The following is a 60,948-nucleotide window of genomic DNA, read 5'->3' as shown; positions in this document are numbered from 1 at the left end:
CTGAAACATCCTTCCACCAGATTAAAAACACACATTACCTGATGTTGACTGACAATTTGAATCTAAATGTGCGCCTCGTTTTCCTTGTTAATGGTGTCCACACAGATCACCTCAGGAGGTGGGCTGAGTTCCCTTGGAGTGTTCACATGTGGGCAAAAAATGCTGAGTCACTGCTCTGAGTCCATTTGGGGGGCTGAAAAAGACCAAGTGTGAAAACACCTTTTATGTTTCCCCTTCTGTTCCTGAGATATGATGTTGAGTAACGGCCAGAAAAGTGTTTCATGCAGAACACTATGATGTCACAGTGAAGCTGACCTTTGACCTTTTGGATATGCCATCACTTCATTATCATAATCTTATCCTATTAGATGTTTCTGTGAAATTCTGTCATTATTAGTGTATGTAAGTAAGTAAGGCCCAAAACGTCTTGAGGTCACAGTGACCCTTGACCTTCAACCACCCAACTCTAATCAGTTCATCTTGTGTGCCAAATTTGAAGAAACTCCCTTAAGGCTCTCTTGAGATGTCAGGTTCACAAGAATGGACTGAACTGTCCCTTTAACATCGGAAACTTTGTTTGCAAATAAATATCAGTTTTGTCTTCTTGCATTTTTTGTTTCAACGTCCCAAATGTTATGCACCACACTGTCATCGTCTCGTGGTAGATGAAGGGTAAACGTTTGGCCTCTTGTGTCATAAAGAGAAGAAGCAGACGCGTACACAGACTGAACAGCTTGCATTGCCACCAGCAAGACTTTCTTTAATAGTGATGGCCAACGTAAAAAGTGTGACACAGCCACCATCACTTTGAGTAAAGAAAACAAACATGGTGGAGCAATGAAAAGATAAAACAAAGCACTTCTTTTTTTAAAACCTTCTCTTCCTTCGACACAAACTTATAAAAGCAACTTGAGAACTGAAGTCACAACACCAGAGCGATCCACAAATAATACTTTTTTTTTTCCAAGTAGGCAACATGACAGCACGACATGGTCAAATGGTTCAGGGGCAACCTTTTCCCAACACAACACATTCACAGAATCCTTCCTGGTAGAAAAAAAACAGAACATAGGAAACCAACTGAATGATGGGAAATATCTAGGAGGTGCCACTCAATAAAAGTCTGTAACAAATAAATAAACGTGTGAATAACACCATGAGTCCAACTGAGCAGCTGCTGAGATCAGCCCAGAACCTTGTAAACACAACACCGTCTGAATATGTTCTAATGACAACAAAATAAAATAACAGCACTCTTCTGAAAACATTACGCTAGCTACATCGATCAAACATGGATGGAAACCGAACATCAACACTTGGCACTTAAGAACTGAAATGAAATAATAAACAAACATTCCTCAGTGGGTTAATGTACATTGTTGTAAACAACTAAATGCCGACTCTCGGCACGATAATAGACAATCAGTTTGGTTGGTGTTTGGCGTACCAAGACTGTGTCACCATGAAATGACGTGTACTGTGTCCAGTGTTATGTTTTCCCTTTAAGTCTGTAACATTGGGATCAACGTGTCTGAGCTGACACTGACTTGTTTTATAAATACCGATCAGAATGGGAAGAATCTCGGATGGAAACCCGGCGAATCGGAGCTGGAGAGAGAAACGCAGCTTTGAAGCTTGATGCTTTTAGATCCCAGGATTGCAAAGTATGTGGTTTCTGCATCTTAGAAAGAGAAACTGCAAGGCACTGAAAAATCTGCAGATAACGGTAACGACCAGTTACCTCGACATCATTAAATCCAGTGAACATTATGGCCTAACGGGTTCTAATTTGGTCCAGAGGGAGAAGAGAGGTGTCTGCAGCAAACAGGTGGACGCTAACGTTTTGGCAGTGCCAGGCCAAATCTAGCAGTAGCATTTATTTTAGGACAGAACTCCATCTGCTTCATCCACCAACTGATAATCCTGGAGACTTCACTATTCCAGCATTAAAGGGCAACTTTGCTATTTTTTCGACCTGGATCAAATGTCCCCATGTTTTTGAGTCTAAGTCACTAATTGGACCGACAAGTTTTGTAAATGGTCCAGTGTTTAGCAGGAGGGCTGCAGTTGGTGGCAGCAAAAACAACTGCAATGTAAACACTTAAGGCAACTGAGCACCGTCAGTTTGTGTCCACCAAGGCCTCGATAACACAGAACGAGTTGCGCAGGTTGCAAAACATGAGGCGTAAAATATAAGTCTTGTGTGTGATTTATCCTGACTTCATATGAGTAAAGGAAATTAGCCTGCTAGCTGCTAGGCTAATTTATACAATGTAAAATGTCATAGGCTTGTGCTAATAACGCTAGCATGTTGTATTTGTTTGGAAAATGTGTCCAGATAAAGACAAGTGTTTGTTATAGTGAAGCTGATTTGTGTTTGAAACTGTCTCTACTAAGCCATGTTTAATGTGTGTTTAATGTGTGTTTTGAATCAACTAAACTTTACAGCACTTCACAAAAACCCTGCCGCCAACTAGTGTTTTGGAGGTGTAACTGCAGAGTGACACAGACACACCACTGCACAAGTATAGATAGTATAGATCTGCCTTGAGTGTCTGAGAACTTATGAAAATGATCCATACAGGGATACATCCCCTTTTGTCCAACCAGAAACAGCCCCAAAATCACCATCACCAAATCCACCAGACTCCATTCACATAAACAGCAATTTTAGCATGTACAGTGGGAAATGAACCAGGACAGCTTGTGTGAGTTTTATTTTGCTCCTATGGACTTTGAATCAAGCGTGTTCTATGATGATAAAATTACTGTTTTTGTAAATGGAGTCTGGAGGTGTTGACAGCAGTGATTTTGAGCCTGTTTCTGGTTTAAAAGCAGAGATCTTACTCATCAACAACAAGGACTATGTCTGTGAAGACATTCATAGTGACAATCCGAGCCTGTCAGTGGCAAAAACAAACACTTTCAGTGGACGTAAATTCATGGTGCTCAATTGCACATCAAAGTCTGTTTCTCTGCTGCTGCCTGCAGTGATCTCACTAAGTACGGCATCAGTCTCAAAACTGTTGCTGCCATGAGTCACTCAGACACAAGAACATGAGAAAAAAGGGTCCAGGCTGAAAAATACTGAAGTTACTCTTTAAGAGGATGAACTGGGTCGGAATATCTGAAGGACACAGCGAACGTTTATCAGTTCAGTATCACTAGTTTAGAACAAACATACATTGTCGTAACTGAACTGAAACATTACAAAACAAACAATCACTGATTTAAGCAAAACATGAATCGTTTTACATTCATGTATCTCTCGCTGGGCTAAACTTTACAGGCGAGTTTCAGACTCAAACTAAACTGAAAACTTACAGCATCCTGCGCCTACCAAACAGTCATGAAAAGCCAATTGTTCTGAAATTAAATGTGTATCAGTTCACTATACAAGAAAATATGGCTGTGGGGGGATTTATGTACCGACACCAACAGAAGACTGACATGAAGCGAAGCATGACGGTTCTTCAGTAGACATTTGGCCAACAAACTGTGTGTTCCTTTCTCCCCCTTCAAACAGATCACGCTGTCTAATGGCTAAATCCCAACAACAAAAGAATCAGATTGTTCACAACCCGCTCAAAATAATAGTTCTGATAACAGAACCGAAATAGAAAGAAGCCAAATACACATATGTATGGACGGGTTGTGTGCGCTGTGTGTGTCTGTGTGTGGTACATTAGAGTGCAAAAACTGTCAGGGGCTGGTAAACTCAAAAAATAACCCAAACCAGAACTGAGAGCTTCACCGAAAGAAAGAAGACAAAGTTCTGTCTGACAAAAGTGTGGATGTCAGAGTCACTTTTTGAGGGGCTGGTAGACTGAGGCGTTGGGGTCCAGGGAGGAGGGACTATTGTCCATGAACTTTGAGGAGTAGTGCGGGGTGACGGGGCTGAGGTTGCTGCCGTCTGATGAGTAGGACAGGCTGGGCATCACTGCCATCACCTCTGCTATCTTCTGCTTCAGCTCCGCGATCTCCTGCTCCCTCTGGTGGATCTGGCCTAGATGAGACGAGGAGACAAAGACAGTCATATCACAGCGGAGAGACGAGGAGGGACATTTGAGCCCCGTTTCCACCGAGCAGTCCAGTTCAGTTCAGTACACGTTGTTTCTGTCTCCACAGTGAAAGTTGTGGATGGTCCCAACAGAAGTGTTCCTTAGCATCCCCATGTTTGGTCCCCCCTCTGTTGGGGTACCTAGCACACAGATCTGGTACTAAAAGGTGGAGCTGTGAACACTGCAGTCTGATTGGTCAGTAGAGGACGCTCACTCTGGTTTTATGTAACCTCTGTTCATACATCAGTAAACTACAACTATAAAATGAAAGAGAAAAAAATAACTTCATTCACTGGGCCGACTGCCGGCAACTTTTAAGGTGGAACGTTAACTTGTAATGTTACTCAATGCATGAGTTGATGACGTGAATCCATCAGCACACCTTAAATTTCACTGTGACAACTTTGACCATCACTTTAGTTTTTATATGACACACACTTTTAGTAATGACTTTAAAAATATAGATTCATTTGGAGCGGATTATGTGAAGGTCATATATTGTAATCCTCACTTCCTGTGGGCTACAGCAACACTAAACCCCTGAGCTTGCCTGAGAAGGACTAAATGCACAAAGCTGCTATTTTGAAATATCCCATGGAGAGAGACTCTCACTGCAGCCTGTTCTATTTTGTTGTGAAAATGTGGGCGTGCAGCCTCGTTCTGTGGACGATAAACCAGGTGCAGACTTCCATCTGTGTCACCGCTGATGAGGAAATACAGCGAGTGCTGGACGGAGCAGTGAGTGACAACAACCCCGCCCACATTTAAGAGGACTGTCTGAACACACCGAGGGTCTAGGTACCATGTCTGAAGACTTACTGCTGGCTCCAAAGGTGCTGGACTGAAAGAGTTTGGTGGAAATGAGGCATTACTCTGAAAGTAGCTCTGTGAACTGAATCCCTGACAGCTTCCCTGTGGAGGGGGGTTGAGAGATTCCTTCCTACATGTTGACATATTGTCAGGCAAAATTGATTACATTTTCTATCATGGTATGTGATGACAGAATTGCTTGTTTTTGGTTATTTCAGCATCTTAAAACCCAGATAAATCAAACGTCTTCGGACACAAAAACCCTAGGAAAATCAATTACTGTCATAAAGTGATCCAATACCAGGACATTTAAATTATTATGCATTATTCCGATAATTAAAATTATAGTCATTAAATAGCGTTGGTAATACAAAGCCAGACTCTTTGACTTAAGGGAAATTTTGGTTTATTTCAACCTGTCTCCTATCGTCCTAAATTTGTTTCAAGTGACTAGTGACATAAAAATAATAGTTAGCATGTTAGCCGTTAGCCTAGATACAGCCGGGGCACATAGTAGCGTCAGACCTGTTAAAACCTAAGTGAACGGGCAACCTTCAAGTGCAAAGTTAGTCCACTAAACAAGCTTTTTTTCCACAAAGACCGCCTCATATCGTTAGGATAAATGTCAGAGAACATATAGAAAACGACATGTAAACGTGTTGTCTTACCTTACCGGTGTGCTGCCATGTTTGCTTACCATCTAGCTCTGCTTTCCAAAGTGCAGCCGAAATATCACGAGAACAAGCAGCGATCTCATAGCGTGCCTGAAATCTCGTGAGAACAAGCAGCAACAGCTGGAAGGCAGAACCGGACAGTAGCCTGAAAAGTTCATTCATTTATTTTATGAAAGATTTATAGAATAATGGCTGACTTTTTGCCAGACTTCGACTTTGTGGAGGAGGAATTTGATTTTGCACAGTTTGATGGCCGCCCTTATTTATTTGAGCCAGAATACACTGACGAAGAGCTTCGTGAAATTGAAGAACAGAGGAGGAGAGAGAGAGAGAGGCACAACAGGTAGAGGACGAGAGAGGAGGAATGGCTGCTGCGTAGCTCTGGAGATTGGTGGTGTACCTGTGAATGCTGTGCCCCAGTGCCCACAGAAGAGGAATGCCTCTGTTGCAAGGAATGGGACCGGTTGCAGCCTTATTTTCAAGGTCTGGATGTGACCGAGGACGAGACACCTCTACCTGGAGTAGTATCCAGCTGGGCTTTATGTAGAGCTCGCAAGATTTCAGGCACGCTATGAGATCGCTGCTATTTCGTTATATAAAGTTAAAAAGCTATAAAGTTGGTTTGTGAGCCGTAAATAAAAACGGAGAAGAAGAAGAACAACAGCTGTCTAGAAGAAGCTTCATTCGAAAACAGAAGCTTTGAATGTTAAAAAAAAAAAAACCCAAAACAGCTCTACATCGATAACTCACTGCCTCCTACCTTGTGCTATCTCCAGCTGCCTCTTGGCGTCCCCCAGTGCAGAGAAGAGGTCCAGTTTGATCCTGGTCTCAGCACTCAGGCTGTTCTCCAGGTGCTGGGTCTTCTCTTGCATGGCTGACAGTGCGGACATCAACACCTCTGTGTCCTTCTCATTCTCTTTATACTTCCTCAGCTCCTGCACGTCACAGCAGAGGGAAGAGACATAGTATGAAGTGAGATGAAGGTGCAGAAACATTTACTCCTCAAGTATATTTGACGCTAATCAAATATTATCATAAATGACTTAACAGCATCATTATGTGAACAAAGCTGAGCTACATGCCTAATGCATCACATTCACAGGGGGTCTATTCGTTTAATTGCATCAATTACTCAAATTAAAATGTCATGTAATTTTAGTGAAGTGATCACATTTGTTGTTGTTAGAAATTCAAGTGCAGCAGCAGCTTGTTAATGAGAGCGTATTCCCAGCTACAGTCACAGAACTCAGATGATGTATTTTAGTCTCCTTAATGAGCCAGGAAGTCACGATCATGAACCCAACGAATTATCTTATCAGAAAATGAGTCGTGCTGTTCCTCCTCACCTGACACTTGCCCTCCAGATCCCTTATCTGCTCCTCCTTAAGTTTCATGTCCATGCTGAGCTTCTTACACTCCGTCTCCAGCTCTCTGATGCGACCACGCAGAGAGTCCGTCGACTCCACTCTGTTGGCCACGAGACAAAAACAGCAAAAGGTTATATTAGTAAAAGTTCCCTTTGATGACACAAAGCTTGGCTAGATACACTCATCTAACGAGCACCTGGTGGCAGCAGCTAATGCCACGGCTCTGGCAGCAGTGGCCTCCTCCATCTTCTTCCTCTTCCTCTCCTCGGCCAGCTGTTTCTCAGCGAGGGCTCGAGCCTCCTGCTCAGCCTTCAGCCTCTTCTCCAGCTGGGAGATGGTCTGCTTATCCTTCTGCTTGGCCTGGACGGCACTGTGGAGCCTGAAGTACAGAGAGGAACATGGTCAACCTGGCTGGATCATAAGATGAACACACTTTGCACTTCCACTGCTGCAGTCTCTATCTTCCTTCTGGTTTGGTGGCAACTATGACTCAAATTTGACAATAATGTTTGTGCATACAGCCACGATTTAAAGTGGTTTAACCTTCAGGGTTGTTCACTGATAACAAACCATTACCATGACACTAACAGAGACAGCAATGTTTGTACACCAAGGCTCTTCACTGATAAAGGTTACAGACGTAATACCCTTTCAAACTCCCTGTGCCTCAAACTATGGAAGCCCTGAGAGGCAAGGTGAGAGAAAAAAACTGCAGGCAAAGTCTACTGAAGTGTAGCTAGCTATTTTTTTATTTTTCACACTAAAACGCAGTAAAAAGCTGTGCAGTATATGTGTAACATCTCAACATCTACATCACAAGCTGCAGTTGCTTTTATTTTGAAAGTCAGTGACACCAGTGTAACCTTTGACCCCGTGGTCACATTGGTCACCGACGTGGAGGACTCCAGCCATGAAACTGTGCAGCCCGAGGATGAGGTGGCAGCCTACATGGAGTTGGGATCCTTTGGAGGTTTGATGGTGGTGGAAGGAGCATGCTAACATGTTTCCTAACCTGGCAGTGATTGAATGTTTTCACCATCCAGTCAAAGAGACGTCCAATTCAAGAACGGAGAACCAGCTTCATGTGAGGGACTGGAGCCTGTGTTGGATTATGGGTCGGGTCGCAGGACTTTTATGCATGATGCTGATCTGTTTTCTGACACAGCCTGGCAGTCACAGTTGATTTGCTACATCTTTTCACCCTGGCAGCAGTGTACGCCAATGACATCGAATTCACCAATGAAACAATGACCTCACATGAGCTTTTGTAATATCGTCATAAAAAATGTTGTGCTGCAGCCACATACAGCCAATAAATCATGCTTTTAACAGGTCCAGTGAGCTCCTCCATAACTTAAGTACAGTCAGGCTTCACCTTCAGGGCTTCGACTATCAAATTATGTTTGTCTCTTTTATCATTAAAAGTTGAATCACACGGACAACATATGACAAACTGTGACTGCTTTTTGTGGCGTTTTATTTTGTGAAGAATTTGTCATCTCCCCACATGCAAATGTTCCACCACTGCCACATCCTAAGCTTAGTGCTGTCCAAGACAATTGTGACAGGTCATTTCTTCCTCTTACAGCAGAATGATACTGTGTGCTTCCAGACCTTTCTCTGGCGCTGACACGTACAGCGCTGTGGAGACAGGTCCGACTACGCAATACTAGCCCCGAACTAACCAGCGAAATTCCTCAACATACTGACAAGAAATTTATTTACTGCGTAACAACTCAGATGTGATTATTGTCAGAGTCTAGGTGAGTATACTGTGTGAGTATACTGCCCATGTACCCACTTGTTCTGTAGCAGCTCGTTGTCCTGGCGGAGCTGGCCCAGTTCAGAGCGTAGGCTGCGGTCCTGGCTGCTCAGAGAGGAGAGCTGACTCCGCAGCTCTGACTCCAGCTGCCTGTTGGCCTGAAGATCTGCCTTCAGACGCTTCACATCCTGCTCCAGCCTGTCAGAGAGAAACCACGACAGAGGCAAACACGTCTCCTGTCACCAGTATAGGAACAATTACGTCATTATTGTGCGCAGGATGACGACTGTGAGAGTAAGTAAAGTCGTGTTTGCTTTTCCATCAATCAAATGTTAAAGTGAAACCAAAAAACAAACCCAGTGAAACTGATGCTGGAAAACATTTACAGCTCTGCGTTAACAGAACGACAGAGTGTGTCTTACCGTACGAGCGCATCCGGCTTGCCCAGCTGGTTGTTTGGGATGCAGTTCTCCACTGGATCCTTCTGCCCCTTCCCTGCCCCCTTCTGCTTCTTCTCATTCTTACTGGTGGAGGAACCTGGCGGGACGCTGCCGTTTGAAGAACTGTGATTCCGTGGAGACGAGTTGGGAATGTTTCCCCCGCCTCCGCTGGCATTTTTGTAGTTCTTCCCCATCCCCCCCACTTCCTCTTTGGAAGTGGAGTGTGTGTTGGCGTCGGCGTGTGTGTTCTCTGCTGCCAGGTCATTATTCAGTCTCTTTGCTCCGACGTAGTTCTCTATGTACTCTGTCTCCTGTAGTTTGGAGTCCAGTGCGTGTATAATACTGTTGTTATTGATTCCAATTGTGTTTTGTTTTTTGCCCTCACGCTCTTTGCCAGTACTGTCCTTCCCTTTTTCCCGGTACTCCAGTTCTGGTAGCGGGACTGAGGTGCTTTTCTTTCCAGGAGGTGCTCCATTTTGGGATATTACTGCGGGTTCTACCTCGGAGATCCCTTTAGCTAAAGCAGCTGGAAGAGAACAGATGTAGACAGTGTTACGAGACACATACAGATGTTCCTGACATTAACCAAAAGCCAAGGCAAACCAGAAACTTATTTGACCATAAACACAGACTGATTGATGGTTTTTGTGAGTGACACAAATCAGAGAACATCCCTGACAAGATTCATATACAGCAGGGACACTCAACTTGCTTTGCCTGGGGGCCAATTTTGCAAAATGGCAGGAGGCCAGGGGCCAAATGCAACAGCCCTGCACAGGTCAGGCGTGCAAAGGGGCATTTCTAGAAATTGAGGACATCTGGGGCATGACCGGGCCTCTGTCAGGGGCGTCTGGGTGGGTGTTCTCCTGGCACCTATTTCTCAAAAACAAGCTCTGTTTTGATGCTTTTTATTCACTCTTTTTGTACAAAAAGTATAAAAAAATCCCAGTATGAATAAACGTATTCTCATTATCAGACAGACGATGCTTGTGGGGCCACCCAGCACCCTATCAGGGGCTGGATATGGACCTCGGGCTGTGAGTTGAGTATCGCTGATATATAGCTACATGCCAGCAGGCTGTTACAGGAATACTTGGTTGCTTTCTATTAAATACAAAACAGACAGAAAAAAATTTGGGGTGCTTTTACACCAAACCTGTTTGATGCAACTCAGTCAACTCTGGTGCATTTCAGTGTTTGATTTGGGTTGTGTCGGCCAGTGTGAAAGCTGGCAGCTGGCTAAACTAAGGCTGCTGTCAGTCCTAGAGTGGTCTCCTCTGGTCTGAATCAGGGACTCATGTTGTTCCAAAGTTGTATAATTGCCTAGAGTTGGTTGGTGTTCTCACGGCAGCATTTACAAGAGGACCAGATCAAATGCCTTGTGTGAGAAAGCTGCTCTTGATTGGTCAGAATTTCCATGTGGGAAAAATCCAGGAAGTAAAGCAAACGTTGAAGAAGAGTACACTTGCAAGATAAATGTGACACTTTCTAATGTCACAATGGAGGGACAACTACGCAGGTTGATTTTAGCGCTGCTCATCGTGGACTATATTGCTGTCATTGTTCATTTTAGTCAAAGCATACAGTTTGAAAACGAGGCAAACGCGGCTCCAACTAGAAAACAATGTTTTGATGCATTGGATGTGCTGAATGTGCATATTAAGGCAGTACAGGAGGAGGTGCACATTAATAATCCTCCAGGACTGTAACATGCTCATGTTTAACCCAAACAATGTGTCATGTGACTGCAGTTGCTTCACATCCAGGCCGGAACACCTTCTCACCACAAACCAACCGCACCAGAGTTCATTTGGAACCGGACTGAGGGGGCAAACAAACCTGAATTCGACTGAACTGAACCAAGTCTTTATAAATAATTTTTCCCCCCTGGATAAAACTGCAAATTCTAGAGTGGTCTTTTACTGTGACCATCCCAGGACACAGCTGTGTAGTATCGTTACATGACACACCTGCCAGGTCGACGGATTATCTTAAAAAAGGAGAGGTGCTCACTGACACTGATTTTAACAAATTTGCAACCATAATTTGAGAGAAATTAGTCTTCTGTGTGCATTAACAGTCTTAGATCTTTAACTTAAAGCTCTGAAAATTGGAGCAAAAACAAAAGCGTTGCGTCTACGTTTGTGTTAAGTGATAACAAACCCCTGTCTTCCTTGTTCCCAGTCAATGAGTGAACTAATGGCACAGTCTCTACTGTCTGTTCTGTAGTATGATTTGTGTTTTTGTGTGTGTGTCTCACCCTCCTCTGCCTCCCTCTCCTGTCTCTGCAGCATCTGTTGCTCCGGCGGTAAAGCCTGCTGTAGAAGCTGCATGTAGAATTCATTCTCCTTCTGCACCTCCTTCTGCTTCCTCAGTCGCATCTTGTAGCTAACGTAGCTCTTAAAGCCGAAGCCCAGAGTCACCACAGGATAGCCGATACTGGGAGGTGAAGAGAAACACAAAGTTATCTTCCTTCTTACCATTTATCATGGGCATTAAAAGAGCAATGTGTGAGGTTTACCAGTGAGCAGCGAAGGGTCGACACAGGTCTACGTGAAAGTTCTTCAGATCTTTGAACCGTATGGCAGCTTCGATGTACACAAACAGGATCCACAGCGATACAGTGGGTAGACAGACTCCTCTTTCTGCATGAAAAAGTAAGAGACAAGAAAAAACAAATCAGCCCTCTTGAGTCTCGTGCTGGGAGAAACTTGGCAGCCGTGAATTTCTTGTGAGTCTTTTAAGGTGAAAAGTAGCCGGTGCGCTGGCAGAAAAATAAAGAGTCCAAAGAAAACTTGGACTAACCTGTGTGCCAGACATACTGGACCCATACGTAGGTGCTGGCAGCGAAAAACAGCCATTGGACTGGGATGAAGAGGAGGCAGATGATGTCTGACGTAAACGCCACACATACGAAGAACACAGAGAACGCCTAGGTGTGGGTGAAAGAGGCAGACAATTAACAACTGTGCAGGATTGCTGTAGCATGTGTGCACACAACTGACCCAAACACACTCAAAGAAAACTTGTTTTACATTTTTAACAAGCATCTCAGCTCTGCAAACTGATCTGAGTGTTTCTTTGCTGCATGAGGGTCATACGAACAGGCTCTTACCAGTCCCTGATATCTGAAGGAGTCGTAGACGCTTCGAATAAAAAGCCAGAAGGGCCACAGGTACTCAAACCTGAACTCCAGCACGAAGTCGGCCAGCAGAACTAACACCCACACTACCAGGAACTTCAGGTACAGGAACGTACTGTGTGAGAAAGAAGACAAGACAGAGAAAAAAAGATGGAGAAAATAGTTAAACAGAATGACAAGAGAAAGGGACAAAGAGGGGAAACGACACAAGGTTTAACACAGGTTTAGGTCACAGGTGTCCAGACTTTTTTTTTGAATGAGGGCCAGATTAGATCATGTGACATAACTGGGGGTTTACTTCAAAAAAATCACATGCAAATGACACTAATGCAACGGTTTATATTTCAGTGACAAAGTATTCAACTTTCCACCGCTCATGAAAGCAGCAGCCCTCGCTGTTGACTTTGTTGTGGCCACAGGGTGACTGTGGCTCAGAGGTAGAACGGGTCGTCCACTTATCCGAAGATCGGTGGCTCAATCCCCGGCTCCTCCAGTTCGCATGTCGAAGTATCCTTGGGCAAGATACTGAACCCCCAATTGCTCCCAATGGCTGCTCCACCAGTGCGTGAGTGTGTATAAAGGGTTACTGAGTAGCAGGTGGCACCATGTATGGTAGCCTCGGCCACCAGTGGGTGAATGTGACATGAGGTGTAAAAGCGTTTTGAGTGGTAGAAGACTAGAAAAGCGCTGAACAAGTTCAGTCCATTTACCATTCACCATGTCTGCTACCTAGCAGGAAATACCTGGTGTCAGGTAACTGCTTATTCGCCGTCTATCTATGAAAACACACTGGTTCTGCCTGAGTAATTTCTACTTGGTGCATGTCTACTAACTGTAGGACTGTCCTGCCATCGTGAGGTGAATGAACAAAAGTGATCTTGCTTGACTTGTAGTATATTTTGAAAGACAGGTTGTCGCTGTTCATGAACTGAATTTCATTTTACGCTGTCTCAAATGACATCCAACCGTCTATTATGGGTTGGAATAAGCTACGGACAATGACCACAGCTGCATTTTATTGACTGGTGAGTCGGGGATAATATGAGGTGCTGTCCAGTTCCTGCTGGGGATCACTGCTGTACGCCGATCAGAGGCAGCTACAGCGTGGAGTCGCTGCCCTGTTCCAACGGGATGGTAAATGGACCACACTTGTATAGCACTTTTTACGCTACATGTCACATTCACCCATTCACACACACTCATACACTGATGGAGCAGCCATCGAGAGCAATTTGGGGTTCAGCATCTTGCTCAAGGATACTTTGAAATGTGGACTGGAGGAGCCGGGGATTCAACCACCGATTTTCTGATAAGTGGACGACCTGCTCTTCCTTCTGAGCCACAGCCGGTAGAGCAGCCATCCAGCTGTCGAGGACAAAAATGCAAAGTTATCCTGCTTGATTAACCAGTGTTGTGTTAATTATGTAGTACATTTTAGAGGACAAGTCAAGGGTTGTTTAAAATCAGTCTGCAGGCCACTCAAGATGTCCTTTAAAGTCAAGAACACCAAAATGTTACATACACTAGCTAATCACAAAATAAATTATGAAATCCAATTTGGACGTGACTGGTTCAGGTGGGATCACGACAATAATCAGGTTACCAACAGTCTAGTGTTCATTAGACATCTCCAGTGCGACTGCAGTGTTACCTGAGGTTCTTACTGAATATAAAGGTAGATAAATGCAGATTAAACAGTGCAGCAGTGAGCGTGCATACACATGTAGATGTAGCCAACAAGACTGTCAAAGAAACTAAAACAGTTAACAGCTGAGAGACATCTTGACAAGCAGAGGAAAGAGAGGGTTAAACTGAGCATGCATGTGCAGGGTGTCATGTCTGGACATGCTACCTGAAGCACACCTGGCGTCCTATGTTTGGCTCATCATCAATCAATCTATAGGAAGAGGCTATTAATGTATGCATCTTCTTAAACTAAAGAGCTCCTGACATGTTCCAGTGAGCCTCGTCTAACTCTGGTGCTTATTGTGTCTTTGCTGTGTTAACATTTGGACCTCTCTGCCAGACAAAGCACAGGTGAGCGCCCCGCCGCCGCCGGCGTCACCCCGCACATCAAAACGAGCGCCTCTGACACTGCTGCTGTCACAGCTCGAGCTTCATCATCTTCTTCACAAGTTCAACACGTCTGGTTTTAACTCGGCAGATTTACACTGATAACATTCACACTGAGCCCCACACGCACCTTTCATTTTGATTCAGCCACTGTTTGAATTAAATCATGACCGAACAGCACATCAGTAACGTTAGGCCTGACGGTTAATTGTGACAATACACGGGTACGTTCATTTAGCTCGGTGTGTGCAGCTACAACCAAAGCTAGCTTAAATATACATGTAGCCTAGCCTGGCAGCGCTGTCTTGACATATGCAGCGAGGCGCCATTGTTATACAATAACGTCCCTCCAGCCCCTTTTCTCTACCTGCTATATATACCCTCGGTGATTCGGTTCCGTTTTAACGGCCGTCGGAGTTTGCTGCAGTCCGCATTGCGCCGCTTCATCCTCCCCCTGTTGATTCACCGGTGCTCTCGGTCTGGTAACTGTGACTGGAAATGTCATCCGCTCATCCTAACGTTCACACTTCTTCAATTATCCACCATTGTTGTTGTTTTATGAACATGAAACAAAGAAATAAATAAAAACAGTCCCGTGAAGGCCCTCCCCTTTTCACGACACGCTGCGTCTACGCTGCCGACGTCTGACGTCATCACGTCGTCGGCGGCGGAGGAAACATGGCGGCGCCCTGCGAGTGGAGACGTTTCTCTCAGTTTTAAATCAGTAATGTTCATTCCTGAGTGGTAAGTGTGATCTTATTGAAGTCAAGTGATCTTATTTTAGTTAATACTTCGATGTTTGTCGTGTTAACGCCGCTGGTACGTGAAATAAACCCTTTATCCACATGACGTCAGAAGGTAAAGTTATCCATGCTGGCTCAACCACGTTTGTTTTCAGTCCTGTTCAGGCTTTAACCACTTGGTTGCTCCCTCAGCAGAGATGTACTTTGTTTTAACGTTTATTCAGCTGCAACATCACATTATAAAAGCACTCCGTGGTGTAACACGAATGTAGGCAAGAAGGCAGCTTTATTTGTACAGCACATTTCACACATCAGGGCAATTCACAGCGTTTAACAGAGCAATATAATATAAGACTTAGTAAAGGATAGAGACTTACAGTAAAAGACCAAAGAGAGAAAATACATACAAGGTAAAATTAAGTACTAAATGATTTACAATAAAAAAAGTAACTATTAAAAATGGAAGAATATGATAAACTTTATTTATATAGCACCTTTCTTTGCAGTATGTCTCTCTATGGTATCTGCCTTTGCAAGGCAACACTGTTTAAATTGTTCTTACATTGTTTTTGATTTTAACACTACAAATTATGTGTGTATGGCATCCAATGTGCAGGTGTTATCCTGTACAGCTGTACATACCCATACATAAATTCATATTCACATATTCTTTTTTCCATATGTGCACAAGTAAACGTTGTAAATAGTATTGAGTGTATAGTTGTGTCTAAATTTAGTGTCTGATATATATCTTTTTGTATTTTATCTCTATTCTAAAAGTATTCTATTGCCAATCAACTTGCTGTTCTATCCTGCTGTGTGGACAATTAAGTTTTATCTTATCATATGTCATCTCAAAACAGCTTTACAAAGTGCTGTACAATCAAACTAAACAAATGTAAAACATCAGGAGAATAAAACAAATAACATGTCATAAAATGTCATCTAATAAAAGATAAAATAATGAAGGCCAAAGCTAAAATCAAGATAATAAATAGGAAATAAAGTCAATAAGATAGAAATAAAATAGACAGCTCAGATAGAGTCAGAATATGCTTTCTGATAGAATTATGTTTTTAGCAGAGACTTAAACGAAGACAGACAGCCTTATAATAATAATAATAATGATGATAATAATAATAATAATAATAATGATAATAATAACTCTTTATTGGACAGGGACAGTGCACAAAAAAACCCAAAAACATTAATCTCAGATGAGAAAAGATGCTTTCTGTCCGATTTAGCTGTCAACTACTTTCCATCTGAAGTCCCTGGGTAGGTAAGCACAAAATCTAAAAACAACATTGAAAAATATATGTATATATATATATATATATATATATATATATATATATATATATATAATCTCCTCGGACAGGTTGTTCCAGAGCCTTGGGGCCCTGGCTGCAAAAGCTCTGTCCCCTTTCGTCTTCAGCCTGGACTCTGGGACTAGCAGAAGAAGAAGAAGATCTTAAACTATGCAGAGGTTCATAAGGGACTAACAGGTTTGAAGTGTAATCTGGAGCCACGAAGAGCATCTAATGTCATCAATAAGATTTTAAAGTCAACCCTAAAACTAAGGCACAGACAAGAGGTGCAAAGGTAAAAATATTATTCAAAACGAAGTTTAAAATGAAGTTTAAAAATAAAGTTGCAGTCATTACAGGATGGAGCAGGTAGTGTAAAAAACAAATGTGTTAAGCTGTGAATTAAAAGTGTTCAGAGTCTGGACTGTGTAACATCATCTTCATCATCATCATCATCATCTGGGAGGTTATTCCATGTTTGTGCTGCATGATAACAAACTGCTGCTTCACCGTGTTTTGTTCTGAATGGAAAAGAATTCACTTTCAAAACTTCAACAATGACTGTCCTCAGTTCCCAGACACTCACGGAGTGTTGTTAAATGACAAGGTGGTGTCACACAGGTGAACATGCTCCTGTCCTAATGTTTTTGGAACGTGTTGCAGGCGTCAAATTCAGACTTACAAAAAACACAATAACGTTTATCGGTTTGAACATTAAATATTGTGTCTTTGGGCTGTATTTAACTGAACATATGTTGAAAAGGATTTGCAAATCAGTTCTGTTTTTATATGTACATTATACAGCGTGACAACTTTCTTGGATTTGGGGTTGTTGTTTTTTCTGTTGTTGTTTTCACTGTCACATGTTATATTGTGGTTGTTTCCAGTGAAGCGAGTTACACTCAGTGACTGATCCAAGACTGGCTTATGTTTCAACAGATAATATTTACCATGGACAAGACAGAGAAAATGGAGCCATCTGCTGAGGAGAAAGAGAAGGAGGAGGAGGAGATTGAGGAAGAAAAAGCCAACGAGGAAGAAGGGCAGGATGACTCCGGAGATGAGGAAGAAGATGATGAGTCAGATGATGAAGAACAGGAAGGTGAAGATATTGAGGAAAAAGAAGAAGAAGAAGCAAAGCCACAGGCCGCAGATAAAACTGCGAAAAACATTCCATCAGCTGTTAAACCCAAAGCGAAAAAGCAGGACAAGGGCCTGAACCTCAACAACGAGGTGGTGAAGATGAGGAAGGAGGTGAAGAGGGTAAGGGCGCTGATCATCAGGAAGCTGACACGACAGATTGGCGCTCTGAAGAAGAAGAAGGGGAAAGAGATGGAAGTTGAGAGGAATCAGAGGAGAGCTGCCCGACTGGTGGAGGAGATCCACGCCATGAAGGTCCTCGCACCAGACCTGGTAGGTTTCCTAATAACAAGTTGGTGAGCCTTTTTCAAAATGGTGGGACAGTTGCTGAAATGTCTGTCTGGATAAACTGTTTTCCCTGTCTGTAGGTGACCAAGACAGCCTTGCAGAAGACTCTCAACTTTGAGGAGGTGTGCAAAAACCCCAAGTCTACCATTTCTGACCGGGCCATAGCGCGCATCGCCACCCACCCTCAGTTCAACAAGAAGATTGAGGCCATTAAAGCTGCTGTGAAAGTGTTCAAAGAGGAGCGGATGAAGGAGCTAAAGCAGGGAGCGAAGGAAAAGGTGCAAAATAAACCTGGGAAGGGGACTCCACAGTTACCAGACACAAAGGTAGAGAGACAGAGTGAGAAAGAGGAGGAGGACATTACAGTGGAGCAAAAGGAAATCAAAGACATTAAGGAAGGAGACAGTTTCCTTAAAGACACTGAAGATGCATCTGTTGCTGAGCCTGAAGAGGAAACAGTGAAAGCAACTCCTGCAGCTGATACTGCTGATGGTCTGAGGGAAGAAATGCCAGAGTCTAAGAGTGTGAGACCAGTGTTAGTAAAGAATAGTGAAGTAAAAGACATTGTGAAAAATGAATGTCAGAGTAAAGGTGCAGAGAGGAAACCCAGTCGTAAACCCACACCTGAAGTGCATCAGGAAACGAAATACGAGGAAGAGAGTGATTTAGAGTCTTCAGATGATGATGATGATGATGATGATGAGAAAGAGAAAGAGTACTTTGATGACAGCACAGAGGAGCGTTTCCATAAGCAGTCCTCCCAGTCTGAGGAGAGCGACGACGATGGCGGCTTCTTTCTCGGGAAAGTGAGCAAATTCAAAAAGAAGAAGAAGCAGAAGAGTGAAGAAGAGGAGAAAGCTGAGAAGGCGGACCAGGTCCCGAGTGAACTTGATGAGCTTGAGTCCAGGCTGAAATCAAAAACGACCTCGCTTCAGACTGTTTTTTGTTCCTCGCTCTCTGCATCCAAGCCTAGTGGAGGCAGAGGTGCAGGCAAAGGGAGAGGTGGGGATAGATTTAGGGGGCAAGGGAAGCCGAGAGGTGGTGGTGGTCAAAGTAGAGATTTCAGTAAACAGTCCAAGTTCCAGATGCAGGAGAAAGGAGCACAGAGGAGTCCAGGGTCCAAGTACAGCAAACCCTGTCCTGAGGGCCGACATCCTGAGTCGCCAGAGAAGGGCTTCTCCTCTGTGAGCAGAGGGAGGGGGCGAGGCAGAGGTGGTGTCATCAGGCAAAACGATCGCAGGGGTGGAGGTGTCTTTTCCCAGCAGGCACCACAGCAGGCGCTGCATCCATCCTGGGAGGCCAGTAAGAAACGGAAGGAGCAGCAAGGACAAATCCTGGCCTTCCAGGGGAAGAAGATCAAGTTTGATGATGATGACTGAAAAAGATTTGTCTTTGTTTGTTAATGCTGAATACATATTTTTGGTTAAATGTCTTACAGCCATATTTGGTTTATCTGGCACACTAGTAAAGGTTAAAGGTTGTCTCTTTGATAGTTGGATGCTCAATACCAACTGTGTAGCAGGGTGTAAACTGCTTTTTCATTCTTATGGCTGGTACAGGACAACTGACCCAGAGATTTTTGTGTAAAACATCAAGTGAAATGTGTTGTTAAAATATTTTTATTCCTAAATATGAATTTAACTGTAAGCTGTGAATTGCATCACCTGAAACATGTCATTTTTCATATTTGCTACCAGTCAACAACAGTTTGAGGAACAAGCAGCTTGTGTGAATTCCAGTTGTGTGAGAAATGTATAGGTGAGGTTTTTAAAATATATATATATATATATATATATGTTTATACACCTGTTCACAATTTCACTGCCTTGTCCAAAATCATAATTATGGCCCTACTGTACAGCACACAATCTCTGAAACTGATGTACGGTGATAGACATGATTATCTCCTGCAGCAAGACCTTAGATCACAGGCTTTTCCCTGTTTTGGTACTCGTCACTCACCAATATGTGTTTAAACAATATAAAAGTCCATGTAGTCACAGTTTTAATGTGCTGTGCTCTGTTGTCTTCACTTCATTAAATGTACAGTATTATAAAAAGGTTTTGTGGCAAAGAGCAGAGTGAAGCAAACATGGTCTGAGTTTGGCTTGCTCCTGAGGGATCTGAGTTCTCTTGAGTGTTCACATATGTGCAAAAATGCTGAGTCACCGCTCTGAGTCCGTTGAGAGGGCTGAAAAGGACCAAGTGTGAAAACACCCTAAAACACAGAGCGGTTTCGACCCTAAGGCTTCATCAGGGTGCAGAAGGATGGACAGAGGTCAAGTAAACATTGACAGCAATGGATCACAATGAGAGGCCATTTTGAAGGTGATGCGCCTCCACAAGTGTTACAAAACAAAACAAAAACCATCCAGCACAAAATTGCTGCTACCCACCGGCATTCACCAGTTAGTATAATGGTTGTATAGCTGAAGCAAAAAGAAGTGGAGGAGGTGGGCTGCCCTGTCTAGTACTCCTCTCTACTTTGATTTCTCCAGAGAGTAAATTGTTGGTGTAAATCTGAACTGTAGAATTTTTATACAATAATTTAACAAAATGAATCAACCTTGTGCTTTTTTGGATATTGTATGATACTAAAACATGTTGTATTGGTTTGCAAATACCTATTTTAATAAACCCTGTTTGATTTACATGAATTAGATCTGGTAAAAACTTTGCTAATGTTGCTTATTACTTTGATTAATATTTTATTGTCACAGTTAATTAAATGTATTGCTCTGTAGTCTGAGGAGGATTCTCCTGACTCACCTGGTTTAATACAACAGAGATTAGGAAGGACTTAGTATCTCGACATGTATTTTGTCATTTGAATGAATAAGGGAGACAGTTTGCTCCAAGATGTTGAATGAAATTCCACAGGGTAAGGCATTTCATTGGGGATTTGTTTCAAGTTGATTGTGTCCAAGAAAGAACTTGGATTTAACATGTTTTTTTTCATGGTTTATATATATTTTCATAAAGGGATCTGAAAGTATTGTTAATAAGTCTCTTATTCCTGATAAGTACATTTGAATCCTTATCTTTCAGAATTCTAGTCAGTTTGGCTTATATTCATTTTGTAAGAGCTGCCAAGTGCTTACTTGGTTTATTTGCCATTTATAAAATAATAATAATAATAAAATGAAAAAATATGTATTAATAATACTAATACTACTACTGCTACTAATATTAATAACATTAAAATTATATATTCATACATGTACATAAATGGTTTTCTTGACTCCTTTTGCGCCCTGATGAAGGGCTGAGGGTTTAAACTGGACGGTGTGTCAATGACAGCAGCCATGTTCTTTAAATAAAGATGTTTTAACTTAATTTAAGTACATTTGTTCCCCCATTTGTCCCCAGCATGACGGCCTCAAGTGAATGTTCACTAATAAAACTATTCCTTGCAGAGTTCTGTCGCCATTGGTCGGCTGCAGTTACGTCAGACGTACATGGAACTGTGTACGTAAGTGATAGCCAATAGCAGCCCACATGCAAATGTGGTTTAAAACTGTCCCGGGAAATGGGAGCTCTCGTGCTGTATCATTGGCGGCTCTCTGTCACCTACAATAATATTTATCCTTGTTATTAATGCAGATAATTTAATAAAATAGACACGACTCGGCCTGATAGATGTTTTATAAGCGGTAGAAATAATAAAAATGGTTAATTAACGGGATGTCCTCGGTCGCGAGGGCTCTGTCGATATCAACGCGGGATGTTCCGAGATTAGCTCCACCGTACCGCCCACCGGCCCTCCGTGCTCCCTCGGCAGGACGGTGACAGCGACACTCCGGTTCTTCGATCCGGTACATCTCCCGGAATATCAACAACCGGGACAGAGCGGAGATTAAAGCCTGAACGAGTTAAGGTAATTTAAACTGAGCAGAATTAACCAAGTGACAAAGTTACGAGGAGCTAGTTTAGCTTAGATAGTGGTTAGCTGGTGTGTGAGGTGGTCGCTAACTTTAGCCTGAAGTGTCCATTAATTATCTGAGTTATGTAACTGTTAATTTACACACAGCATCAGCCATGTTATCTGGTTAGTTACAGTAATGTAACGTTAGCAGACGTAACGTTACAGCAATTTTATTACACATCCGGATGTGTTTACTATTTAACCTCTCCGAGCTTGACCCTCTCGATGGTTCATGTCTTTCAGACAGAGTTGTTTGCGTGCTAACATTTATCTAGCTGCTTGTGTGGTTTGTTAAATGAGCCACTTAGTCACATAAGGGAGGTCTGTGTGTTTCCTTAGTGACATTTACCTCTATTATTAACTCGAAATACAACTTCAGTGAGCTGCGTCAAGTGCTCGAAGGCTTACCTGGCTGTAACCGGAAGCGCTAAAGTTCTCTTCAAAATAAAGGCACATTGTACTGACAGTACTCTGGCAAATTACAAAGATTTTAAATGTGTGTTTTGAAATATAGAGATCCTGACACAAAAGTAGACAAGGCACAAAACCTGAGTAAAATTTACGGTTGAAATGTATTTATTTGTGCTAAATAATGTCTGTAGTTTGATATGACATACACGTGACCAGCCTTAGCAACAGTAACAAGCTAAAAATGCTGTTAATTAGGAAGTACTCTTTCGAGGACACTGGGACTTTATTATTGCATTATCCCAGCAGTTCACACAGGTCAATCAGGTGTGACAGAGACTGTTCCTACAGACTAAAAGGACATCCATAGACTGGAGTGCACAGCGGAGAAGTGAGCAGAGTTACAAAACGAACACATCCCAGGGTTGTTGCATTATAATGGTGCATTATATGCAATTTTGTTTTTGCACAACCACGTTCAAGCACAGTTTGAGACCTGAACAGTGACCTCAGACCCAATGGTTCCCGACTGGTGGGCTGCGTCCAAACTGGGTTGTGGGTACATTCTGAATGGACTGCAAGTGACTGAAAATCACACTTTATTCAAAGTACAGTTAATATTCGGCACAGAGCTTTCACTGTGAGGTGCAGTTTCCCAGTGTAAACTGAGTGACTACATACAACTATTTAACAGAGACAGCAAACTAGCTTGACACAGCCAAATGCAAGTGTGATGCTGAATGTATTAAACTGTGTGGACCTTGAACTAATGACTGAGGAGAAGTCTGGACCCCGTGGTTGGGAACCACAGCTCTAACCCATACAGTTAGAACTCATTTAACAATTGTTGCATTGTTTGTAATTTTGATTTTGCACAACAGTGTTCAGGTATTTAAATAAACATTTTTATTATTTCTTACATGTTTGCAACTATTAAAAAGTAACCCATTGTCCCTATATGAGGACACCTTTTTTTCCAAAACCTACCTCATGTTTAGAGACAGTGCTTAGTTTTTTATACCTTAGGCCCTACATTCTCAAATAGCCCAGATAAATTTAAAATGTATCTCAAACAAAAGCTGAGGTCTTGAAAAAGTACAGCTGTGCGTTCACTGCATGCTTTTATTCTGAAAGTGAATTTACGAAGCTCCGGCTGCATTAACGTATATCCGGTAACTTTGTTTTTACCTTTGGCTGGGGCATCACGCTGCGCCTCGTAGGAACCCACTTGTGCACACTTTGGTGTCGGAGTGTCTCAAACGCAGACGGCGCTCTGTGACTATCTGCTGTCTGTGGGAACACGTTGGTAAGGAGGGGACTGTAACCTGCACCGTGTTCATTACTGCAAGCAGCAAACTACTCTTAGGCCGTGGGTGAGCGTGGGAGGGGGATGGGGAGATGTTGCTCCTACAAGCTAAAAACACTGCTGAGGGAAGCTAGCTCCTGGCCCAACCCCCAGGGTCAGGACTGTCTTTAATAACGATGAGTAACCAGCTGCAGGTGACGAGATGAACTTTATATTTGCACTCAGAGACACATGCATTGATTCTGATTACATGCAACTTCAGTCTCTAATGAAAACAGTGGATTTATGACAAGTTTATATTGTATTATTGCCCAAAATGGCTGCCCTGTGAGCCACATGATGCAGTCAGGTATTTAAATGTACATGTTGCTTTCTTTCACTCAGGCAAAGAAGGCTGGAGCTGGAAGTCAGTGACCCCCTGAACCTTCAGGATGCTGGCAGGACAGCAAAACCCACGAAGCCTGGTGACTCTGTGTCCCAAACCGGACCTGTGCTGCGCAAAAGATGTGGTAGATACCAGCCTCTGCAGCTTTTGTCTGTCAGGCCGTGATGTAACAGTTACCATCTTTTGTTCAGTCAGAAGACTAACTTGTTGGTGTGATGTTTGCTGGTGTCAAAATAATCAAATGATTAAAATCAACTCACTACAGTTTGATGTATCAGAAGGACTATTTGAAGAACCTGCAAAGGCATCACTACAAAATTAAAAGTACTAAGTCCTCACTTGTTTTCCCAGCTCCCGCCCCCAGTCCCATAGCTCCCAAGACCCCGTTGAAGAAGGACAGCGACACCTCGCTGGGTTTCCTGACGCAGAGGTTTACGGAGCTGCTGAGCCGCACCACTGATGGGGTGTTGGACCTAAACATAGTCGCCCAGGAGCTCTGCATCTCAAAGAGACGGGTCTATGATGTCACCAATGTGCTGGAAGGGATCAAACTCATCAAAAAGAAGTCTAAAAACATGGTGGAGTGGTTGTAAGTATAAGTTGATGAGTGGTAGTGTGTGCATTTTGGAAAAGAGCTGGTTGAACAACACACACATGCACATTATGACTTTGTCAGTGTCATAAGAATGATTAACTATTTAAAGGTTAGCTTTGGTATTTTCTGACCTGGGCCCTATTTTACCTTGTTTTTGTGTTTGAAAATGTTTCAGTGTTGAGGTCCGCTGCAGTGTCCCTGCAGGCAACTGAGCACCATCAATTCACGTCCACTAAAAGTTCTTGTTTTTGCTACTGACAGATTGTTGTTCAAACTGTTCTGAAAACTCATGAAAAGGATTTCTTCAGAGGTCGACCCTAGATCCTTTTTGTTTCTCCATCGCCAAACCCACCAGACTCCATTTAAATAAACAGTCATTTTAAAGTGCATAGAGCCGTCTTATTATTACATCTAACTGGGTGAGTTAAGGGTTTATTTTAAACAAAGTAGAGTTGATGATGGTTGGAACAATGGAGAGACAAACTGAGACTGCTTTTGTGAGTTTTGTTTTGCCTCTGTTGACTTTGAATGAAGTGTGTTTTATAGTAATAAAATAACTGTTAGTTTAAATGCAGCCTGGTGGGTTTGGCGATGCGATTTTGGGGCTTTTTTCTGGTTAAACAAAAAGGATTTCACTCTGTAGGGACAGAACAAGATGGCATTCATTCATTAATGTAACCTCTTATCCTGTTTGGGGTCACAGGCAGGGTGGAGCCTATCCCAGCTGACACTGGGTGAGAGGCAGGATTCACCCTGGACAGGTCACCAGACTATCACAGGGCTGACACATAGAGACGGACAACCATTCACACTTCCTCACCCCGGGTTATACACGATGGCAGCGCTTTCTAAACAACGACAGTGACATAACATGGCAATAACAATCATTTAGCGTCTGTGATGTATGGCGGCTTATCTCGTCCTCTGCTCTGAGGATCAGGAGCTCCCAGACCTCATTGGTTTTCCAATTTTCAGACATTTCCGGCAGCTGTTCTTCTTTGAGTTAGCTGCTGATTGCTGCTAGTGGGTTTTAAAATCTCCCGGTGTGGATCGTACACATAACACATTGTCAAAATTTCACATGCATAACTTCCATGTTGCCGTCCTACTAGCTGTCCCTTTTACATAGATCTTTCAGCGTTGTTACCACCTCTGATGCCGGCTTAAAGGCAAGACAACTCTGTACTTGTGATTGCACCTACTACTACTGATAATAACAGTCTGAGCCCGTGAGTGGCAAATATAGTGCTCAGTTTCCCTGCTGCCTGCAGTCTCTTCCGGTACTGGACTAATTTCAGAAATTCTTGTCTCCATTGGTCACAAATCATCAAAAAAGGGTCCAGGTTGAAAAATACCTAAGTTACCATTTACCAAGCAAACTTAACAGTTTAGGTCCAGGTATACATTATTATATAAAAGACTGGAAGATTGTTCTCTCTTTAAAGATGGTATCAGCTGCTGACTCTTGGCTCAGACTTAAAATCTCAGACTTAATTTAGTGACTGTATTATTCTCTGAATCGTTGACATTGTTGTTTTTTTTGAGTTGTCTTATTCTGAATTTAATCATGATCAGTAAAGGTCGATCTTCAGTTTGATGTCAAGTGATGTTATTTGTGTGGTTAACCCGTATGTGTGTGCACAGGGGCGGTGAAGTGAACGTACACATGGATGAGGAGCTGAGGGCTCTGGTTGAGGAGGAGAGGAGGCTGGATGAGTTGATCCAGAGCTGCACGCTGCAGGTTCATCAGCTGTGTGAGAACCAGAGCAGTCAGAGATATCCTTTAAGTGGAAGTTCAACCTTATTTTGTTCTGTTGTTGAAATTCTCATTCAGTTAAGTCAAATACAGTGGTGGAAAAAAGTTTTTGGACACCCCATGCATTTGTGAAATATTGCATTAAGAATCACTCTTAGGTCTTCAAGTGCAATTTCTTTTAGTACAGTCACAGCCAAAATACTAAATAAATCCTAAAAAAGCCATTAAAAACTTAAAATTGATTGGTTCCATAAAAATACATAAGAAATTTTGAGTATTGGGTCATTTTGGTACCAGTGATGAAGGTCGTTCTTTTTATTAAAAGACACAATTTTTGTTGCCAAGCTTCGTGTCTACATAAAGCCAGCACATTTGAAAGTTCTTCAGACACAAAAATGGCTCAAACAAGGAACCTAACGCAGGAAACACGCCTGAAGATAAAGATTCTCAGCCAGGAAGGGTACAGCTGCCGCCAGATAGCCAGGAAGTGCAGATGCAGTCCTTCAGCAGTTGGATACACTCTGCAGAAATACAGACGAACCAACAGCTTGGAAGACAAACCAAGATCTGGGCGTCCAAGGGTTTCTTCAGCAAGAAATGACCGCATCCTGATCAGAGACAGAGGTTAGCCCGGCGTCGTTGGGCCCAGGCACACAAGAACTGGACAGCCAGGAACTGGAAGAAGATTTTGTGGTCAGATGAGTCCAGTTTCCAGCTTTATCTTCCTCCTACTAATGTGAGGGGACGCAGAAGGCCAGGCGAAGCATTATCTCCAGCATGTACAGTACCTACTGTCAAGCATGGTGGAGGCAGTATCATGGTTTGGGGATGCATGAGTGCTGCTGGTGTTGGTCATCTCACTGTCTGTGATGGCACATTGAACTCTACCAAGTATTGTACCATTCTCCAAACCCACATGCTCCCTTCTGCGTCTCAACTGATCCGTCGAGGTAAAAACTGGATGTGTCAACAAGATAAAGCCACTTGCCACACATCCAAGGCCAGTAGAACTTGGCCGCAGGAGCACAGTATCCAGGTCTTAGAGTGGCCAGCTCAAGTCCCGGACATGAGCCCCATTGAAAATCTGTGGTGGATTATCAAAAGGTCTGTTTCAAAGCATAAACCAAAGAATTTAGAAGAATTAAAAGCAGTAATTCAAGAAGAATGGGACAAGATTACCCCTCAACAGTGTGAAAGGCTCGTGGGGAACATGCCAGCCAGGATTAGAGCTCTACTACGTGCCAATGGCAGGACTACTAAATATTAATTTGATGATGTGATGGTTTATTTATTTTTTGTTCAGTTTTGAACACATTCTCTGTTATTTGTTGACTTTGATACTGAAAATGTTGAGAAATGACACATTGAAACTGTCAAGAATTTAGTTTTGTTAGTTTTTCTTGTAAACAATAAACAAAAAAATATAATTTGTATTTGTTTGTATCTGTCTAATGCAGCCACACCTTTTGAAACACAAAAAAGATTTTTCCACAAATATTTCATGATAATATTTGAGATTGTGTAAAATTTTAAGGGTGTCCGAAAACTTTTTTCCACCACTGTAAGTGTGAAATAATTAGTGATGGGTCTGAAGGCCAATCCAAGCCGATAGCGTGTTTGTTTCAGCGGGGATTGGATGGATGAGCGCCTCCTGTCACTCCCACCAATGTGTTGCCTATGATGATAATACTGGGTTTAGTCATGAGTGTATCCCCAGCAGCACACAAACAGCAGTCTAGGCTGATTCTATTCTTTAACCTGGAGGATCACATTTGCCTATTTGACTTACGAGGACGTCCAGAGGATTCCCAGCTTGAAAGAACAGACTGTAATTGTAATCAAAGCCCCTGCAGAGACAACACTGGAGGTGCCACACCCTGAAGAGGTACGTTTTTCAACATAATCACTTAATTACATCTTTCTTTTTGTAATGAGACTCGATATTTTGACTCTGAAACCCCAGCCTAACAACACAGGGTGGTTAATTGCCTCACTGATGCAACAAATTACATTATGTTCTTGCCGCATCCTCCCAAGACACTGTTCACTGTAAGTGTCTGCTGTCGGCTCGTATTCTGAGACCATTTAATAAAAGCTCTCTGTCTGTGTGTCTGTGCTCAGAGCCTCCAGGTCCACCTCAGAAGCACACAGGGGCCCATTAAGGCCTTCCTCTGCACTAACGACCCAATCCCTATGGAGACCTCAGACAGCTCTGGGGCCAGTGGTGCCAGTGGCAGCCACTTTAACACATCCGCCAATGGGACCAGCTCTGCCCTGCTCGTGCCTTACCCGGCCTTCGTCCAGGTGTCTGCCAAAGGTGAGTCTCACACCTAAAGGTGCAGGAGTTTCCTAAAGAACAATGTGTAGACTCAAACAGAAGTAATCCCTCTCTGTCATCACTTATGACCCACCCTCAGTGTGTGGTGGTGTATCTGTCTGCAGGGTCTCCGCCCTCTGCCCGTATTCTCATATGTCCCTCTTATTTCCTGTGTTTGGGATGTTTATGGGCGTGTACCCCCACAGTGCTTCATAAAATGGTAGCGCCCAGGTGCTGTACCATAAGCAGCAGGCATCTAACAGACAAAGCACTGACAGAACACAAATATAGTGACATGAAACACCCGAACGAGAGCAAATCTGGGGTTGAGTTTTACATTCACTTCCCGACTGACTGTGTTCACAAACAGTAACTGACAGTCCTGCATAGTTTACCTTTAAAGATAAAATATCCATCATGTCTGTATTGTTTACTTACATTTTCATTGAAAATTTCCAACAATATTCAATCCAGAGACATGTGTAATTTATTTAAGAAACGGTGAGTTTTATTTGGTCGCCTGTCAGTGGTGCCATCTCCCCTTTACCCCCTTGAGATGCTCTAAGTTCTGGCAAACACTAGGGTTGTACAATGATATTGGCATGTCATTAGTATAGGCTGATATTGGCTTTAACATGATCAGAATTGGCCAACATGCTTTTTCTTATTTTGCCCAAAGAATGAATATTACATACACTGAAGGGGATTGTATTTCATGTCTCCATCTGCTGGTGCGCCGTCACAATAAGAGTATGTATGTATAATATGATGTTAATCCACGACAGAAGAGACTTGATGGTCACTAAAATTAGGCGGGGGAAAAGTGTGTACAGTACAGGCCAAAAGTTTGGACACACCTTCTCATTCAATGCGTTTTCTTTATTTTCATGACTATTTACATTGTAGATTCTCACTGAAGGCATCAAAACTATGAATGAACACATGTGGAGTTATGTACTTAACAAAAAAGGTGAAATAACTGAAAACATGTTTTATATTCTAGTTTCTTCAAAATAGCCACCCTTTGCTCTGATTACTGCTTTGCACACTCTTGGCATTCTCTCCATGAGCTTCAAGAGGTAGTCACCTGAAATGGTTTTCCAACAGTCTTGAAGGAGTTCCCAGAGGTGTTTAGCACTTGTTGGCCCCTTTGCCTTCACTCTGCGGTCCAGCTCACCCCAAACCATCTCCATTGGGTTCAGGTCCGGTGACTGTGGAGGCCAGGTCATCTGCCGCAGCACTCCATCACTCTCCTTCTTGGTCAAATAGCCCTTACACAGCCTGGAGGTGTGTTTGGGGTCATTGTCCTGTTGAAAAATAAATGATCGTCCAACTAAACGCAAACCGGATGGGATGGCATGTCGCTGCAGGATGCTGTGGTAGCCATGCTGGTTCAGTGTGCCTTCAATTTTGAATAAATCCCCAACAGTGTCACCAGCAAAACACCCCACACCATCACACCTCCTCCTCCATGCTTCACAGTGGGAACCAGGCATGTGGAATCCATCCGTTCACCTTTTCTGCGTCTCACAAAGACACGGCGGTTGGAACCAAAGATCTCAAATTTGGACTCATCAGACCAAAGCACAGATTTCCACTGGTCTAATGTCTATTCCTTGTGTTTCTTGGCCCAAACAAATCTCTTCTGCTTGTTGCCTCTCCTTAGCAGTGGTTTCCTAGCAGCTATTTGACCATGAAGGCCTGATTCGCGCAGTCTCCTCTTAACAGTTGTTCTAGAGATGGGTCTGCTGCTAGAACTCTGTGTGGCATTCATCTGGTCTCTGATCTGAGCTGCTGTTAACTTGCCATTTCTGAGGCTGGTGACTCGGATGAACTTATCCTCAGAAGCAGAGGTGACTCTTGGTCTTCCTTTCCTGGGTCGGTCCTCACGTGTGCCAGTTTCGTTGTAGCGCTTGATGGTTTTTGCGACTCCACTTGGGGACACATTTAAAGTTTTTGCAATTTTCCGGACTGACTGACCTTCATTTCTTAAAGTAATGATGGCCACTTGTTTTTCTTTAGTTAGCTGATTGGTTCTTGCCATAATATGAATTTTAACAGTTGTCCAATAGGGCTGTCGGCTGTGTATTAACCTGACTTCTGCACAACACAACTGATGGTCCCAACCCCATTGATAAAGCAAGAAATTCCACTAATTAACTCTGACACCTGTGAAGTGGAAACCATTTCAGGTGACTACCTCTTGAAGCTCATGGAGAGAATGCCAAGAGTGTGCAAAGCAGTAATCAGAGCAAAGGGTGGCTATTTTGAAGAAACTAGAATATAAAACATGTTTTCAGTTATTTCACCTTTTTTGTTAAGTACATAACTCCACATGTGTTCATTCATAGTTTTGATGCCTTCAGTGAGAATCTACAATGTAAATAGTCATGAAAATAAAGAAAACGCATTGAATGAGAAGGTGTGTCCAAACTTTTGGCCTGTACTGTATATCTATCGGCTATTGGTCAAATGAGTTGTTATATATCGACATATCAGATATCAGCAAAAAATCCAGTATCATGCATCCCTAGCAAACACCAGGTGATACTACTCATGTCAGCTACTGCTCACCAGCTCATATTATTTCTATAACAGTATTTTGTGACACAGTAATCCAGAAGAGAACTAATTTATTGTGATATTTCAATATTGAGCCATCTTATGTGCTGCTATGACACGCAGTTCATGCAAGCCACCAAGCTGATGCATATGATATGTTAAAGCGTACAGACCGCCAAATACTTTTGTATTTTTGCAACGTTTTAAAATGGGTGAAATCCTTTTTTGAAGGTATATCTGTGCACAGTGCGCCAATTCTGATATCGCATAAGAATAAAGCAACTGTAGAAGATAAAGTAAGCGCGGAGAGACTGAGTCCATTCTCTTCAGAACTAGACCCAAATTGAGAATTTCACTTTTGAGGTAATTTTGAGGTAAAATTTGGGCAGTCAGTAATTATGGCAAAAACAAAAGTTTACTACCTTGGATGTGTTATAGATAGTATTTTGTCAGGAGATGATATGGCCATGAAAGCACACAGTAAGATTACCAACAGAACAAAATTTCTGGCAAGAAATGCAAATATACTGGATTCAGCAACTTTAAACACCTTGGCTGGAGCATTAGCACTATGCCATTTTGACTATGCTGCCACCTTCTGGTATAGTGGCACTGCACAGTCTCTTAAAAACAAACTGCAGACTGCTCAAAACAAATTGATCAGAGTTGTTTTGAAGCTGCATCCCCGCACTCATTTGGATTCAGTCCATTTCAAAACGATTAATTTCTTAAATGTGGAAAAAAGGGTGGTGCAGATTAAAATGGGCATTGCCCACAAAATAGCTTTTAAAAATGCACGTCCCTACCTTGCTGACCTTTTTAATCCAGTGAGAGCTACACACTCTCACAATACCAGAGGCAGCCAAACAAATTTTGTTCCCTTGAAATTTAAAACCAAGTTCGCGAAAAATACCTTTTCATACACTGCAGCTTGCCTGTGGTGTGATCTTCCCGTTTCTCTCAGATTAATCTCAAATGAGAGAAATTCAGTGTTAGGAAATGGCTGACTAATTGAAGATTCTGTTCTTTCTGGTTCCATTTTAAAAAAAAAAAAAAAAAAAGAAAAGAAAAATCACATGTTCTTAAGGGGTTGTTTGTGTTTAACTATGCCACTCTTGCCTGTCATTGACACAGTTGCCAGCTTTTATTGTCATCGAGGACCACAATGGAAATAAGCCTTTGGGCTTTACTGTGTATTTTAATCCTCGACGATTTTTAATTAACGTATGTGAAACTGATCTGCAGTTACTCATGTATGTTTTTTAATTGTTGTCAAAATAAACCTACCTATCTACCTTCTTTAAGCCCCTCCTTGGCCTACCCTCTATCTCGGTTTATGGGTACGCACCATTATCACGCAGGCACATACCTGCAGTACGCAAAGTAGGTGAAGTCTGCATACCGTTTGGCAGGCTTTGTAGCCACTGGATCTGCTGCTGAATTTCAGCAGTGAGAGGGCGTATACGTCTCCACGATCACATGGCTCACACAAACAAGTCAGGGGAGTGATAAGACAGAGCTGATGAATGTCATTCAGGCTGACTTTGAGTCATACTGTGAACATTACAGGGACAAATATTTGTCCCGTCAGTGAACATGATTTCTGCCTGCGTCACATCAGACAGACTTTCATCTGTAGTTGTTTCACAATGAAGACACGACTCCCATGATTAAACGTTGTTTTGTGACATCATCAAAGCCCATCTCTTGTTATGGTTTTGAGTGAGAGAATCCCAGTGACAGAAATGACATATCGTGTCTGTAAACATCCCATAGTCTGTTTCAAACACTCTTGCAAAATGGTTCAGTGTTGCCTCAGAGAAGGAGGCCGTGGGCTTTTGTCCACACAGGAGCTGTATGAGCTTCTGTATTTAGCTCTAGAGTTCACTTTAGTTCAGTTCACCTCCTGGCCACTGCCGAGGTGCCCTTGAACGAGGCACTGAACCTCCAACTGCTCATGGCGCTTGTTCAAGGCAGTCTGCTCGCTCTGGCATCTCTCCATTTAATGCATGTATAGGTCCTGTTTGTGCATGTCTGTGTATTTTGGGCCTGTGTGTATGACAACAGAGTGAAAAATAAATTTCCCCTCAGGGACTGATGAAGTGTATCTTCTACTTTTTCTTCTCAACACTGCTTTCAGATTGTTGGCTCACATTTCTTTTGGGTTTTGTTCTTCCTCACTCACCTTTTGTTTCCACCCCATGTCCCCTTATCCACACCCCACTATCTTTCCAGACAAAGCTAACCGTACTTCTGGATTCAGTCGTACCTTCAACCCGCCGTCCGAGCCGACACGACACACGACACACGACATGCACACCTCCCTCCAGCCCTCCTCTGAGGAGCAACAGAGCTTTGTCACGCTCACTCCACCTCTAGCGTACTCTGTCGACGGGGAGCAGCACCTGGTGAACCTGGTGGAGGATCAGGGCATCACTGACCTCTTCTCCTCTGTCGACCTGGACCAGTCGCACCTTCTCTGAACGGCTGTTATCAGACATTTTGGGGGCAGTTTCCATCTCCTCACCAACGAGGATATCAAGAGGATACAATAAATTAACTAGGTGCTGAACTAAATGTGAACTTTTTTAGTTTTATATATACATTTGCCAATCCTGGAGGATGTGACTGGGATTTACTGACACTCAGGTATGTGGTGGCCTGGAATCTTTTCACGGCTTCCTGGCTGTCTCTAGGACTTGGACTGACATGCATGCTGTTATAAAAAAACACAGCTTTTGTTTGTTAGATTGTTGGGTTTGGGATGTAGGAGGTGGGGCTGTTTGAGGTACCTATTTACAGTCAATGTATTACCTTCAGTAGATGTCGGTCGATGCACCGTCAGTTTGGATAACAGGCAGAAGTCCCAGCAGGGAAGCTCAGCATTACATTGCTATGGACAGAGGTTGACATCAGAATGTATTTTCCAAAACACTGGTTGGTGCTGGAGGTTTCTGTGAAGTGCTGTAAAGTTTAGTTGATTCAAACACACATTAAACACACATTAAACATGACTTAATAGAGACTGTTTCAAACACAAATCAGCTTCACTATAACTCACAGCATTCACAGACAAACACTTGTCTTTATCTGGACACATTTTCTCCACAAATACAACATGCTAACGTTATTAGCACAAGCCTATGGCATTTTACATTGTATAAATTAGCCTAGCAGCTAGCAGAGATTTCCTCTGCTCATATGAAGCCAGGATAAATCACACACAAGACTTAAAATGCTATTTTAGTGGAGGCTTTATTGTCTTCACAATTTATTGTTTCTTATCTGTGAAATTAAAGTAAATCAAAGCTTTGTTTCCACTGAGGGAAATGGTTTCAGCTTACAGAGACAGACAGGAAGTCTGCGTCACTGTGACACTGTGGATGGCAGGTTGCAGCGTAAGTAATCTATGCTCTCACCATTAGTTTACTGACCGTCATCCACTGACAGTAATACACTGACTGTAGAAATGTACCTCATGCAGCCCCACTGCATAAATCCTGAAGTATTTTAAGTGTCCTTCTCGGAGGTTTGGAGCATTGCTGTCTCAGCACAGGACGACTTCTTGACCTTTGACTCTTTCTCTGGAAAGACGACATTTTGTATTGTGATCACAATGGAGCAGTTTAGACGCTCAGTTAGGTGATTTAAAGCATTAAAGTGTAAAGAACCTTCATGTTTTGTCTTGGCTCTGCTTCAAGTGACACACTGATCCAACTTTTCTCACCTGATACCAATTTCCAACAACTCTCAGTTTTTGCTGACACCGAGGACCGATCCTATTCCAGTGCTGTCTTGTTTGCACGTATAAAATCTGTGACCTCTGTGTGGAATTTCCTGGAATATTTTTTTGTGTAATGGTAATGTGAGGCCAGTGAATGCTGCAGCACTAAAACCTGAGTTGGCCGGTGCACGTGCCGTATCTTTAACTGCCTGGAAGACACAAGGTTGGGCGCAGGGTGTTACTCTTGTGCCCACTGTTTTTTAAGACTGTTTTTTTCTGGCTTTATGCCTTTATTTGACAGGACATATTTTTAGCATGAAAGGGGGAATGACCTGCAGCACAGGGCTGCAGTGGCAAGGACACCGCCCCTGCACATGGGATGCCAGCTCCAGCCATCGGGTGCCCCAACTCTGTTTAAAAAAAAGTGTGGAGACAGGATGTGTCTAAGATTGCAAAAAGACCATAACCAGCACCACATCATAACCTACTTAAAGGAGTGTGTATCACGTGTAAAGTATGGGTAGCCCTATTTAAAATGATCAACCTCTTCATATTTGCCACACACTGATATTTTCGGGAGAAAGTATGGCTGTAATTTGTTTGTTCACATTACATGTGGCGTGTGCTGCTGCGTTCCAGAAGTCGAACTTCATTTACCTCAGGGCTAGCTAAGCTGTTGAGTAATCAGGAATGCTGGTGCGTTGTGACAGCATCACTCTCACTTTTGAATGTGCCTCCAAAAACATCGACATCCAAAACAACAGATATGAAGGTGCAGAAATGCAGCATGTGTACAGGCCCTTAGATTGAATATGGACAGATCACGTCTTTCCTGAGACCTGGTCCGTTTACTAAGGTCTGGATTGTCTCCAGTTGTGTCTTCAGAGTTTGTTCAGGATGATACTACATGTTTAATTTTGTAGATTCAGACTTCATCTGCAGAAAGTTTTCACTGAGTTCGCCATAGTTTGACATTTAAGCTTTTGGTTTTTTTTAATTCCTTTGTTGCTGGGAGTGGTTTGAAAACATGCTCGTACCTGTTCATGTCGCCTGTCTAACATTAACACTAGTGACTTGTGCAGGTGGTGTAACGCAGCCTGTAGCTGTTCAGAGGCATGGACTCGTCTACTGACAGCACACTGAGCAACTCAAAGAATTAATATAAAAACCTGCCCTTGTTTGCAGAGAAATGTGCAGTGTGACCGCTGTCAGCTGAGCTCAGCTCTGATGGTGTCACTTTAGGGCAGGTGTATTTTGAGGACATAGACATAGGTACAAGTGTTTACCATCTGACTGAAAACGTGCTGCTCCATGTAGCTTCTCAGAAGTGCAAAAGATGAAGTGCGCTTTAAATCAGTGTTTGAAACTCTAACATGTTTTGTTGGAATGAAGCAGTGACAATCTTTTACTCATTTGTTTTTCTTTATATTTCCTCTCTGCACCAAAAGTGGCCACCGTCAAATCTGAAATACTTGCCAATTAAAATCCACCACGAGCTGCTGAACAGGTGTTCAGACTGAAGCTGAATAACACTTTGTTTTTATCACATGTCTCCATGGTGAAGGGAGAATCTGAAAGAAGATGAACATTCCTCACGAAAGGGAGTCATTGGAGAGCAGACTGGATAACCAGTGCTACAAAGCTGGTTATCAACTAGTTCAGTCAACTCTGGGTTTTCTATCCAGCCCCGAGCGTGTTCATGTGAAACAGGCATGGTGTTAATTATGAGTGACATCATCAGAGCCATGAATGAAGGAGGCTGCTTCATATCGTATGAGATGAAACAGTACTGAAAGTGTCTGCGTGTGTGAGACTGTCAAATGTCAGTGGGATGGAAACGATACTCTGTCGTCTTATAACAAAACATGTGGAAACATTGAAACACTATCCAAGAATACACCCACAGCCAAGTCTTAAATGACGTGCAGGTAAAGTAACACCAGACTGTTTCTGCTGCTGAAGTAAAGAGTGGAAAAGTAGTTAATGACTGACGACGTCTGTCTGACTGACGTGTGTCATTTATAATAACAGGAGTGATTAACAGTGTGTGGATTATTTTACTAATAAAATATGATGTGTTTTATCCTCGTTCTCATCACACAGGTGTCTCAGGTTATTCTGAGCTGCAGTGATGAATCACAGTGTCAAATATCAACACGGTCACTGCGACTAAAATAAATTTTGCATCAGTTAAAATCATGTGTTCAGTGTGTAAACCATCTCTGTGTTTGTTACAAGCTGGTTTAAAACCAGTGGAAATAACGACATGATTCTACTGACCTGTAACAACATACAGGCTCCTCTTTTTACCTGAGACCCTGCACTTTGGTCCATGGATACTTTATTCTTCACTGATCCAATGGGTCAGAGGTCGGGGAGTTGAAGTTAACCTTCTCTGGAGCAGAAAAAAGAGAAAGAAAGAGAACCAGCTCCATGGTACTGAAAACCCAGAGTTAACCCTGAAGTTACATTGCTAACTCCAAATCCAGCTTCTCAGTGCAGACCTCTCGTTTCAAAGGGTCACAAGTCTTGCAGTATGTTGGGCATTACCTGCAGAGAAACCCTAACAGAACCTGCTGTAATATATATGTAGACACTAGGAGGCAGTATCATCCCACAGATTCTCTGCCGCCATCACTAGGATGTTTTGAAACTGTGTGACAGTGTTAACTATCTCTCACTGAGAATTTACTGATACTTATTTGCCATCATATGGATTTAAGTTGAGAAACTTAAACCCAGTGGAAGTCTGTTTGGCCTCCATGACAGCAGGAGTGTTTAGTGTTCAAATTAATGAGTGCAGAAAGTTTCTAAACACCAGTGTGTGGTGTTTTTGTTTGACCCACATCGCCTCAAGTCAGTAGAGCTGCAGTGGGACAGACACCTGCTGACATGTGACAGCTTGTTCTTTCATTGACGTCTGAACCTTTTAGGCATTGCTGCTGATGGATTGCATTTTGAAATAGAAAATCAGGCCGGCTCATGTCAGAAGAAATGCTTCTGTTACGGTTACATTAATAAATAGAGGCACATTAAGATGAAAACTTGCCTTAAAAGCAGCAGTAGAGAGCCCAGTTAGAAACCTGTGAACAGCATTGGCTCTGCTGACCTGATTAACATTCTTTTAGGCTGGTTACTGTACGTAGGCAGGTTAGTGTATCTCAGATAGTTGTGATAAATTATGATAGCAACACAAATATATTCACCACAATTTAAGTACACATTAGTGAGATTCAGTGACACAATATTTAGGCTGAGATCTGTTCCTATAATTTTGTGCAGAAGCAATGTTTGGGAATGTGTGGAGCCCAGGTGGCTTTTATTGCCAGCTGATTATCAAATCAAATTTTTGTGAAATATATGTGTAAAAAAAACAGAGTCTGAACTTCAAACTTCAGATTTTTCCAGTATTTGTCCACACATGTAATTTTCCCTCTCTGTCTCTAGAATACAACTATCTCCATCCCTGCCTCTCTTTGTCTGAGCCTCAGCATCTTAGAAAAACACATCAGTGCCTTCAACATGATGATGTAATCTGCCGGCAGCCTGCAGCATTACCACCTGTCCATAGATGGCAGCGTTGCTCCTCAGAACCGCCTCTTAAACCCAGTCAACCCAGTTCCCCACAAACACTGGCACACACGCTCCGAGTTCATGAAGAGTCACTGGATCACTGCTATTATTGATTCATGTGTGTTTCTGTTGTTTTTCTGTCCTGTCTGTGCCACTAAGATTTGCACATGAAAAAAAAAAGTGAATATTGAATTGGGTCATATTGAATTAGGCCTGACGTCAGCTCCCCTCCCGTCTCAGGAGGGCTCGTTTAAAGATCAGTCAATATGGCTGTCAATCAGCCAATCAATCGCTCGATAAAGTTTCATTTTTAGAGTGCTCTCCCCCCGTCACCTACAAGCAAATGACGTACAGTAGGAGCTTTTAAAGTGCTCGACATAACACACAGATGGCTGGGCTTAAAGGGCGAGACACAACTAAGTCACCGCTTAAGACTCGACCCCTGAGGGGGTTTAGGAGTGACTTGGAGCAAGTGCGTTCCTCTCTGGAAGTGTAAGTTGACAGTGCAGTCCAGCTGTCCCCTCTCCCTAAAACACAGCACTTGTTCCTACGCTGCGCTCTCTTCAGCCGGGCTGTTGTTTTGACTGCTGTAACGCACTGAGGCACGGAGGGAGAGAACAAAAATAAGAGAGAGGGTTAAAGAGGGAGCATGAAAGCACAGAGAGAGAGGGAGAGAGTGTACTACTCGTCTCTCATTGGCCACCGAGAGCACGCCGTCTTTTTGCGTAGCGCCCTCCCAGCCAATCGGCTGCCGTGGCAATATTTTGGGTTTATGAATGAAATGAATAGTGAGAGAGCAGGACAGGAGTAGTTTGATTCATCACCCGTAGCTCAGAGTGTGCGGAGTGTAGCAACGAGATAGGTGCGCTTGTTCGCTGTGCAGCCTGACGAAGAGGGGCCTCTGGATGTACTGCGAGAGATCAACAGATGACCTGAACAGTACGTGCACAAAGCTGCTGCAGGAACACCTTCACCTGTCTGTATCAGACTTAACTTCAGTCTGAACAGGTGTTACAGTGCAAAACTGTGGCCTCATCTGCACTGACGGACTGGGATGTAGAGGCTTCTTCACTTGCGGACTTTTGTTTAAGTATGTAAAGTCATTTGAGCAAACTGTCTTCTTCCTCCAGTCTGTCATGTGTCATTAAGTTCAACAACAGTTCTTGGCCTGTCACCAGAGACAGATCTGGCAATGCTGCCTGAGACAAAAGCAATTTGTGACATTGCCTCGTCCTCCACACCCCAAAGTACCATGTCACATCTCCGTTCGAGGCAACAACCTCCTATTATGACAAGTCAAAACAGAAATTAGAGGTGTGGTGAGTGTGCAGCAGAGAGAAGCTGAGAGTGTTGTGATCGCACTTTACATTGTTGAACTAAAGGTTTCAGTCCGCTTTAGGTAAAGTGCTCGTCTCAAGTAGCATCTGAGACAACTTCAACCCCTCCACACACCCTCCTACAGTAGAATTGCAGGGCCTGCATCTGACTGTTTTTCTGTCTTTCTGAAACCAACACACACACACACACACACACACACACACACACACACACACACACAGAGGTTGTGTGAAGAAGATATTCCCTCTCAAGCTCTCTTTATTCATTCCCCACACAACTATGTCCCTCACTTTTCCTCTGTGTAACCAAGTGCAACACCACGAATGAAATGAGCCGTAAGGCAGTGTGAGCTGGGATAACCATGAGTGTGGGGGTTTGAATATGTAAAGCGGGGTGGTGTCCAAGCTGAAGTGTGGTGTTGCGTAAGTTGTGAGTCGTCCATGTGGCCTTATGGTGAAGAGCGTGACCTGTGTGGTTTCCCTCGTTCGTTTCTGCCTTGGAACCTTTGTTGCGTGTTGTCCTCTTTGCTGTCCTGCCACGTTTCCTGTCCTCTGTCTCTGAGTGGGGCACAGTGTCTAAGGATAATCTTAAAACATGTTGTTCTTGAAAGGACCAGTTAGAGAGTAGCATCCTTACCAGATAGATCATGCCAAAGGATCGGGGATGTAGGGAATACTCAGGGTTAATTGGTGAACTACTCCAGCTAGTAAGACTTAGGGCCTTGACACTCCAAGCCGACAGTCGGCCATCGGTCAGTGTCAGGCTGTTGGTCGATGTCTGTCGCCCTAGTTTTTGTGGTGTGTCCTACACTGTTGGCAGCTAATTCAGCATGTTGAATCAGAGCTGGAGACGGTGGAGCCCTTCAGCAGTCCAGCTCAGTGCACAAGAACAAAGACTGACATGAGGAAAGAGACCAAATGGTTAAAGCCAAGAGGGAGTGAGATCGAAATAAAGTTGTTACAGTAGGTGAGATTATTCTATTAGCCAATTAACGCTTCAGCAGAAAAAGTTTGTAAATTGTTTGTGTCATTGTTCACAAGCACACAGTAAATGTCATTTGTTCTTTTAATATCAGGTTGTGTTGTTAAGGTGCTAACTGGCTAACTAGCGCCTTGAATGCATCTGACAGTCCTCTGGTTTCCCTTTTTGAGCGACGAATACAGACTACCGCCACCTGCTGGAATGGGGACTTATTTCCTCTCATGCAAGCGCAGAATGAATGTAATGGTTGGCCGCCAGCTGTAGTCTTTGCGTTTGTTCAAGTGCAACTTTTTGACTAAGACGCAGGTGATGTGAGGCAACGCAACAGTTGGCCTTCCCCATCTCTAGTTCTTTGACATCGGTTTAGTGTTTCTGAGCATCTGATACACCGCCTCATGGTGGTCACTTCCTGTCAACGTTATAGATCAGAAGCACAGAGAGTCGTTGACTAGAGATGATGCGCCGTCTCATGGCGGTCACTTCCTGTCAACGTTATAGATCAGAAGCACAGAGAGTCGTTGACTAGAGATGATGCGCCGTCTCATGGTGGTCACTTCCTGTCAATGTTATAGATCAGAAGCACAGAGAGTCGTTGACTGAGGAGTCTCGGCGCCGTCAGTCATGGTCACTTCGCGTCATAGATCAGAAGCACAGAGAGTTGTTGACTAGAGATGATACGCCGTCTCATGGTGGTCACTTCCTGTCGACGTTACAGATCAGAAGCACAGAGAGTCGTTGACTAGAGATGATACGCCGTATCATGGTGGTCACTTCCTGTCAATGTTATAGATCAGAAGCACAGAGAGTTGTTGACTAGAGATGATACGCCGTCTCATGGCGGTCACTTCCTGTGAACTTGCAGGTTTTTAGAACGTTGTAAACCGGAGGATTGCTAGTAGTCACCCGTTTCAACTTGTGCCTTGTTGCGAATCTTGGGTCTGAAGTGGGCTTAATAACGTTTGCTAGAATCCACCGCATGTGTACGAAAACAGCCGATCAAAGCTGAGGAGTCTCTAACGCAGCTGTCAGTCATGAAAGTTTGTGACCCGGCCGTCATGTTGGAAACACTAAAGCTGAAACAGAACACCGCTCAAGTGCCATTAGAAGCACTATTTGCTAAAAAAGTTCTGCTCTGTAGCTTAAAGTATTAATAATACCAAAAAACATGGTTCTGAAAGACAAACAATGTTTCACACTTCTCCACATTATCTTTTTCTCAAAGCATATCATCTTATCACTCTCACACTCTGCAGAGATAATTGAGGTCGCACAGGGCAAGAGCTTTGTGCAATTTTTCCTTTTTAGCACATGCATCAACAAAGTACAGTACGGTACAAGTTATCGAAGGTAACGTCCACATGAGTCATACTTTAGCTGTTATCATGCAAGAGGTACTCTTCAGAGAGCTGAAGACTGGTAGGCTGAGACTGCACCTCCTCCTCAGAGGAGTTTACACTGGAGTCACTTTAAAATTACTGCAAGTTCCCTCCTGTAGCCTCTTCAACACAGCTGACAAACTTTGGGTTATGTGCTCCAAAACATCGTGTCAGTCTTGGAAAACCTGTCATTATATATTTGCTATTGAAACGTCAGCTTCCATGGAGGTGGAAACACCAACTAGGGCCGGGCCTGTGAATGTTATTTCTTAGTCCAGTTTGATATTAAGAGCCAGACCAGACTAGTACACCAAATTTTACACACTTGACTCAGCAGCTGCTCCCGAGTGGAGCAAGCCTGAGACTATTATCACATGAGCCTGGTCTCACTCTGAAGTCGTCGAAATCTGGCGTTTCAGCAGTGGCTTAAGGCATCAGAAACCAACGTAAAAAGTAGTCCTATAATGTCAGCATGATACGCAGCCGTTCAAACTGGAGGCACTGGGGAAACGCTGCAGGACAAGGACGAAAGTTAAGGTGGCAAGAGTCCAAGTGGGGCAGGGGGGAGGGGTGATGGATGGGTCCAACAAACACCGACTTTCACCCGAGAGAGCAGTGTTTGTGTCCCGTAAGATTCTAAAGCCAAACCCTGTTCTTTGTTCCTAACCCCAACCACGTGTGTTTGTTGTTGATGGAAAAAAAGTCAATTTACGGTGTTGTACCGACTTAGTGCTTTTATTTTGAAATAGACTGTATGCAAACTGTACATTTCCTGTGAAAACAGACAATGCATGTAACAGGCTGAAGTTGACACGGCGTCCCAGAACGTCAACAACCAACACACCCAGGGTACCTTGGACGTCATATGTGGACGTGGAAAGTCCATGACCAAACGTCGATGTGTGACGAGGTTGCAGTGAGGATGCGTTGATCACGTTGCGTCACGTAACATCAGAGCTCTCTGTCAACATTAAATGCATTAAATATGTACTTCTGTCCCATCGTGTAAACAAAACATGTCGCTGTCAGCTGTGCACTCGAGATCAGACTGGATATGAAACCACTTTAATTAGTGGTTCCCAACTGGTGGGTCATGGGTTCATTCTGAATGGACCGCAGGTAACTTGCTAACGTATCAGCTTTGTAAAAAAACACATTGTACATTTTTAAATACAGTGAATTTCCAGCACAGAGCTTTTGAAGTGCCGTTCCCTGCTGTAGAGTGAGTGAATTACAAACAGCTACTTAACAGAGACAGCTAACTAGTTTGAGACATGGCCAAACGCAAGTATGACACTGAATATATTAAACTGTGTGGACCTTGAACTAATGACTGAGGAGAAATCTGGACTCTGTGGCTGCACCAGTTTGAAACAAAGGCCTTAAAAGATGGGTGAGTACCTAACTTGCCACCTTCCTATGTTTGTAACATTACTTTTTAAAACAGAAACCACTTGAAAATGACAATATAGCCAACATCAAGTAGCCTAGCTGGTAATAAGCTGTAATCATTTAGCTCACCACAGACTATTTACCTTTGTGAGTCAGCTGTTCTTCATCCATTGTGGCGATTGCAAAGTGTGTGACCAGTAGCCTATAAATAGAAACAGGCTGTCCCACAAAAGCTCAGCTCTAATTGGTGCACCGTGTCAGGACGCCTCTTTTGTCAGCTTCATGTCCAAAATGTTGCCATAATGGAGCAGTTTTAGTCTCCTTGAGAGACTAACTCTGCCACGTCTCCTCTCGTCACCCCAAAAAACACATGAATGTACTAGTAAACAAACAGCGTGCACCGCTCTGCCCCTCACACTGCACCTGAAATTTGATCTCTTGCATGTTGCCAGGGCTCGTGTCACAGCCCGTCAGACACCGTTGCCTCTGTTAGTCCGTTTATAAACAAACATGATGTTATGCTCATCAGGTTTTCCATGCTGCTTATTACTAATGCAGTACAAGTTGGATTCAGCGCTGTGACACTGTCAGCACAGGTTGCTGATGTGAGCTGCTTTTTCATTTGCAAGAAGGGACCAGTATGTCGGTTCAGCTGGTTTGCATTAAATCAAAGTGGTTTAAGCCTGTGCATCAGACCAGACCGGCAAAACTGGAATCTCTACCTCTAATCGGAGACACTCACATTAAATGTGGAACAGTAAAACCTGAGTTAGTATGGCGCTCAAACTACGAAGAGAGTGCAGGATTTAAATGAACACACAAAAGAAGATAAGCAGTAGCTCCTCTGAAACTGTGCATGGTTCAGAGAGGATGGACGGGGATCAATTGGCTGCTCCTGTCTGCAGCGATCCATACTGTATGTTGGACTGAGCATTAGGGAAAGTGATTTTCCTCTGTCACATGCTCTTCAGGGACTTGTCTGCACAAAGGTTTGACCCCATCACAGGAAGCTCTGGCCTCAGATACACCCTCTGTCAAGTGTTAATATGACTCTGACCAGATTGCCATATTTATATGTGGACTTTATGGGGCTGGATCTCAGAAGTGAATATATGAGGCCTGTCTCCAGATGATGTAGGAGTTGGCTGGGTCGCACACAGCTGGGCCCTGGCTTTGGTAAATGTGGAGCGGTCGGAATGTAATGTCTGCTTCCCTCTTGTTCTCTGGTTTGAGGTTTGTATTTTTCCTCTCTTGCACCGGGGCCGTGCGGTGTGGGCGTATAATGCTTCAGCTGTTGCGATGACAGCCTCCTGACCTGTTGTGAACCCCCCTCCGCCACTCCACCCCTCTCTCCAGTGGGTATTTACTTTCTTTAGTTCCACTTGGATACATCAAATATTTGCATAGACAAAACCAGACGTGAACCTGAACCCATAGGCACCTACCCTTTGGCCAATAGAGACAAAGACCGTCAGCTGTCATTTGCATGTAATTTGCATCGGATCCCCCCATGACTGTTTGCAATGTCAGGAGGCCAAATTAACCAGTGTTCCGTTTTAGCCAGATTTGCATCTCATTTACATTAGAGTTGCTTAACGAGGGTTACTTAGCAGAGTGACCCCCCTTGAAACTCCTTACCTCGCTCACAGAGGAGGCAGATAGTGCGATTGGCTAATTTCATTAAGGAAACAGCCGTTTGACTGAGAGAGTGCCTTTGGATGTAATCATTAAAAGGGGACGAGGGCTTGCAAGCTGTTTGTAATCAGGCTGTTTTCGTCCGCATATGGACATTGTGTCATATTTACTGTAAGGATGAAAGATTAGGCATGGAGGGGATAGCGGGCAGCATCAATCTCACTCAGCATCTTAGAGCAGGCGCATTAATCATCCCATCTACGGAAAATCATCCTCATCAGACTCAGGGCCACAGTGTGCACACATGGCGATGATCACTGGATGCAGGAAGGGACAGAAGGAGAGTTAGTGGCTGACTGAGCAGAAGTGCCGCAGCCAATACTTCTTCATTGATCCTGGGGACTTGGACTGGATGTTAGACGGTGTTTTGTCCTGCTAATGTGTTAATATGGCAGTGCCTGGCTGCACAAACGGCCCCGTGCGCCGAGTGGCTTCACACACGAGCCAAATCGTTTAAGTTCTGCATGCTCCCAGGTTCACCGGTGCCTCCTTGTCCAGAGAGGCTCCTGCTTTCCGTCTTCACTTCACTCCTATTTTAAATTCTGATCCTTTTGTTTATAGAGGGCAGGGAGGCTTCATGGGCAGATGGATTCCCTCAGATATTATGTGGTGGATTTCAATAAGGAGAATCAATTCTGGCTTTGTTTGTGGAATCAACCCACACAACACACTAATACACGGACTTCAAGCAGGGCAATATATCATCCACTGAAATTTCATCGTGTTTGTTTGCTTTGAGAAGAAAAAAGAATGGAAGTCAGAAATCAGGCCCATATTCCATGAGGAATTGTTGCTCAGTGGTGTTTCTCTGGAAGCATTACCTCCAGCTCTACTTCAGGTTTTTCATGAAGAGAATGTTACACACAGTAAGATGTGATTAAATCTGCTTTTTCTCTTTTGCTCAAGGATTTATCAAATGCTTTCATACATATTGTATACACTCTTTGGGCACGGTTCCAGCAGCCTTCTCTCTCCTGTTGAGTGGTTTTATTAGGAAAATGTGACTCTTGTTTCTGTATGTCTGTATAATCCCATCTATAGAGGGAAATGAAAATGCCCTTGTTGGCTAAATCTGCAATTATTCCCTCTGTAAGCGGACTAGCCAGCACTCACACTCTCATTACCAGTGTTTAAGTGTTTAGTGTGAGGTGCTTAGCCACGAACACGTACACACACACACACACACACACACACACACACTGCAAGGATGGTGGTAGGCTTAATGGGAGAGAAGGCCTTGAATGGTTCCTATGCTGTGATGCATTAAAGCTTAATAACCTGTCCTTTCAGCTCGCTCTTAAGAACATGCTCCAGAGCTGATAATTGGAAAGATATTTGCCTCTTTCTCTTGCTCTCTCTTGTCTCTTTCTCATCTAATGGCTGCTTTCACTTCAGCTGGGTCTATTATTTGTCCTTGAAAGACTATTCCTCTTTTTTTTTTCAAAGTCATATTTTGACTCTTTACCCAAAGCGTAGTTTACAGATGAGGTCAAAGTGGCATGTTTAGTTGTGTAGTAGCTGCAACTCAAACATCCGTCACATTTAGCCTAACAGTGATGCTAAATGAAAGGAAGCCATTCAGGAGTGGTCGAAGAGGCAGTTGCGCCATTAAAATTTTTGTTATGGTTTAATCACATTAAATCAGCAGTAAACAGTGCTGGAATATAAAAACCTCAGCTTGCATCCAAACAAAGAACGACGTCCTGTCTGCTGGAGGCTCTGTTGATGTGTTTTATTTACCCAAATGTTATCTGAGTTCAAGTAAGTCACCGTAGGCCGCAAAATAGAGGGATCAAAACATAAACTAAGCTGTGATAAATAAGATAAATTAAACTAAAGGTAGACTCGCTACTTTTTTCCTCGGCTTTCAACCCTGAACCCTGTTTAAGCTACTAAAGGTGGATTTATACTTGTGCATCAGCTCTTTGCAGCTATGTGCGTGACCTACACTGTTGTGAGCATTTATACTATTTATACTGTGTCACTCTGCAGTTACACCTCCAAAACACTAGTCAGTGGTGGGGTTTCTGTGAAGCGCTGTAAAGTTTAGTTGATTCAAAACACACGTTAAACACACATTAAACACACATTATACACACAAACACACATTAAACACACATTAAACATGGCTTAATAGAGACAGTCTCAAACACAAATCAGCTTCACTATAACTCGCAGCATTCACAGACAAACACTTGTCTTTATCTGGACACATTTTCCCCACAAATACAACATGCTAACGTTATTAGCACAAGCCTATGGCATTTTACATTGTATAAATTAGCCTAGCAGCTAGCAGAGATTTCCTCTGCTCATATGAAGCCAGGATAAATCACACACAAGACTTAAAATGCTATTTTAGTGGAGGCTTTATTGTCTTCACAATTTATTGTTTCTTATCTGTGAAATTAAAGTAAAGACTTTCTAGGGCAGCCTGGTGGGAGAAGGATGAGGCTTAGCCAAGGGTTTCTGCCGCAATGCGGCGCCGTTAGCTACCTAAGATCAGTTTCCACTTGACCCAGTGCAGTTTAGAGTGGTAAAGGAACCAGTGGAGGCCAAAGGTTGGGCGGTGGGCATGTTTCCACATGGGTGGCTGTCTGACAGTAAAGCCAAAACGAAATAAAATACAAGGCAAGATATTCCCATTGTAAAACATCAACATTTCACCACCTTTAAATGGATAGCGCTTTGAAATGCAGTGGTAAACCTCACTGAGGCAATGGAGGGTCGGACTAAAAGGAAAGGCCTCTGGTATTTTACCTCTTTCTATTTTCTCTTAAAAACTAACTGGTTATTAACCAGTTAATGGGTGTCAGCCCATCGAAAGCAAAATTAACCAAAACTGACATCCCCATATGATCAGTTTAATGTTACATAGTTTGCACTGTACATCACTTTGTTTATTTTGTTGCAGGAATTCCAAATGTCACTCTTATGGCTGGTCCCCATTAAGCCTTTAAAGACAGATTGAGTGATGTCTTAGATAACAGTTACATCACTTCATTCCATCCAAAAAAGGCAACTCTTAATATAGAACAGGGTCAATTTATGTTTAAAGTTATATAGGCTATATTTGCCTTTTTTTTTTTTTTTTTTTTTTTACAAATCACATAATCATAACTCTTACCATTGATGTATTTTGACATCCAGATCAAGTAGCTACTTGAGTACTTGAGTACTCACGCCTAGGAACATGTACTTACTTAGGCCCAGACCTTTGAATCCGCCCACTCCACCAAGTCGGCTGATTCGTCTGTGGAGTTTTATCCCTATCTTTATTCAAGAGAATGTTTTTTTCAATTTAAGAGCAAGATTTATTGATTTCACTGCTCAGATTTTTTCTTTCTTTCTCCCAAGACCCTGCCCTCGCTCTCACATAGCCCCTGCTGCACTTACATTTACTCTGCTTCTGCTTAAACTCTGTGCTCTCACTCAGATATATTGTTGTTTTCATAGATTTCCTGGCTCCAGCTTGAGCTCTACTCCTCACACTCAGGCTCCTTCTGTTCGTTAGTGAATCTGCTGCTCCCAGATCTCTGCTCTGCTCTTGCAATTTTTTGTGCAACATCCCTGTCAAAATCCCCCAACCAACAGAAAGCCATGCGTAGTGTTGACCAGTGAAATGATTGTGATTGGTTTGGCATTGTGACATAAAAAAATCCATCCAATGAGAACTGCAGTAGGACTAACAATTAGCCAGTCAGTGCCACTGTTAGGACTGCCGCTGTTGTGAAACTGTTGTCAAGCTGTTGTCACGCATTGTCATGAGGTGCACAATTAGTCCCTGATTCGGACCAAAGGAGACGACTCTGTCTCAGTCTGAGAGCAGCCTTAAAACCGCAGTTTGCTGCAAGAATCTTCAACGTGCCATTCTTTCCTACATGATCGTCATCCACTGAGCATCAGAGAGATCGCGCTGACTTTATGTCCCAACATGCTCCTCAGACTCGTTTCTGGCTAACCAACCTTTGGAATGTGACATGGAAATAAACTTCATGCCGTATGCCCTGCTGACAACTTGCAAATCACTCTCGTGTCACATATATGCAATACCATGTCCTGTATGTGTTACCTCCCAATGTTTACGCTTTCAGCTGTGTTCCTGGGACCATTACTGATGAGAGTTGAGGTTAACATTCGTGCCAGTCCGCTCACACACACACACACACACACACACACACACACACACACACACACCCCACTGCTGGCTGCCGGCTTCTTAGATGTATTTCTGTGTGTGTTCCTTTATGCTGTGGATTAGAATAAAGGGCAACTTTATGTGTTGACGCCCTGAGCGGTGCCTGTATGGCTCGCAGTAAGTGCCTAATGTGTGGTCACAGTTGGTAGAAGCCTGTCCACATTGCTGCGTTGCCACAGGCCCGAGGACGACGGCTCAGTGCGGCTGCTTGTTTAATGCGCTCTGACCCAGAAACTAGCAGTCTGACCTCTTTAGCTTCTGCTTATAGAAAATTACTCTCCCTCCCTCCCTCCCTTACACACCTCTCCCTCTCTTGCCTCTGTTGGCCTTCCTTCCTCCTGACATGATGTGACGTTAAACCCTTTACCCCTCCCATGTCAACTTTCTCTCTGAATTAGTCTTAGACTTTCTGGATCTCCAGTTTCCTCCCACAGTCCAAAGACAATTGTCCGTAGGTGTGAATGTGAGTGTGAATGGTTGTCTGTCTCTACGTGTCAGTCCTGTGATAGTCTGGTGACCTGCATGCAAGCATAAATTCACATGCCGTCCCTGAAACTAACACTGGAGGGCTAGATAGCTTAGCTGGCTACTTTTTGCATGTCAGTGGAAATTGGAAAGCTAACTATCTTCTGCTCCCTGATAGGAAGCTAGATAGTCAGGCTGACTAGCGTCCACTTTAGCCCTGTTTCCACCGCGCAGTCCGGTTCAGTTCAGTTCAGTCCGTTTTTTTCCGTCTCCACAGTGAAAGTTGTGGATGGTACCAACAGAAGCGTTCCTTAGCGTCCCCATGTTTGGTCCCCCCTCTGTTGGGGTACCTAGCACACAGATCTGGTACTAAAAGGTGGAGCTGTGAACCCTGCAGTCTGATTGGTCAGTAGAGGACGCTCACTCTGGTTTTATGTAACCTCTGTTCATACATCAGTAAACTACAACTATAAAATGAAAGAGAAAAAAATGACTTCATTCACTGGGCCGACTGCCGGCAACTTTTAAGGTGGAACGTTAACTTGTAATGTTACTCAATGCATGAGTTGATGACGTGAATCCATCAGCACAACTTAAATTTCACTGTGACAACTTTGACCATCACTTTAGTTTTTATATGACACACACTTTTAGTAATGACTTTAAAAATATAGATTCATTTGGAGCGGATTATGTGAAGGTCATATATTCTAATCCTCACTTCCTGTGGGCTACAGCAACACTAAACCCCTGAGCTTGCCTGAGAAGGACTAAATGCACAAAGCTGCTATTTTGAAATATCCCATGGAGAGAGACTCTCACTGCAGCCTGTTCTATTTTGTTGTGAAAATGTGGGCGTGCAGCCTCGTTCTGTGGACGATAAACCAGGTGCAGACTTCCATCTGTGTCACCGCTGATGAGGAAATACAGCGAGTGCTGGACGGAGCAGTGAGTGACAACAACCCCGCCCACATTTAAGAGGACTGTCTGAACAGACTGAGGGTCTAGGTACCATGTCTGAAGGCTTACTGCTGGTTCCAAAGGTGCTGGACTGAAAGGGTTTGGTGGAGATGGGGCTTTTTTGAGTGGATGTTTGAAAGCTAAGCTAACTTCTTTCCACTTTCTGGGAGGAGGCTAGATAGCCTAGCTTGCTAGCGCCCACTTTCTGAGTAAAACACAAACCTAACGACACACAGGTTTTTCCAAAATAATTAATGTTATAAAGGGACAGGTGTTAAATCACGAACAGGAAATAATTCTCTGTGCGCTAGTCGAAAAGTGCGAAAAATGTTTTGTACCAGTAGCTCGTGACACCACAGCAGATCTTTTCACACCACCTTTCATACACACCCAGAGGCTTCAATCTCAGATTCCATAAATATGTTCAAAAGCAATTTGACCTCTTTTTAAAAATAATAAAAATAATTAAAGATTAAAGATGATGTGACTAATTACAGTTATAGAAAAGACAGTGTCCAGGTGTAAAAACTGCTTCCAGGGATTATTGAGGTGATGATAAAGAAAGGAACATTAAATTTGATTTTATTTTGAAAATCTTTCTACACACACGCACACCCACACCCGCCCCCTCTCACCCTCTCCCCCCTGCTCCTGTTATTGTGACTTATATAAGCTGTGTTACTGTTTCTGTTTGACCTCTCACTGTGGTGACAGTTAGTGCTGTGAGAACGCCGCCCAGTCCCGTTCAATCAGGCTCAACAGATATGTGTGTGTGTGTGTGTGTGTGTGTGTGTGTATTTGTTCGTGTCCATAAGTTGGGAGGCCTTCTGAAATATTCAGCCGTAACAAAGCAAACACTACACTGGTAAAGTATAAGTTAGCCAGGAGTGTGAGAGCTCCTATGGGAAATAATATTTGAATAAAATATAAGAAGCTCATCAAGGGGAGGAACTTTGTAAACGCTCCGAGCCTATAAAGTTAAATGAGAGAAAACTTTGACTGTTGAAAATGGTTCCACATTCTCGTGGGTGTTTGCATATGTTTGTGAGTCTATATGCTGTGAACGTGTCATGTGAATGAGTAGGAAGTGAACACAAAACCCACTCAAGTTGTAAACTCTGAGTGAAAGCAGGAGACTGTCGAGGCCTTACAGCCTGAACAGGAAATGAAATGTGTGTGAGTGAATATTCCCCGAGAATATTAGTGTTGATCAAAATTAAGTTCAGCAGAGGAACTTTGCTTTGTATGGAGAGCTGTGTGTGTGAAGGCATGTGTGTGCATGTCAACATGCGTTTGTCGCCACTCTGGACCCCCCGTCTGGCCGATCCTAAATGTCAGCCCCCTCCCTTTGCGAGGGAGACGTTATGCAACTTTTCCCGACGACTGCAGCTCTCGCGGCATCAACAAAGCCTGCCGGCTGCAGATCTGTCCACGACAGCCTGTTGTTGTTGTTATTTCCCTCTTTCTCTCTGTGATTACCGACTACATTAGCAAGTTAATTATATGACCTGACATGTACCGCTTGGTGAGAATCACATTGGGAACGCCGGCACTCCATAGCCAGAGAACCCATCTTGCAAAGCTGCAAGGTTAAATGATACATGGCTGTCTGATGTGACGAAAAACTCGTGTGCAATTTGTCCTTGTTCTAGTTGAGCTCTCACATGGCCAGGCCGGGGATTGTTTGATGACTTTCAAGGCCCAGTTCTTAGTTCCTCTCTCTGTTTATAGCTATGTAACCAGTGGCCTGGTTGTTGGGTTCTTGTGCACTGAGTTCACCTCTCCCTCTCTCCCTGGATGAGTCATCGCAGGATAATCAGGCCCAGAGCTTTACGAGGATAACTCAGCCCGACAGCATAGACACGCTCTAACCACCATCACCACCCCGTCAGATGAAAAAAATGGTAGATAGAATAAGCGACGAGAGAAAAGGAAGGAGATTGATTAAGAAGCACGGATGAGGCGGAAGAGTTTATTTTGCCTGTGTACACAAGATTTCCTTTCTCCTCCACTGACTTTGTGTATGCATGCATGTCTTTGCATAAATAAGCCTGTGTGTGTGTGTGTGTGTGACAGTGTGTTCCTCCCCTGCTGGTTTTGGTAGGTCATCGGGTGCAGTGAGTTGGCACATCAGGGTTTTCCCCAGGTTAGTGCCAAGGCCAGTGCCCAGGATAATTATGGTATTATTGCGTGTGTGTGTATGTGTTTATTTTACCAGAACATTCTCCTCTTCCCTTCATTCCCCTCACATTCCCGCTCTGTGCTGTGTCTGAAGCCAGTGGTGCCATCTGTCAGCTCTGTGTGTGTGTGTGTGTGTGTGTGTGTGTGTGTGTGTGTGTGTGCATCTTGAGCTTCAGAGAGGGAGAGAGTATATTATGCAAATTAGAGAGAGGACGAGGAAAAAAAGCAGAGGGTGGCAGCGAGCGGAAGGGCGGAGAAGGGGGAGAAGTGGAATGGAAATGATTCTGTGTGCGTGTGTGTGCGACTGCAAGTGTGTATTTGTGTGTTTGAGCGTCTGCCCGAGAGCTGCAAAGTCAGCCATTAATTTGACCCCTTCCTGGCAACGCGAGTGTGTTGTGGTTTGACACTGCATGTGTGTGTGTGTGCGAACTGGAAAGCGGCTGGTACCACCAGTTCCTTTACTGGAAGCACACTGTGAAGCTGGAGCCGTCCAAGTGTTATTTGGTGTGCAGGGGTGGAAAGAGCATCGGCAACAGTTCCAAAATGTCCCACTCCTGTAGAAGTGATGCGTTGGTGAAATGTTACTGGATTTGAACTGAAGTTATCCACCATGAAATGTGACAGAGTGAAATACAGCTACTGAAAATATACTTAAAGGTCCAGTGTGTAGGATTCTGGGGGTATAGACCCTTTAACTGTTAGTAAACAGTATGCCTTTTTTTTGGTGGGCAGGGCTTAGCTGGAGGCAAAACAATTCTCCTCAGACATTAGCTTGTGCTAGCTAGCATGATGTGAGTGGTGCGTTCAGAAACACTCATTGTGAGTGTGGGAGCGCACTCTGACACAAACTGGAGCGTTGATAAATTGGGAGCGCTGTGTGAATGTAGCGTTGGGTTATCCAGAGCAGCGCACTCTCAGAGTGGCAGAGCGCACTCTGGACACTCTGTCTGTGGAGACGGAGCAGCAGAGCGCCGAGCGGAGTGAATGTGTGATTAACTTAACCGTTGGTTCATTCATGTAGAAATATAACGCTGCGTTTCTTCCACCAACAGGGCTCTCATTTTAGTGTAGAGCGTCAGACTGAATTTACCAACGCACCATGTCAGGTCACTCACTCTCCGGGACCGCCAGTGTTACTTGAATAAGTAAACACTGACCAACGGGACCAGACTGGCCGACCCGTATGCTCTCACTCAGTGGATGGATGATGTCACAGGAAGCCAATCTTACAAAGGAGGACCACACTTGTTTGTTTTGCTATGGAAGCTAACGTTAGCTAATGTGCTAAAAAGTTAGCGTTGCAGAGAAATCCAATCTTCCTCTTAATCCCTCCCCAGTTTCTGATGAGGTGGACATGATAACCCTTAATACACATAACGTTAGTAGCCTTATAAAATACTGATATTATTATAGTTGGGGTGTATTTATCAGTAAAATTGTTGACATTTGTCCAGAGTGGTTAGTGGTTGTTTGTGGATTGGACAGCCCATTTGTGAACACCATAAATTACTCACGTTTGTAAATCTTGTTTTTACCTATAGATCATGAAACACTCGTCCTCAGCCCAACCAACACAACTCAAGTGACTTTAGGCATTTCATCAGATTTCTCTCTACTCCTCAACCTGTAAACAAACTTTAATGTGGAAAATCTGTGGAGTTCCAATTTAACAAATTCAATTAAATAAATGTCATAGATTTTTATGTTTTGATTCTACTTTAAGGGATTACATGCTTCCTCTGTCAGCTGAGGACAACACATTCACCACTGGTTTCGTCAGTCTCAGAACATGGCAGTTTAGTTCCTAAAAAGACTGAATTTCAGAACACAAGGTTGATATTAACACAATTCAAAGAGGACAACAGTGCTGATTGTCCAAAATGAACAAAAAGCATGAAATAAATTGAACAAACAAGTAAAACTGGAATCAGCACAACTGACTCAATGTGATCACAGCTGGCTCGTTTGTGACGTGTATGAAAAGCCTGCAAGCAATTTGAACTGTAGCAAAGAAAAATATTTTGGTCAAAACATACCTAGGAGCAAGATTACAAACTCTGAGTTCAGGAGGGGAAAAACGCCAGTTGGTTGCAGTAATTGAAATTTATTACTTCCCCCCTTGGTTCGGGCTCCGGCTACATCACCGCAGCACAAGCCCTGTTTGTTGCTCCCAGTGGCAAAATGTGGTTCGAGCTTTGGTCATGTCAAACTGAAAACATCTAACAGTAAAAACATCTCACAGTTTGCCACATCCGCCCCGTGTTGTTGTGACTGAATCATGAGGACACTGCTGCTTCATATTCTGCCTTTAGACCCGAGGCGTGATCACATAAGGGGAGAAAAAGCTTTTCATTGACATGTGAAGTCAAACATCCTTCATCCCGGTATTCAGCCAGTGTCAGAGTAACTCCACATCACATGTAATGTACAGACAGGTGGTGAATGAAAGGAAGAACCAGAATAAAAGAGTCAAGGAACATAAAGAAAGCAGGTGCTTCTTTGTGAAAGTAACATAAATCATGTGCTGCGACCTTCACAGTCACCAGATCTCACTCCAGCCTGTGGAAGGTTATACAGCAACATGTTGGACAGCACTCTCACCACAATCTTAATGCATCAAATGAAGGAAAATATTATGGAAGACGGTGTTCTATCCAACGAGTCCTCCCATTCAGCAACAAGAAACAGTATTTGTATTTGTATTTGAGCTATTTTTGATCTGATGTTTTCAGCAGGATGACATTATTTGTATATTTGTGCCCTCCAAACCTGCTGCGAATCACTGTTCCAAAATTACTAGTTGGTCAAGGAGCTGCTCCCCTCGACACAAAGGTAGTAAAGTGTTCAGGCTAAGGTACCTTTTTGAAAGCACCTACTGGAAACCGCATTACCGTTGATTCCTGTTCTATATACGAATGAACAGCCTGTTCTCATTCCGTCGATCTCAATGCCACCACTTTGTCAGTGATTTTGTCGTCAGACACTGACGCCAAAAGCCACCTTTTGCTATGTTATGACATGCCATTTTGACCGCAGCTGGCTAGTTAGCTAGTCAGCTTGCTAATTCCACCATGCTTTTATGCTGGTTGCAGAAAATTAGCCACACAGAGCCGATTGCATTTACGCTCCAAAGATCATAAAAGTGGTTTGGCAAGGGAACCGAGATAACTTCCATTTTGACCTACCAATAAACGTCATCCCTGCAGCAAGCTGTTCATTAAAGTAGAGCAACAGCCAAAGGGGAAACACCACATCGTCACAGACTTCAACCAATGATGTAACACTCACTCACGGATAGACTTTGGTGTTAAGCCCCGTCTCCACCAAACCCTTTCAGTCCAGTCCCTTTGGAGCCAGCAGTAAGCCTTCAGACATGGTACCTAGACCCTCGGTGTGTTCAGACAGTCCTCTTAAATGTGGGCGGGGTTGTTGTCACTCACTGCTCCGTCCAGCACTCGCTGTATTTCCTCATCAGCGGTGACACAGATGGAAGTCTGCACCTGGTTTATCGTCCACAGAACGAGGCTGCACGCCCACATTTTCACAACAAAATAGAACAGGCTGCAGTGAGAGTCTCTCTCCATGGGATATTTCAAAATAGCAGCTTTGTGCATTTAGTCCTTCTCAGGCAAGCTCAGGGGTTTAGTGTTGCTGTAGCCCACAGGAAGTGAGGATTAGAATATATGACCTTCACATAATCCGCTCCAAATGAATCTATATTTTTAAAGTCATTACTAAAAGTGTGTGTCATATAAAAACTAAAGTGATGGTCAAAGTTGTCACAGTGAAATTTAAGGTGTGCTGATGGATTCACGTCATCAACTCATGCATTGAGTAACATTACAAGTTAACGTTCCACCTTAAAAGTTGCCGGCAGTCGGCCCAGTGAATGAAGTGATTTTTTTCTCTTTCATTTTATAGTTGTAGTTTACTGATGTATGAACAGAGGTTACATAAAACCAGAGTGAGCGTCCTCTACTGACCAATCAGACTGCAGGGTTTCTAGCTCCACCTTTTAGTACCAGATCTGTGTGCTAGGTACCCCAACAGAGGGGGGACCAAACATGGGGACGCTAAGGAACGCTTCTGTTGGGACCATCCACAACTTTTCACTGTGGAGACGGAAAAAACGGACTGAACTGAACTGAACCAGACTGCTCGGTGGAAACAGGGCTTTATAGTTCTGGCCTTACATGCCACGGTTTAGCCAAAACTAGAAAAGGTTCTGTAGTGTTTGTGCAGATACTTGACTGTAAAGCGATTAAATTAAAGTTATGCACATCATCTGTAACATCTGCTGCTGTTTGATTATCAGCTGTTAGAATTTGACCAGTGTTTCCCAGCCCTTACTGCTGTGTAACAAATGGCACACTATGACAGCCAAATGGAGCGCAGCCACGGTCTAGCGTTCTGTTGACCCATCCAACAACCTCCTCTCTTTGCAGCCTTTGTGACTGTGCAACAACATCATTCAGTTCTTTGGTCCAGTCAAGTCTTTGTCACCCAAACAGAAACATATGCCATTATTTATAAAATGGATGCTTTCCTCTTTCTTGGGCAGTCTGGTTCCATTCCCCCAGTAATGTTTCAGAGACTTGGAGAGTCCATGCCAAGGAGCAGTTAAGCTGTTCTGGAAGTTGGCCGAACACCTTACTGAGACACAGCCTCGATGACAACAATAACAACAGTAATCTGTGATTACAGAGCAAATTCAGCTGCACAATTATTTTTACAAGAAAGTGAAAATTACTTTGAAACACCAACTGGCAGAATGTCAGCGACAGCAAGGAAACCGCCATGAAAGCAAGGTCAAAGATAATTAAAAAGATAATTACATGAAAGCTACTGTATAGAAATGAGCCGCAGTGCTAATCTGAAATGATGGTACACATTTAACATCCTCAGCTCCGCAGTTAGGTCGATCTAAAGTTGGAGACAGTCTTGATTTTAATCTGGACTTTATGAGCAAAGTTAGCGCTGATAAGAACGTTGAACTTCAGGCAACAAAAGTCTAATTACATCATGGGGTCTTCATGCTCCTATGGAACATGAAGTCATGCTTTATGTGCACACTGGAAATGAGAAATAAACACGGCTGTGAGCAGATGTGGAGAAAACAGATGCTGCTCCAGAGATCTAACAGCATGAAACATTCATTCTGTCACACCACAGAGTCAAAGTAAGGAGAGCAGAGCATTGTAATGACAACAAGGTTAGCATAAGGCCTGTCAGCCCACAGGGACATCATTAGATGAGATTAGCAGCAATGGAGAGGTTATTTTTTTTGGCCTGTGGTTCAAAGTCGTCATCTGACTGACCTTTGACCCCGGCAGTCTCCCGTGGCACGGCCACATGAGTTGGATGTTGCATGTCAGTGTCCCTGACTTTTCTTGCTTTTTCAGGGACAATAAATATGTTGATTATGTTCACTCCGCCGCCCCGCCGCACGCAATCTTTGTGTAGGAGTCAGCCTCGCTAGACTGTCCTTTTTCAGCAGAGGAGGAAATCTGATGAAGCGCAGTGGACGGGCAGACACAGATGGAGTCTGATATTCTGTTTTCCTAGTACAAAAAGAAAAGTTAATGGGGTGATGGAGTTTTAGTTCACCTCTACCTTATGTCGCTGCTGTCGAGATAATGCTCAAATCTCAATTGTAGCATCTCAGTGGCAAATTTTTCCACTTGTCTTAAAGAGATTTTAAGGTGACACCAGACAAAGTGACTTTTAGCTCCCTGCAGTACACAGACACAGATTAGGATCACTTTAACCACCGAGACACTGGAGATGTGACAGCAGTGTGTGTGTGTGAGACGCTGGGCGGGCGATATTCTCGTCCTCCCACAGGAGTGTCTTTCTCTTCCATTTTTACCCTCTGTAGGAGGTGAACCAGTGAACAGGCCTGTAATTGCGGTAAACATGGAAATGCAATATTCACACCAGGACCGCTCCGCTCGCTTAATGGACAACTTCTGTCATCTGTCTCACACTCACTGTCTTTTTCTCTCCTTATTTTCGTCTGATCTTTCAACACTTTCCTCACCCCAGGGACCAAATGATGAAGTCATCACTGGACTTTTCGTAGACACTTTTCACGATGCCTGCATCATTTTAAATATCAGTTTATTATCAGCAACATTGGTGGAATTTATCATCCACAAGTAAAACAATGGCTGTTGTGTGTCGCATGACATTGGTTTTCCTTTTCCACTTCTAGAGAGAATAAATATGTTGTCGACAGGTAACATTCAAACAGTTAACTGCCAGGAATATTTTTGACGGGTCCTACATGTGGGTGTATAGGTTAATTTTCTTCAGGTGCTTTCACACCTGCCCTGTTTGGTTTGGTTCGGTTCGATGAAACTCAGGTTCGTTTGCCCCCTCAGTGCGGTTCCTTTGTGCAGGTGTGAACACACCAAAACAACCGGACCAAGACCTTCTTGAAGAGGTGGTCTCAGTCCGGTTCCAAAGGAACTCTGGTGCGGTTGGTTTGTGGTGAGAAGGTGTTCCGACCTGGATGTGAAGCAACTGCAGTCACATGACACATTGTTTGGGTTAAACATGAGCATGTTACAGTCCTGGAGGATTATTAATGTGCACCTCCTCCTGTACTGCCTTAATATGCACATTCAGCACATCCAATGCATCAAAACATTGTTTTCTAGTTGGAGCCGCGTTTGCCTCGTTTTCAAACTGTATGCTTTGACTAAAATGAACAATGACAGCAATATAGTCCACGATGAGCAGCGCTAAAATCAACCTGCGTAGTTGTCCCTCCATTGTGACATTAGAAAGTGTCACATTTATCTTGCAAGTGTACTCTTCTTCAACGTTTGCTTTACTTCCTGGGTGGATGAAACTGCATTTTATTATATTGGTACTTAACTCATGCGGTGATGAAAAAGTTGGATCTAATCTAATATTCAGGAAACATTCACATTCAAATCTTTCACATTCTATGGTCTTCACAGGTGTGTTCACTCTGAGTCATTTCTTTTCAAATATTATTTTGTTTTGCCAACTAATCCTGATTATAGCTTCAGTTGAGGAAACACCTTCGCACCTGGCAGACAATAATCTGACACTTGGATCAGGATAATGGTGCACACCACAGTTTCTGTTCCACTAGTATATAAACTCATTGCTTCTTCTGGCACCTTCAGTGCACAGCGCAGACAGATTTCATAAAACTTTCTCCTCTTTCTCACCCGGAGGACTCTCGCCTCTGCTCCTTTTCTTTGAGCAATTAAAAGAGTTAGCCTTGCGAGAAGGCTGTTGAGCAGCGGTTTCGTTTGTGTGCCTCGCCAGACAATGGCCGCTCTCGGCCTCTTTGGCGGAGGCGTGATGCACGGTCGGCCCAGACAAAAGGAGGAAGAAGACAAAGTGAGAGACAGCGCTGGAAGTTTGTATCAACAGAGAGATGAGCACTGCTGGTGTAGCACTCATCGTATCTGATGCAGACAGAATCATGTGGATGGAAGGTGTGTGTGCATCTCTGTGCGTCGCCCCCCTACTCCCTAATAACTGATTCTGATCACCGCCCCAGCATTGTCTTGTAGTTGCCTCTCGAGAAATAAAGCAGGAAAGATAAAAAATGATGGCAGAGAGAGGAATCCTAATTAATTGTGATGAATATGCAGATTGGGTTGAATCCTCTGGATAGCCCGCTCTTTTCACCACGATCTGCTTCAATATTTAGACAGAGCTTAGGGACAAAGACAAGTCTATGCCGAGAATACAATCAGCCTCAATTTAACTTCACTGCTAGTCCTCCGACTTGTGTGTCAGAGTGTGTGTGTGCCTTCAGTCTTTCTGCTTGTCCTCCGTCTGTCTCCTCTGCTCCCATATCCACTGCAAAGATCTCAATCTTATAAAATCAGTCTACCACTGACTCTGTTCGATTTCTGTTTGTGTTGTTTCTGATTAAACCAGCACAACATCTCTGTTTGTAGGATTTTATTGGTGAAACACAGTTTTTTGTTTTCTTGGCGTGGCTTCTTGCTG

At 43.4% G+C, this 60,948-nt stretch overlaps 3 protein-coding genes across 3 annotated transcripts; 2 read left to right on the top strand and 1 right to left on the bottom strand.

Annotated features, from left to right (window-relative positions):
• Positions 1-716: 716 nt before the first annotated feature.
• maco1a (macoilin 1a) lies at positions 717-14,917 on the bottom strand. The gene is made up of 11 exons (XM_049602025.1): positions 14,697-14,917; positions 12,230-12,371; positions 11,920-12,046; positions 11,636-11,759; positions 11,375-11,553; positions 9,097-9,640; positions 8,714-8,872; positions 7,109-7,291; positions 6,892-7,012; positions 6,306-6,480; positions 717-4,006 (listed from the first exon to the last, which is right to left on the bottom strand). Exons 1-11 carry the CDS (start codon positions 14,774-14,776, stop codon positions 3,804-3,806), a joined length of 2,037 nt encoding a protein of 678 aa, XP_049457982.1. The 5' UTR covers positions 14,777-14,917; the 3' UTR covers positions 717-3,803.
• A 60-nt stretch (positions 14,918-14,977) lies between these two features.
• On the top strand, positions 14,978-21,107 carry srfbp1 (serum response factor binding protein 1). Its single transcript, XM_049602031.1, has 3 exons — positions 14,978-15,073; positions 17,322-17,795; positions 17,891-21,107. The coding sequence occupies exons 2-3, from the start codon at positions 17,334-17,336 to the stop codon at positions 19,187-19,189; spliced, it is 1,761 nt and encodes a 586-aa protein (XP_049457988.1). The 5' UTR covers positions 14,978-15,073; positions 17,322-17,333; the 3' UTR covers positions 19,190-21,107.
• A 1,554-nt stretch (positions 21,108-22,661) lies between these two features.
• Positions 22,662-34,740, top strand: e2f3 (E2F transcription factor 3). Its single transcript, XM_049601744.1, has 8 exons — positions 22,662-22,724; positions 23,409-23,449; positions 23,834-23,958; positions 24,186-24,423; positions 26,074-26,207; positions 27,958-28,070; positions 28,307-28,502; positions 33,300-34,740. The coding sequence occupies exons 1-8, from the start codon at positions 22,662-22,664 to the stop codon at positions 33,545-33,547; spliced, it is 1,158 nt and encodes a 385-aa protein (XP_049457701.1). The 3' UTR covers positions 33,548-34,740.
• Positions 34,741-60,948: the final 26,208 nt, after the last annotated feature.

This window comes from Epinephelus fuscoguttatus, linkage group LG17 (genome assembly GCF_011397635.1).
Source record: "Epinephelus fuscoguttatus linkage group LG17, E.fuscoguttatus.final_Chr_v1".
NCBI lineage: Eukaryota > Metazoa > Chordata > Actinopteri > Perciformes > Serranidae > Epinephelus > Epinephelus fuscoguttatus.
The sequence above is the reverse complement of the archived record's forward strand: the minus strand, read 5'-3'. Positions and strand labels throughout refer to the sequence as shown.

Coding starts and splice junctions, on each gene's coding strand:
- maco1a (XM_049602025.1), bottom strand. CDS start 14,776: ATGAAGCGGCGCAATGCGGACTGCAGCAAACTCCGACGGCCGTTAAAA. Junction 12,372..14,696: donor ACCGAGGGTATATATAGCAG/GTAGAGAAAAGG, acceptor TTTCTCACACAG/TACGTTCCTGTACCTGAAGT. Junction 11,760..11,919: donor CCAGTATGTCTGGCACACAG/GTTAGTCCAAGT, acceptor TTTTTCATGCAG/AAAGAGGAGTCTGTCTACCC.
- srfbp1 (XM_049602031.1), top strand. CDS start 17,334: ATGGACAAGACAGAGAAAATGGAGCCATCTGCTGAGGAGAAAGAGAAG. Junction 17,796..17,890: donor AGGTCCTCGCACCAGACCTG/GTAGGTTTCCTA, acceptor CCCTGTCTGTAG/GTGACCAAGACAGCCTTGCA.
- e2f3 (XM_049601744.1), top strand. CDS start 22,662: ATGGTTCCCGACTGGTGGGCTGCGTCCAAACTGGGTTGTGGGTACATT. Junction 24,424..26,073: donor AAAAACATGGTGGAGTGGTT/GTAAGTATAAGT, acceptor GTGTGTGCACAG/GGGCGGTGAAGTGAACGTAC. Junction 26,208..27,957: donor GAACCAGAGCAGTCAGAGAT/ATCCTTTAAGTG, acceptor GGAGGATCACAT/TTGCCTATTTGACTTACGAG.